This window comes from Saccostrea echinata, unplaced genomic scaffold (assembly GCF_033153115.1).
Source record: "Saccostrea echinata isolate AGI-Se365-2 ecotype Australia unplaced genomic scaffold, CSIRO_AGI_Sech_v1 ptg000043l, whole genome shotgun sequence".
In the NCBI taxonomy this organism is placed as follows: domain Eukaryota; kingdom Metazoa; phylum Mollusca; class Bivalvia; order Ostreida; family Ostreidae; genus Saccostrea; species Saccostrea echinata.
In genome coordinates this window covers 725,353-793,691 of record NW_026889792.1, presented here as the reverse complement: position 1 = coordinate 793,691, position 68,339 = coordinate 725,353, and the positions used below count along the sequence as shown (strand labels likewise).

The 68,339-nt window shown below is 32.8% G+C and overlaps 3 protein-coding genes and 1 pseudogene across 3 annotated transcripts; 2 read left to right on the top strand and 2 right to left on the bottom strand.

The window, feature by feature from the left end:
* Positions 1-9,382: 9,382 nt before the first annotated feature.
* LOC133201221 (uncharacterized) lies at positions 9,383-15,234 on the top strand (annotated as a pseudogene).
* A 5,797-nt stretch (positions 15,235-21,031) lies between these two features.
* On the bottom strand, positions 21,032-22,425 carry LOC133201245 (putative ankyrin repeat protein RF_0580). The gene is made up of 4 exons (XM_061337038.1): positions 22,196-22,425; positions 21,995-22,096; positions 21,691-21,897; positions 21,032-21,587 (listed from the first exon to the last, which is right to left on the bottom strand). Exons 1-4 carry the CDS (start codon positions 22,383-22,385, stop codon positions 21,424-21,426), a joined length of 663 nt encoding a protein of 220 aa, XP_061193022.1. The 5' UTR covers positions 22,386-22,425; the 3' UTR covers positions 21,032-21,423.
* A 20,112-nt stretch (positions 22,426-42,537) lies between these two features.
* Positions 42,538-50,581, bottom strand: LOC133201246 (uncharacterized). Its single transcript, XM_061337039.1, has 5 exons — positions 50,491-50,581; positions 47,946-47,986; positions 47,561-47,722; positions 47,323-47,439; positions 42,538-43,206 (listed from the first exon to the last, which is right to left on the bottom strand). The coding sequence occupies exons 1-5, from the start codon at positions 50,579-50,581 to the stop codon at positions 42,538-42,540; spliced, it is 1,080 nt and encodes a 359-aa protein (XP_061193023.1).
* An 814-nt stretch (positions 50,582-51,395) lies between these two features.
* Positions 51,396-52,541, top strand: LOC133201220 (uncharacterized). Its single transcript, XM_061337015.1, has 2 exons — positions 51,396-51,408; positions 51,781-52,541. The coding sequence occupies exons 1-2, from the start codon at positions 51,396-51,398 to the stop codon at positions 52,539-52,541; spliced, it is 774 nt and encodes a 257-aa protein (XP_061192999.1).
* Positions 52,542-68,339: the final 15,798 nt, after the last annotated feature.

Genomic DNA, 68,339 nt, shown 5'->3' with positions numbered 1-68,339 from the left:
TCTAATTATAAGCTACGCTACGAAAATTAAGGCAAAACCATATATCAAGAATACATTGTCAAGTGAAAGTACTTTTTCATTTATATGAATGCTTTTGGTTTTGAGGTATTATAAGAAACGACACTTGTATAATTCAAGTAAACGATAATTAAGTTGGGTTGTTTTTATAAATCTATTCTTGCCAATAATTGATTTATATATTTATGACCGACTTCTTCTTATTTAAAGTATATTGCGAACATATTTGTGTGAATCAAATTGTTTTTATCATAAAAGATCATGGCCGAATTGATAGAAATAAAATGTTCTGGTACCTGAAATAATAAAATGAAAAATTAAATCTATTAGAAAAACTAGTTGACAAATTAATTAATATAATTGTATGCTTTCTTTTAATTCTCTAGGGCGCTCGCTCGAGCGATCGGAAGGTCGTGTGTTCGAATCACGGCCGCGACTGACCTAAGTTGATACAAAAATAGGTAACAACTGTTCCTTCACGAAGCGCTTGGCACTTTGAAGTGAAAGTTGCGGGTCCTTCGGATGAGACCTTAAAAAACGATGCTCCGTGTCACGGTAGGCGTTTGCACGATAAAGAACCCTGAATGCTCCATGATCCCTGAGTGCCGAGTAAAAGTCTAAATTTGAAGCCCTTCACCGGTATATGGTGACGTCTCTATATGAGTGAAAAATTCTCGAACGGGACGTAAAACAATCAATCAATCAATCAATCAAATCAATCAATCTTTTAATCTTCATAAATGCTACAATCTCACGTCATGAAATGTTAATAATAATTGATGTATAGAATAGCGTATATAAATCAAAGACGGCATAATGACCATTATGTCATACTTTATCACAGTTTTCCCCAATGTACAAGAACAGGAATGATTAATTATTGCCAGATCAATCACTGGTTCACACCCCAGCCGTGATAAACCTAGGTCAATATAATAGGAAGCAAGTCTTCTTTTGCCTCACACTCGGCACTAATGTAGTAAAAGCTACAAGTTTTTCGAATGATGGTTTTAAAGTCGAACCCCTTGTCAGACAGGCGTTGGGACACAACTGGTCAATGGCTCTGAGTGCTGATTAAAGGTCTAAACTTGAATTCCTTTACCAAAATCTGGTGACGTCTTGTATGAGTGAAAAAGGGAAGTAAAACAATCAGTCAATCAATCACTCAAACAAATGAGAACTTCTTTGATTCATTTTTGATTCATATTTATGAATACCTTTAAAGTATGCAAAACCTTGTAAGAACGTGTCCACTTTATCTAAAACATACACATAAGTATGTGATACATCATTCTTATATTTCCTAGGAACATTTAAAGTTTATTTATTCCTGTGTCTTACAGACAAAAAGATATAAATATCAAAAGTTGTTTTCACATGTGGTATTTTATATAAATATGTTTCAATATGAAAACCGTTACCCGGGATATTTATCACTTGGGCTCAATCCCAAGAGAAAGCATTTTACCAAAAATTATTTTCTTCAAAAGAAAAGTCTGCAGATATTCCTTGTCTTAATTTCATTTCTATTAATGATAACAATATTTGTTAAATATTCAATTCAGAAATCAGTTGAACTAAACTAACTAAAACTAAAAGAGGAACGAAAAAAGAAAAATGTGATTTTTTTCAATGAACCGCAAAAATCTCGAATTTCCATTTCACCAACAAGCTTTACTAGTGATCGTCGTATATTTTATTTTCACCTCTAAAAGTTATTCTTTAAGATTAATAAAAAGCTTTCAATTTACTTTCAAACTATGTGCGTGAACAAATATGCCTCAACCAAGATAAGCGATGTACGAATTTAGATACTTCGTGGGTAACTTCATGGGTTTTAATATAAAGAAAAGTAAAAAATAATTTCATCTCTTCAAGTTGACTTTAAAGATAATGAGCAGTTATCAAACTCAAGTATACAATTAAACATTTCAAAAAAAAATAAGAGCAGACATATACCCATGGAATATATTTTTACCTCAAAGAAAAAGTAAGAATTGTTCTTTTACTTTAAAATAGAAAGGAAATATTTATTGTTTGGATTTTAGTGCTATGGCATTATGAGTTGTGTTCAAGAATCAAAGCAATCCATTGGTCGTAATCCAATAAAGGTATAACACGTACAAATGTATCTTATTTTATCTAACACACAGTAATTCTTTTTATCAATGATCAGATTCGTAAACAAAGGTCAAGGATATCATATTAAATAAAGATGACAGAAGAAAAGGATTTAATTAACCTTTAACACTTCAATCTGTACAAACATTTGTATAACTCAATTTGACATTCATATGTCTTATTTTGTGGCAAATAATTACGATTGTTTTCCTCTTTGACACTGGTGCTTTATTGTCGAGATGAGAGCCTTTATATCATTACTGTCATATTTTGTTGTTTATGGTATCAAAAATAAAGTCTTACTTTGACCATTATCTGTAGCATACAAATTATACAGATAATAAGAAGTGAACATAATGAACAGTAATCATTGTCAAAGGTCCATAGAAACAATACAAATTGTAAGCAGAACAAACACGGTCCTGAAAACAGAAGAAGAGGGATCAGCACGTGCCATGGAGAAGTAAGCTTACCCCGTTGACCGGTCACTTCTGCCTTGTGCCCTTTGCCCTTTGTCACGATTGGGAAGATACGTTCATATATTCCCCAGAGAAAATTTACATTACAATCACATACAATAATACATTATGAGAATTCAATTTAGTATTCAGTTGACGGTTCTTTAACGATCACTCGACCTTCAAATGACCGAAAGTTGAATTTTTTGTCATGCAAATGAGGGAGGGTACAACCTATTTGCACGCAGTTGACCACGGTTGAATACTCGTATATTTTCTGTGCAGTTCACCACTGTTGAATCATCTTATATTTTCTGTGCAGTTAACCACTATTGAATACTATATTTTCTTTGTAGTTGAGCACTGTTGAATGCCTCTATATTTTCTGTGCAGTTGACAACTGCTGAATGTTCCTATATTTTCTTTGCAGTTGACCACTGGGAATGCTCTATATTTTCTGTGCAGTTGACCGCTGTTGAGTACTCACATAGTCAGTTGCTTTTCAAACAAAAATGTAGAGAGCTTTGAAAATCTTAGGCAAGGTGTGCTTTATCCAAGGAGTGGGAAAAGTCAAACAAATCGAGTTGCTAAAACGCTATATACATGTATGTCTTTTCAATATCTTTTAGTAAAATATAAACAAAGGAAAATCATTGAATTTTATACTTACTTGGATTGCAGGAGCTGAACCATTTATAAAACAAAAATATCCACATGTCTCCATTCATGATTCTCCACTTTTTTTACAAAACACTCATCGACACACGTTACTTGAATTCAAAATTTAGATTGTTGCAAGAATCAAGGAATTGCAAACCTGGTCTATAAAAATGACACTTAAAACCAAACATAAATAGAACCTAAGAGCTTAATTTTCTAACAATGAGTGGTCATCTATAGTAAACTCTGCAAGATTTCACAAAGTCGAAGTGTTCAACAATCGTCAATTTTTTTTGTCGCATGAACTTTTCGAAGTGAAAGGGTCGTTCAATAAGTAATGCAACATACAATTTATCATAATAAATGTAGAAATACTTAATTTTGTTTTTTCACAGTGTAGAATTACTATTTAAGAATTCATAATCACCCAAAATCGCATGTTATTTCTTACAGTCTTTGCAAAGAAATTCAATTTTAAAGTAAGCATGGTCACTACACTGAGCTGAAAACTGTTTAAAAATGGCATCTGCTAAAATGATAAAAATTAGAGCGTGTGTAAAAAGTGTTCTTCACTAAAAAAAACTGCTGAAGAACTAATATGAAAGATGTGATTTTGATGTCTGGATAGCTTAAGACAAGCCTTTGAAGATGATCATGAACAGTGTTCAGATGGATTAAGAAATCCAAAAAATAAAAAAAAGGGGTGTTACAATATCGCCAGTGAACTGGTCGAGTAAAATCTGTATGGACACCAAAAAAATGTTGATGCTGTGAGCAATTTGATGCCTGGAATTGTCAGATTTACCGCGAAAGACGTTGGTTGGACCAAAAACATTTCATTATCAAAGTTTATAGAGTTCCGACGAAGGAAAAAAATCTAAAAATAATTTTACATCAGATGGGTGCCTTTTTTCCATAAAAAAAAATGCCCAAGAGAAAACATTCGTTAATGTGCCAGTGGTCTATCAAAAATTAATTTATACAAAAGAAGATATGATAACACTGGGTGATGGGTGTCAAAACATTGGTGCAATTTTTAATAGTCAAAAAGGAATAACAATAAAAAAGAGGAATCGGAGAGAAAGCTGTTGTCTTATTATTGCAAAAAGAAGCCAAAGATCCCTATACATGGGAGTCTTATACAGGTTTTCTCTTTAGGCAAGAGGTCCGACAAATCAGGAACCTACACCCGAAAAAAGGACCATCAATTGTAGTTTCATGTTAAAATTACATTAAGGAAAGTTCAGTAGCTTTTCTGTGAGGGAAGTCCGAATACCTGTTCCCTAGCTGATGTTTTGGTGCCTGACAACTCTGCTGACAATAAGCATGAAGGTGTAAAGAAAATTTTGAAACAAAGAACGTTTACAGAGCTTAACCATCCTCCGTTTTTGCAAGATCTCAGTCATTGTGAGAATCTTTAAATTCCAAAAACTCAAGAAAACAATCAAAGGAAGAATTTATAATGTACGTTAGGTCATGGAGAGTGCAATTCCTTAGTGTCCTTTGACCATCCTTAAAAAAGGAGTATGCTGAGGTGTGTAGAGTTTAACAGGGGATTTTTTTTATGGATTAATAATATAAAGAAACTGCTTCTTGTGCTCTTCTTATTTTTAGACCACACTTTGCATTACTTATTGAACGACCCTCGTATCAACATTCAACTAATGGTCAAGTCGATAAAATGCAGCCAAATGACGGTTAACTGATCATTACATGCAAAAAAGAAGACTTTTCAGAAAAGTATTCAATCTATTGGTCAATTGTTTTCTAGTATTCACTTGACTTCTAGTTGACTTTCAACTGGACATTTTTGTCTGGGGAATAATAACAATAATATATCAACATTTTCTTTTCTTTTCTCCGTTTTTTTTTTCAAATTTATTGAATCAAGGTTATCATCATAAAAAAAGAATAAATAAAAAAGATTTTAGGTTGTAATTTGCTTCCATCTTTAAGATCCAATGACGCAGTTATATACATTTCCATTTCCTTTAGCAGATAAGTTGTGTTTATTTGTGTAATGTTCCACAAAAATATTTGATGGATAAAGGTGCTTAGAATACGTCTAGAGCAACGTTTTGGTATCAGAATGCAATCGAACTTCGAATGTGTTCTGACCTAACGGAATTACATCACTCCATTCTTTTGTATAGAATTAATTTTCATCTACTAAAATCAATTGTTACTTTGTTCAAGAAGAGTTAAAGAATAAATACTTACAATGTAATCATTAAAACGACTGAATGGAAACTAAAATACTTCATTAACCAAAACACATAATCATTTTCAATCAAAATCTTAAAAATTTGGAATATTAATCAAAAACCTTTTAGTTAATATTTATATATATATGTATATATCACTAATGAAGTCACAGATAAAACCTCTCAAACTTCTGTCTGCTGTGGGCCCTCACCGGATGGTATATGTCTAATAACAAAAAACTCATGTTAACACTTTTGGAAATCTTCTAAATTTTACGTAAAAATATTGAATGTAGATGGCATTTGAATACCCTTAGAATTAAATCATAAAAAAAGGCATTGGATCAAACTCAAGACATTTCATTTTTATTTCTTACTTTTTTTTTTTTACCCATTTTTGATTCAGGTATAGTTTATGCATCATTTTGATTTCCTGGTGGTTGTAACTCAAAATAAGTTAATTAATTTTATGATAACTTTTTGATTTTCATATGAATTGATCCATGAGTCAATTTCAATTAAAATATTATAAAGCTGATAGCTATAAAAAGTGACATAACTTACGATAAGTACTAATGATAGCAACAAATTAAAACGCATATGAGTCAAATTAGATATAGAAATATGTCTCATTTACATTAATTGAAATTATTTTTTATTATTAACTAATAATGATAGGTGATAAAATCACATGTTAAAATGGTTTGACAGATTAACACGATATGTGTAGCAAATTCTTAACCCGTCTTTTGAAAGTAAGATCTGCTCATACCTTGAGAACCCTATTGCATCTGTATGTGTATAAATATTGTTTCGTACAAAAGAAAACAAAATATCGAGTTTGAAAACTGTTCTATAGAAATACCAATATTCATACACAATACTTTTCAAAATATTGTTTTTTTTTCAGGATTTAAGGATAAAGGTTACTCCATTAACTATTATTCAAATAAAACTATCACTTAACACACATTTCGAAAGAAAAATGCTATGTAACAAAGCAAAACAAGTGATATATATCAGAAAGGGGCAAAGAGAAGAAATAAAAGCTATTTTATAACATTAAGATTAGAAAATCATATAGAAAGTTATTTGTGGTGTCATAAAAAAGCAAGAAAGGGTCGATGGATTTACTTTAGCATGGTTTCTATGGGATCTGTACTAGAGACAATTTATTATCGTACTTATAATTAATTAATAATTCAAATTTCAAAATAAACAAAAAAATGAAATTGTATATGAATCATGCAAAAAAATGACATGTATACGGAGAGAACTCCTCAGTTTGTGATGTGTTCACGTCAACTTTGATGAAAGTGCACGTACTCTACAATTCTTCTTTGGTAATACGAGACAATGTAAAAATATATATGTATCATTATAGCATTTTAACGCATTTAATTTGCACAAACCAATTAACAATCACAGTATATATTAACTTCGTTGTATTAATGAAAAAAAATCAAATGCATCTTAAGTTCATAAGAATGCTGTAGGCCATTTGTTTTCTTATGTTTAAGCAAGATGAAAGGAATAATGAACACTTGTTTGAATTAAAATTAAAATAAGTTTCTTTAAATTAGAATGCAGTACTATAAAATGCTGACATTTATGTATATGAATTCTTTCAGAGATTACGAACTCTTTATGTCTGTATTAAAGACGTTTTTTTATCAGAATTAATGCACATTTAAAATTCAAAATTATGTAATTTACCACCAAAGGAAATTTGATAACTTCTATGGATCTAGTAGAGGCTTTAGAAAGACACCTTCTAACTTCAGGTCGCATTTTCTAAAAAAAAAAAAAAAATATATGTATTGTCCACAAATACATGTTCCACGTAATTAGTTTCATAAGTAATTATATATGACAAGAATACACAGTGACTCCATTTCAAAACCTAGTTGTATTAAGGAGGCTGGGGGGTCAACAAATTAACCATCAGATATGACTTAATTTTTTTAATATGATATCTTAAGCTGTTAACTATCATTTGGCAAACAAAAATTTCATACATTTTAGTTTTTAAATTTTATCATTTTTGTATATCTTTATATGGAGCTCTTCTTCTAAAGGAGATCAATATAGTTCGAAAATGGCCACAACCACCCAGCCGTCTTAAGTTGAGCAGTAACTTTGTTGGACTGTTGCTAAGATATAGTGGAACATCTTTGGAGAAAAAATATTTATACAAATCATGCAATGAGTTTCACAATCTGTTAAATTAAAGGAATACATTTTGAAAAGGTTGTTGAATTTAACATTGCTAAACTTAAAGAGAAATTACCTCACACGAATGCATGCGTAAAAAAGTTTAACTTGTCGTGGAATGGCTTTGTCTATCGTACCAACTGGCACTAAATGAATACTCTTGCAAAGCCCTCTGTATTTTGTATTCTGGCTTTATTTATAGATTTTTTAAAAAAGAGGTTTTATTCAATTTGACGTCCCATATAGAAAACTTTATGTCACTAGGAAGGATATAATACTATGCTTATACTCTGATAGATATGGGAAATCTAATTTAACCACCTGGTTTAAGGCATTTCACTAGCTATAGAATCTTGAGGTTCTTTTCTGACCTGAGAATATTTTTAAACCTATTTCCATTCGTACTTAATTTTTTCCCAACATTTGGAGCATTTTTGTTCCTTCCTTTTGATAGAATATATTTCCCCATCTGGTATCTTTTTCTCTGTAAATTGATAATTAATATACTTTATCTTTAAAAAATAGTTAAATGTTCCATACTTTATTATTGACATATTGTGTTTACAAAATAAGAATGCTAATTTGAAGGGTTTTTTTCAATAGGAACCTATCCAATGTATTACGTACGAATAATTCTAGTACGGACTCTTCTTTCACTACTTGTGATGTAAAGTAGGGCAGATTGATCTTGGTCGTCGACACTATTTTAATCATTGTCTTCTTGGACTCTGCTACTTAAATCCCCCTCCAAATTCAATAGCAAAGTTTTTCTGATTGTCTGTTGCATTATACAAGCTACTGTCGCAGTTTGTCAATGTTATCAAAAATACATATTATCTACTTTATATTTTCGTAATACATAATATATATTTAATGATTGTATTTATAATTATTGCTTATGTACCTACTCTGACTAAATGCCTTTTAATTTGTATGCCATCTATTTCATGAGCTAGCATCAGTGTTGTTCGGTACTCGTAATTATAAGTTATTTAGAGATTACAGTAACTAAATTGTGTTTGCAATTCCTGAAAAAAGACTAGGATGAATAAATGTTTAGTGATCTGTTGTCATATAGTAGAACGGTTTTCGAAAACAAATTTGAAAATTATATTGAAGTTTGTTCTTATACCAAACACAATGATAAACATTTCTACATGTCCATGCACCGGAGTTTTTCGGAGATATGTATTTTATGACATTCTTAGTGTCATTCTTCTCATCAATTCTCAAAATCGAAACCCAAAGAGATTTATTTTTTCACAGTTGTTATCCTTATAAAAGTATACAAACATAGATCCTCGGAAACGTGTTTTGTTTACCATTTGATAAAAATATCTTTGGACAACTATTTAGATATGTATTTTGTAGGGGGATGAAAAAAAAATCATTAAAGTCACACATAATCATCTGCCCTCAACGAAAAAAAGTTAAGGAATCTAAAGTTTAATGAGTTATATTCTGATCCATGCAAAAGAAAAAAAATGAGACTAATTTAATGATTATTTATAGAAAATTTAATCTACAAAGATAAAGATTAATATTTTTACATGAAATGTCCTACATTAATATCCTGCTTCCTTGTTGATCGAATGAAACCATCGAACATAGCATAAATAAAGTCACACAGCTGTGCACAATCAAAGGATGCGAAAGCCCTGAATACTTTGTTACACCCAGACATAGTTAACTACATAACCATAGACAATGACAGATGATGACAACTCTTTGTGGAATTATGTACCAAGACAGATAGACAGAGACAGATTGAGGTAGACACTTGTGGTCCAATGACCCTGCTGGTACAATGTTGTCACGAGGGTTAGAAAGATCATAAAAATGTAACTAGGGTACATTATGAAGTATGAAAGCTAATTTGCATCTCTTGAGTAATATGTTTTAGTTAAACAAACCAAATTACAAAATTATTCAGTACAGAGGCACATTGTTCTCATGTGTGTGTCAAAAAATACTACGTGATGACTATTTGGTCAAAATTAACCTCGTACATTCTAGGTGCAGTCAGAAAAAAAGACAACTCGTATTTGCCTGCACTGAAAATTGTCAAATGTTATCTGAGTAAAATTCATGAATTTAAGTAAAATCATTGTGAAATAAATAAGTTTTTAAGCTGACATTGCAAGTGAAGATTTTAATAAACATGACAAAGTGTTTATTCATTTTCTTTTCCATTTGAAGAAATTATAAGGAAGAGCAAAGAGAATTTTTGATTGTGTGTGTACGCATTGACACCAGTTTGTATTACATAAACCCTTCATTTTAATGTACATGTATATACATGTAGAATGGCACTTGTCTAATTTAAAATACATTGTAAAAATAAACGTCAATTATTAAGACGCAATAATATATATTTCTTCAAATTCTACTCGGAGGTTTCATTTTGTATGTATGACGACATTTTGTTCAATTTATGCTTAATTTGCTAAAATAGCCTACATTTTATTCTAACAAAAGTTTATTTCCATAAATTTTGAATCAGTTTTAAAGAACACGACACATGAGTAATATCAATGTACTTGAACACCATTAAAAGCACAACCAAAGGTTTTAAGAACGTGACATTAAACTCTGTCCTTTATAAAGGATTGGGTCAGGGTTATAATTCAAAACAACAATGTAAAATGTACGTCTTTAATGTACACTAAAATTAAATTCTCAAAGTTGAGCAGCATCAACTCCTGATATAATAAACGTAGAAATTTTATTGAAATTTTACTGATTAAGCAATTAATATTCATATGTGTACTGACACATACCTAATAATATTAGGAATGTAAACAGTTCGTAGTGCTTTTAAGAATAAATTCGGTGCAGAAATAAATGTGCTTGTAGGGCAGGTGTGAAAAATGCGGAGTCTTTTTATCGCAATTTTTCTTAGAATACTGTTTTTACTTAAATTTTGAATCAAAATACGTATTTGAATTTTATTTGAAAGTAGAGACCCTTGTATTATACTATCATCAACTTGTTTGTCAGTATCGTAGCTTTTCTCGATTCAGAAATGGTTCGTACTTAGAACATTGTTCTTGTGCCTCAATTAAATAAAATGGAAGGCATAAACCCAATATACAGGTGATAATAGTATATTGTTACATACATAAAGAAATTGAGGATTAAAAAAAATACAAGAAGAAATCACGTTAATGATGAAGTTTAGTTGTTAGTTAGCTATCAATGGCTTTAATAAAAAACAAAAACAAACACTTTTTTATGTTTTGAGATGCTAACCAAGTAACACAACCAGCGATTTGTAAACGCAATTTTCAAAACGTAAAATATCATATAACAAACATTTCAAAGACCTAAGAAAACAAACAATATTTCAAGGAATATGTTTGTTGTTTCTGCACTGTAACGCCATGTAAATTTAAATGTTTGCTACGTTATATAGATACTTTTCATACCTGTTAACTATGAAAAATTGTTTATTTTTTTAATTCAAATTTGAATTAAGAACGCACAATTAATTTCGCTTTCATTTATGTGCGCAATAATATTTGTGCATTTGCACTCAAATCCTTGTCATTCATCTCCCCTGTTTTTTTTTTTTTTTTTTTTTTATTCTTTTTTGAATGGATAACTGTATAATTTTCATTCATGAAAAATTGAAAAGGCGATCGCCAAACGCACTGGAAAAATTATGACTAAAATTAAAGAATGCTTTTCATAGAAAATTATTTAAAGTAAACGATAGATCGAAAAATGAAGTTTTAATCAATGCCTACACCTTTAACAAACACATACATTCTTACTGTTCAAACATATATATATATATATATATATATATATATATATATATATATATATATATATATATATATATATATATATATATATATATATATATATATATATATATATATATATATATAAAACAGCCCAAAATATGACGTCTGCAAATTGAATTTAGAAATGAAAAGACGAATAGAAATCAAACTCAAATGAGCCATTAAACATTTACAAGAGAGATTAGAGCAAAAATGGAAACATCAGAGGAGTGTCATGTGATAAGGAGGTGTAAGGATCCCCAATAGACTGGTCATGCGCAATATGAGCGCTTCATCTTGATTTAGTAAACGTTATCTTGATGGCGTAAAATTTCTTGTAGCAATTACCATATTCATTATAAGTTGGTAAATCTAGGTAATGTGATAAACATGCTGTAATATAATCTGTAGTGCAATACATTAGAATTAATTTATGTATTTTAAGGAACGTTGCTAAAGCTGCGATTGTTGTATTTCAAGATACTAGCATATAATCCTTTCACAGGTGCACAAAAGGGCACTAGCATTTGGTATTTTTGCAATGTAAATGACTGAAAACAATCAAAACTAATAAGCATAAATTATGGTCTTTGATTTATGCAACTCTTACAAATAAAATCAAACTGATTCACTCAACTAATGCTCAAAAGGTCTATATTTAGTTACGACCGAAAGTACTTGCTAAATTTTGTTAGGATATACCATGTACCTTCGTATGATGCATTAATGAAAATTCATTATGTCCAAAACAGGTTCTATTCCAATAAATTATAATGAATGAATATTTTTTGGAAAAAAAATGTCGATTCTTAGTATATTATGTAAAATACAATCACGCATACAAATAAAGGTAAAATCAGTGAAATTGGGTTTGCTATATTTGTCTTACCGTCTGATATTCTTTTATGAAACAAAACTTAGTAGCCTAACGATAGAAAAAAATTAGAAAAACCTAAGAAAATATTTTATTCTTTACAACTAATAAACTGTCTTTAAAAATTTTTTAAGACTCAATTGCACTGTTTAATGTAGAGGAAGTGTCAACTGTGGCTACAGACTCAATCATCAGGTTCTGCCTCATGAGAGCATAGACTTAAAATTCAAAGCAGTTGAGACAAGTTAAATTCAAAAAAAATAAAATAAAATAACATGTCGTTCCTTGTGGGAAATGTAGATGTAGATAATCAGTTAATAATAATTAATGAAATACATTCAAATTCAGTACTTTTCCATTGCACGTCCATACATTAAAGATGCAGATCTTAATTCCATGAAGAAGTAATATAATCCTTTTCATAAAATGTTTAGAGGTTTCTTAACAAGGTTAAATGAATATATATAAGTACCAAACAAATACTTTCGTCTTTAATATGATTGATGGTAAAAATTTCTTTAATGTGATGACATTCTGTGATGATTTAACATAAGAAAACATGCATGTACTATAACCTGATTTTGATTATCTGGAACAACTAAACCTTAAACAATGTTCTCCTTTGTATATTGTGGTAAATATTCTAATGTACCTGTATTGAAAGAGAAATTTAAGACAGACATGCATTGATAAAGGTCATTACTGTTTTAGATCATTGTCATAAGGAAATGTAAATAATTGCTTTTGATTAGATCAACATTAAGAATTACTTTTGAATGTTTTCAAAGGAAACGTTTTAAAGGCTTTAAATCTTGCAGCATGAAAACATTTATGATTTGTTTTTTTCTTTGAGCAATATCAATTCAGAATTGACCGTCACTGTAGCTCAGTTGGTAGAGCTCGTTCCGTGATAGGAAGGGTTCAAACCCCGGTCGCGACCGCCCTTAGTCAATGGAAAATAGGTAGCAAGCGTCCGTTCGCCAAGTGCTTGGCACTTTGAAGTGAAAGTTGCGACTCTTTCGGATGAGACTTTTAAAACCGAGACCCCGTATCACGGAAAACGTTGGCAAGATAGAGATTCCTCACCGCTTAATGGAGCTGAGTGCCGAGTAAAGTCTAAATTTGTAGCCCTTTATCGGTATATGGTAACATCTATATATATATATATATATATATATATATATATATATATATATATATATATATATATATATATATATATATGACGTAAAACAAAATACAATTGACAATCCATTCAGTATCATACATATTGCAATAACAAAAATAATAAATATTATTATATAATGATAAAATATACAAGACAACTATTTTAGAAAAATGAAAAGAAGCTTCCAACCTGCACTTGACGTGGATAATCCAAGACAAGTGTATCCCCTTGCCAAAACATTGAAATAAGGTAAAGATATCCAACCATGAAGATCTCTATTTTGTTGAACAAATTTCCACCAAAATTGTGATCAGATTTTATAAAAAAAAAAATCAATTAAAAAAATAATAACAGTATCATACTTTGTCTAAAACTGGCCACGAAACCTAGCTTTAATAGTTCAATTTATTTTACATTTATCTATCAAAGGTTTGGCCTATTCCACTACATGTTCATACATCGCGGCATTATCATTTCAATGCTAATTGCAGGGTCTTCATGACCCCACCTCTGAATTTTTGATTGTCAAACTCTTGGAAGGCATGAGACGTGTAAAGCATACTGCAGATAGCAGGCTACCAATAACAAAACATATTTAACAAAAATATTCCAGGTTTTGCTTTGTATTTGTAGAAATGTTTATGAGTCAGCTTTGTTTTCAGCAGCATTTTCATTAGCTTTTCACGGGCTGTTTAGAGTAGGCGAGTTAGTGATCCATCCAAGTTTACCAGCAAGGGTTATTCAAAGGGATGATGTTAAATTAGACAGAGCAGAGGGCTCAAGAAACATAACCATTACATATTCCAAGACTGACCAGATGGGCAAGGGGACAGTACTCAACATTCCTAGGGTGAGAGACATGACATGCCCATTTCGTCACATAGATGTTTTCATTAGTCTCCGTCCAAATGGTTCAGGTCCACTTTTTTGCCACTTTGATTCATCTGCATTAACTAGATACCAATTTACTGCTATTTTGTCAAAAACAATTAAACACCTTAACTTACCAAGCAAGTACAAAACGCATTCCTTTCGAATTGGAGTGAGTACAGAGCTCGCTCTTAAGGAGTTTTCATCTGATGTCATTCAAAAGTCTGGTAGATGGAGATCTAGCTCTTACAAATCATATATTCGTATACAAAGTTTTAATTTTTCATAGATTATTTATATTGTAGATACCCAAATCATTTGGTTGGTGGGCTCCTCAATCATAAAAGGGCACAAACAGAAGCTATACTTAGACCTGGTGGTTGCAGTTTGAATCTTGATAGGGTATATATATCATTATGGTGGCAGGGCTACTGTGGTCTAACACTCATGCAAGTTATTTACAAATTAAAATACTTGAATAGATTTGGTTCACAACCGAGAGCCATCCTTCTACATTGTGGTGGAAACGATTTAGGCCGTACTTCTATATGCAAGTTAAGGATACAAATCATGGAGTTAGGCTTTGGTCTTGTATTTTACCACGAATAAAATGGCCGTATTCCCATAATAGTGAAAAAATGGAGAATGCTCGTCGACGCCTTTATTCCTTTGCAAGCACTTTAGTTAAGTCTGAAGGGGGGCTGTCATTTCATACCCTGATATTACAGCACAACCCAAAATGTTAAACAGTGATGGGGTCCATCTATCCAAATTAGGTAATTCAATTTTATTAAACACATTACAAGGGGGTCTGGAAGCTATAAGGGGTCGCAACATTGCATACTTCCCTGAGTAGTCATTACGGGCACGGCTTAATAATACCCTAGCGTCGCTCTACCCCCACTTTTGGTGGCGGAGTTTTCTACCATCATTGCAAATGCTTACACTTATAGTAGGAAACTTGTGGCGATTATGAGCGGCACTGTCAAACTTTATGATGAAATGTGAAAATGTACAAGTCCTTGATCTCTGCACCTCCCAGGGTCAAGGTCATGAGTTACTTGACCTCTGCAACTCCCAGGGTCAACTCTTTAATATCATTTTGAACTTTGAACTGTGAATGTGGAAATATGTTTTTGTAACTTGGTCGATGTTTTGTAAATAAGTTGTGTACTGAAAATGTGAACATTTGATATTGAATATGCTTTTGATGTTGCTTTTGTTGTTTGTTGGGGCCAGCCCTTTGACATGTTGGCGGCCCATCCGTTTTGTTTGCATATACAGCCGTGCCCATAAACACCAAATTAAAGAATTGTGTATTCCTAATTTCTCTGTTTCTTCATTGCACTGTTCTGAGATAATACATATATAATGCATTGCGATATTAGAAATGATGGTTTTGAAGGGGAGTAAATTAGAGATTTAACTCTAAATTAACATCATTTTAAGAGAGAACTTTTTTGTTGTCAAGTATAATTCTCTATCCATGGACTTCCTTCAGACAGAAGGAAAATAAGTTTTGGAAAAAGTTTTGAAAATATGTGTGATGTAGGAAAATAATAAATAAAAAAGGTAAGACAATAAATAGTGATCAAGTTCTGTCAAAATTCGACTCAACTTTAGGCTGTACTAGTGTTTCAGAAAGGTCATTAAAGCAATCATAGAATGTGTACATGTAAAATGATGACTTTAAACCAAACTGTTCTTTAATATAATTTTTTTAGCCTATAGCCTATATAGGTTTTATAAATGATTGTGCTCAATATCCGTTACTGCATACTGACACAGGAAAGAGACATAGACACCATAAAGGCTGGCGATAACAGAATATAGCTACATAAGTAAGGAAAATTGATGATGGAAAAGCTGAAGTATTTTTTCTTCTTAAACTGAGTTTAACTGTTTGTTTGCTATTTACTTCAATATTCAGTAAAAGATCAATTAATCAAGGAGTATTGAATGTGTATATTTATGTGAATGTGTATATTTGTTTTTATCAAAGCCTACAGAAGAAATGTCAATTATATTTTTAGAATAAAGAACTGATATTAATATATAGAATTACAGCGATAATCATTTCTTCTTGAAAAAATGGATTTTGAAGGAAAGGGCGTAAAAGACACAATCTCACAAGCAAATTGCCACACACGATGTAAATATGATTACTATTTTTCTCGTACTTGCAGAAAACTCAACTTTTAAAATTAAAGAGTTATCTATTGAAGGACAGAGCGATGCACTTTAAAAGTACGGTAGCCATACAAATTATGAATTTTAAAAGCACGTGTTAAGCTGTCAATTTGATAAGATGCGTGGGTTTTCTTTTTGTAAAATGGAATTTCCAGAGAAAGTTTTGATAATGTCTTCACTCAAACATCCTGGTTTAAAACACTCCTTAAAGCTATTTAACAAAAAAGGAAAGCAGATTTTAAATTATATTTTTTATAGGAGAAGAAACTTATTACATAATTGTAAGATGGGGATTAATGATAATGTTTAAACAAAATGCATGTAGTTTTTAATTGACTTCGAACTTAGTTGATTTCATACACCAATTTTAAATTTTGACATTAAGAAGTCTTTTAAGCAATGTGAAATTTTCAATGGCATGCTGCAGACTATACTCCTTCGGCTTCTGTCTTTTTGATTATGGTTCTTACCTGTATGAACCTGTCAAAATGTTTCATTGTGTGTCCTCTTTCATAAAAAGCAAAGAAATACAGCACAATAACCGTTATCGTTTTCTATTTGTTTTAATTTTTTATTGAATATGATTTATTAAGAGTACAATTTAGTATTTTTGTCGAGAACAAAATAGTTTGGATCTTTACTTAGCTTTCTTTCTTAATTGTAAGTAGACTATGTACATGTATATAGACTATGTGTATTCTACACATAGACTCAAGTAGAGTGCTGTACTATTCCAAACATTTTTGACATACTACATAAGAAACTAAGATATGAAAAAGGTTTAATAAATAATGCAAAATTATGTAAAATTATTTCGTGGGAGCAAGTTTTCGTCGTTTGTGGAAAATATACTGAGTCAAGGAAAATTATTTTCGTGTTTGATATCATTGACAGCTGCTTTTTCAATAAAAATGGAACTCGTAAATATACTTACCTTGTCATTGGTCATTTGCAAAATTATTTTGTTAAAAAATATTCTGATTGTTCACACAAGTACTCTGAAGTTGACATTAAAAAGATGCTTGAGTTTCTGATTGACAATATCTATGTAGTTTTTGGAGACCAGGTCTTCCAACAATGTGGTTTTTGGAGACCAGGTCTTCCAACAATCCATTGGAATTCCCATGGGTACCAATTGCGCCCCGCTATTAGCAGACCTTTTTTTGTATTCATATGAAGCAGAATTTGTCCAAAATCTTGTACGTGACAAGAAGAAAACACTTGCTGTGGCCTTCAACTCGACATTTAGATATATCGATGACGTATTGTCAATTAACAATGGCTATTTTCATTCTTATGTCGATACGATATATCCTTGTGAACTTGAGATAAAAGATACCACAGAGTCTGACACATCTGTTTCATATTTGGATATTTTACTTGAAAAAGACGTTAATGGTAATCTAACAACCAAGCTTTATGATAAACGTGATGACTTTAACTTTTCAATCGTCAACTTCCCTTACTTATGCAGCAATATACCTTCATCACCTGCATACGGGGTATATATCTCTCAGTTGATTCGATATGCAAGAGCATGCTCTACGCATGTACAATTTCTAAAACGAGGTAAATTATTGACAAATAAGTTGATGAAACAAGAATATCAGCTGTCTCGTTTAAAGTCATCATTTCGTAAGTTCTATGGTCGATACAATGACCTTGTCAGCAAATACAATTTATCATTGAGTCAAATGCTGATTGACGTTTTTCACACTAATTGTTAGGCCATTATTTACACACTGAATTGTCGACGGATTTTTCCGTTGTTTCCCGATCATGACAAGGAGCACACGGCGGGTGTGACCGGTCGGCAGGGGATGCTCACTCCTCCATGGCACCTGATCCCACCTCTGATGTTTGGAGGTCCGTGTTTGCTCTGCTCCTATTTTGTATTGATTAATGGACTTTTGAGCTTGAATGCTGTTCGTTATCTCCATATATTTCATAGACATGATGTACAAGATACTATGTTTTGTGATTTTAATGTTTCATAGAAGACATGACTCAATGGGTCTCTTAATATCATGAAAACAGGGAAAAGTAATAGAAAAGTAAACGAAAATTTGTGATTTCTCAGTGAGCAACGTTGTTTTATATGTATGCCAAAAGAAAATTCTTGACACAGAATGGTTATTAAATTTTCTGTTAACCTGATGATAACAAGGAACATAGAGGTTGTGGGAACGGGTCTGACCGGCCGATAAGTGATGCTTACTTTTCCTTGGTACCTAATCACGCCTCTGTTTTCAGAAGTCCAGTCTTGCTGTGTTCACAGTTCGTATTGAAAAATGTGTCTTTGATCAGTGTTCTTTACCTTCGAATTTCATTCATTCATCTCTAAGTATGAGACGAAAGAGTTCTTCGTAAATCATAGGTATCGTTCAATGTTAAATTTTAGTCTGTACAAAACTATTCAAAACCTGCAAATGTCTTATAGATTTGATCATTACTGGTAACTCGCTATGATTTGTGAACATTTACAATGGAGCTGTTCCAGAAGAGGTTAGTCTAACTGTATGATGTTGGGTCCAAGGACAACACAGTGGTAATGAAAGAAGTTACAATGTAGAGTGCATATAGAGAAGCATTTGCTGAAACATAGACTTGCTCAAGTCTCTAATTTTTTTTTATTTATAGTTTTTTTTTTTCAATTCTTTGTTTAATTTTGTATTGTGTTTCCTCTGTTCTCTATCGTAGATAAATGCTACCAAACATAGATGTTTGAAATTATCAAAAAGTATTAAAGAGAGCACTAAATCACAGAAACTGGAGCAAGTCTAGCTGAAATCCTCGATGATCAGTAACATCCTGTGATAAAGGTCGGACGTTTAAACTATTCATTATTTTATTTGAAAACGATTAAAATGATATGTTTTTTCAACAATTATTTTAAAAAAGATATTTCAAAAAATATTGTTTATACAGATATATTTTTTATCTTTATATTCGTATGAAAAATCTTTTCTTCAGGATCATTAAATGCGATCTATGAAAACACTGATTTTATTCAATACGATAGGAAATTTAAAATTAATACATCTCAAAGGAAATTTTAAGGGCATAAATAAAGGTGCTTTTATGTTCCAAACACATTGTGACATAACTAGAGTATGTTTTCTTTTAAAACCTGCACTAATTTTACATGCATTAATACCAAAAAAATACGTGTTTTTTTGTAGCTTTAGGAATAAATTATGAAAACAGTCAGGACGTGTATTAATGAAGCACAGTCAGGGGCTATGGGTCATGTGCATATAAATGTTTGTGTCAGAAGAAAGGAATACTGAGCATTATATCTGCCTTTTCCATTACATAAGAAGACTGTACTTGTCATATTAGATTACTGCTAAAAACTGTTACTTAATCTGGGCTTTCATATTTTTTAGACATCGAAAATTGTGCTTTTGAATTACGAGTAAGAAAAAAGTGCTATATTATTATTATAAAAAAAATGTACCATTTGATATAATATGTTATAAATTCAGTGATTCATTCATCAGTGAATTGAAATACCAAGAACTTGAAAAGCTAGATTACTTGAATACTCTGAGGACAATTACTTACAAATCGTAGACAGCATGCGCAGTGATCTGTTTGGATCGTTTTACTGTCCATTCATTGTTATTGCCACGTGATTCATTTTCACATAAACTTTGATATTATTTCATATAATTAGATGTTTTAATACTTTTCACTAAATCGAGAAATCAAGAATGCTAAATGTATAAGATTTATATTGTATATAAACATATAGATATATATTCACAATTAAAACTTTGTCGATGAATACTTTTGTACTGAATAGTTTGTACATATTAAAGATCAAAAGTTGAGGTCGATAATTCAATTGATTGAGGCCAAAGTCTCTTTTTTTTTAAATTAGTTATGGAAAACAATTTTTTTTTCGCTTATAAGTTTTTTTTCAACATTTTAAAGAACTAGATGGAAAACATCAATGCCATTAACTTTGTACTCTGTAGTATCATGCCCTATATTCCACTTGTAGGTGATGCCATGTACAGTGTACATCTAAACCATTATTAATCATTATGAATGTCAAAATGCAGAGTTATTGTTTCTGAAAAGTGTACTGTTAGAACACGTCAGTGCACTTTAACTTTCCATAAGACTTATTAATGTTTTCAGATTAATGTTAACGCTTTTATTAATGATTTCATTGAAAATAGAAATTTTTAAATAGATAGCGTTATTGTCGAGCATTCTGCTATCATGTTATGGCCGTTTATTGACTTAGTTGATCATTATTTGAGAATATTTAAGCTTTCATTTTCTTACACACATATTAATCCTTCAAACTTCGCTCGTTGGTGCAAAGTTAGTGCACCAAGATCTGAAGATGTTTTTTTTTTTTATTTTTCATCCCTAACAAAGGGAATAACATTTTTAAAAAAAAAAAAGAAAAAAAAAAAAAAGAAGAATAACAGAAATGTACGTGTTCCGTAATTGCTTTTATTTTTCAGCTGTTAATGTGGAATATGATTAATGTTTTGACATTGTTCATAACTTTTTTAAAGTCTGTCATATTGCCTGGATCTGAATATTTTTGTTTATCCTGACTCTGTTTCAGTAAAAGTTCATCTAGGAACGTTTGTATGTTCATTGTCTACAATGACACTCGAGTTTGTTCTATTTGTCAATTGATTGTTTTCTAGAACACCGAAACACATCAGTGGTATTTCAACATTACTTGTTTCCCCTTTCTCATAGATTCTTATTCTCGAAATCGAAACAACAAGGTCTACAAAGTAATGTTGTCTTCCCAGCTGTGAGGGGGAAGGCTGTGGAATAACTCCCATTGGAACAGAAAATCCAAACACTAGTTTTTATTCTTTCAAGAGAATTTGGTAATCCGGGAACTCTGTCTAAAACTGGGTAATCTTTTCATTTTTAGGCTTATTTTTCTTACTAGGGTAGGTATTCTCTTTTCTTGTTGTTTTTGATACGTAGCAATTTCTTCTCTTGATATCTGATCAATATTTTCTTTGATCTTGTAATCTGAAAAAAAAATAGAAAATGTACTCTAAACATTCAGAATGTCTGTAAAAAACCTAATTATTTAATGCGTGATTTGTGTTAGTATGACAATAAAAATTCCTACCACATTGTAGAAGGATCCTGATGATTCTGGTGCAGTCCCGTCGTTCGCCACTAGTGATGTGAAATAAGGCTGACTGGCCCAGGTCATCAACACTATTAACGTCACTACCGTGTTTGATTAAATATTCTGCAATTTCAAATTTCCCCTCCTCCAAAGCAAGTAGTAATGCAGTTTTCCCCAAATTGTCAGTAGTGTTCACATTAGCTCCTGTTAATGAAAGAAACAAATATTGCATATCATAGAATTCGGAGTCTTACTGTGACATTTTTCTATCTCTATGGAGATTTCTATAGATTTTTTTTACCTGCTTTGATAAGATGCCTTATCATTCTAATGTCATCCATCTCTACAGCTAGCATCAAAGGTGTTCTGTATTCCTGACTTGATTTGTTTAAGTCACAATTACCTGTAATATAGATATACAAATGAATTTATATGATTAGAATAATGAAATGAACTTGCAAAGGGAGAAAATCATTTTTAAATTTTCTTTTCTTTTACATACCACACGTCAACAGGACATCTAACATTTCAACGTTTCCATTAACTATGGGAATAAACAGCAGAGGATCACCATTGTTGTCACAAATATTTGTACTGATTCCAAAACGCAACAACTTCATTATATTCTTTATATCCCCGTCATCAACAACTTTCAGCAGTAGTTGCTCAAAAGAGTGGGCATTATTTTCCATTTTGACTGAGAACGTATAGCTGTTAATTGTTTTAAGCTATTCAGCGATGATGTATTGTTCTTTTTTCTGAGTCCCATTTATACCTCTAACACTAATTTGCATATTTTGTCCTACAGTACTGTGCTTGTTCTTGATTGGATAAAAAAAATCTGTTGAAAGGAGACTTAGTCTGCTGTGGTTAGCATGTGATCATTAGAATTAATTATCTTTATGTTTTGTAATTATTAAATAACTCATAATCTTTGATAGGTATAATCATTTGAAATGCATATTTGTCTCGACAATGAAGGTCACAAAACAGGTTCACTTTGATGGTGTTTAATTAATGTCATTCACCTCACGTTTGGTTAATAGAAAAAAGAAGAAGAATACGTAGATTGTCATTGTCTTTTATTTCAGAATTCACGTTCACAAAACTATATATATAATATTTAGAAAAATATCCTGAAGTTAGAATTTTAACAAAAAAAAAAAAAAAAAAATGAGACAAAAACAACACATAAGAGACTTTTAGAACATTTTCCATAAAGCAGACCTTCTCCATTGATATATATTTTGGTATCTAAAACATCAACGATTTCATTTTCTATTTGTTCTCAAATCGAGTGTGACCAGTTGACAGGGGATGCTGATTCCTTCCACACACCTAATTCCATCTCTGAATTTTACAAGGGTTCTTGTTTTATGCCCTCGTCTCAGATTTGCATTGTTTGTAGATTTTTTGAGATAGTTCACTTATCGCAATATTTTATTTCATTGACTTAGCATTGATTTATTTTCTTTCAGTTTTTTTTTTAATAATTCGTATCATCTAGTAAAAGAAATATTAAAAATGGCAAAAGAAATTTGTTTCTCTATATTGTATAAAACATGTCAAAATTCCTTCTTTACTATTTACTATCAATTCATAATTTTCAATCTATGATATTTAGTTTTTGTTACTTTATTGTTCGTAGATTCTTTTTTATTTGTGTTTTTTTTTAAATCTCATTGATCATGATAATTTAAAGGAGATCATTAGTGGATTTACATATCCATTTTCATTTAATAAAATGTAAGCCAAGCCGAGAAATTCAAATATCTTACAAACATAACTCAGATCATTTGTCGTTGGTTTCCTTCATTCTTAAGATGATTACCACACAACTATTTTGGTTTTGTTGTGAATGGAATACAAATTGTCATATAAACAATGAACTTTTATGGTTCATCTAATCTATATATAAATATCAATGAAATGTCATTCCTAGCATTTCTGGTCAGTGTAAAAATCTGATTAGCTAGTTTGATGTTGCATAAAAATAAAGAAGGAGGGAGTTATATGCGCCGTAATAATGCTAAACAAATTCTCACCTAAAAGAAAAATTACATTTAATTCATAAAATAATCCATTTCAGAGTATAAATCCCTAGCTTCCAAGATACGCACAGTTTGTTTTGTATTACTAAGCAAGTTTGCAGAAAAGAATAAATAAGTAATTTAAATACGATACCCACTCCCACCTTTTGAACTATGATCTAATTTACTATGATAAGCAATGCAATTTTCATATAAAACAGTCATATAATTTATATCAAGAAATGTTTTTATAAACTTTAAATAAGGAAAGAGGGTATTTAATCATTTAGTAGCTTCTATGTACATCATCGAATGTGTATAAACTGCAATGTAGATGCATTTGAAATATCAATAAACTATATTTATTTGTTTGCTGTATTAAGATAGGCTGTTGAATCTAAAAATATGCGGGCCCGGGGACATAGCTATTCAAAGCTCACAATACGCAGTACAGTTAGAAGTAAAAATTCGTATTCCATTTTCTTATCAAAATATTTTGGAAAATTTGGACCGGGAAAAGGGGGGGGGTACGACACATGCGATTTTAAATAAAGATGAATTACGACTGTCTCCTCCCGTAGAGCACACGTCCCAGTAAGCATCAATATGTTTGCCCAACGTTAGGCCAACAAAGCTCATTTTGTTTGCCCAACGATGAATGCCAATGTTGGATCAACACTTCTGTGCAAAGCCGGCCTTTGTCGGACCAATATATTGGCATTGCATCGACTCAACATTGTTTTGTGATTTCATCGACGTTGGTCCAATATCGGACTTACTTAGGACTTAAGGTAGTTATGTTGGCATTGCATTGACCCAATATGCATAGACCCAACATTGTACATACATTGGATTTAAGGTAGTTATTTTGTTGGCCCACTAGTGAAATCCTGTTGGGTCAAAGATACTACATGTATAAATACCTCAAAGATACATTGTACCAACGTAATTTCAAATGGTTTAAATAATGTTCAAAATCTTTAACTGCAAATTCATTAAACGTATCCTTTTCAATTGATAAATATTCTGTAAGAAAATACAAACTACAAATTCCTAGTATCAAAAAAGTTCACTTTTAGGATTTTTCATAGGTTTCACTGTAAATATCCTAAATCATACACGGGTATAATACTTGGTATAATTGTTAGTTCTTGCATCCTAATCTTTCTCTGTCCCTGCTATGGCTCCTGTAGATTTTTCCCCTCTTCTCATTCCTTCGATCCTTAAGTCTTTGATGTCTATTTACGTGCACTTTGAAGTTTCCGCTCCATTTCTCCTTTTCAGCGAAGCCACCGCATTAGCTCTATCATGGGTCTGTTTTTTATTGACTCTCCACATTTCTAGCAAAAGCGGAACGAAGTACAGTGTATTACATTTGAATATACAAAACTATCGAAATCATTTCAATAAAATAATAATCAGACAATAAATAAAGTTAATTTCTAGAATGTTTACGTAATATCAATAGGGCAATAATTAATAACTTGTTGCGAATCAACGAGTCACACACAGATATAAGAGCGCCAAATGCGCTTTGACTCAAGGTAACAGCTAAAATACATGTGACGAGATATCAAACACTAAATACTGCATTGACATCCTAGTCTGATTGAATGGTAAGGTATTGATGTCATACTGAGGTGTGCACATTCCGTTCGTTTATGCAAAAATAGTGTGTGAGACCAGAAATATAAATATTTCAATCAGATTAGATACTGTAAATTCAATAACCAAACGTACAAAGCAAATCGAATTTAACTTAAGAAATAAACAAAAATGTTAAACATTTCAATGCGAAATGAATTTGGTTGGTCACGTGATCAAATCCTGTGAAGCCTAAAGGGCTAAGTACCTGTTGAGGTATTGTTATATTGCAGAAAAGGATTGCTACTAAGTATCCAAGATTAATACTACTAGTGTCCTATCAAATATCAATATCTTAGAGAACTCATTCCAAATGAAGACTGCTAAATATTTTTCTGAAGTGTAGTACTTTGTCTTGAATGTCTGCGTGTAGAAAAACAATAGTGTGACAAAAAATAATACAGCAGTACCTTGTCCTAACATGTCCTAAATCAAATATTCTAATAAGTAATTCGTCCTTATTGAATCTGATTAAAAATAAGGCCCTGATACTCTCTTAAAACTGCCATTCACAAGGAAATGATTTGATTTAATGATGAACACTTAATATCTCTAGATAAGAGCATTTCATAATGAATCAATATGCTGCGCAGTAATTCTCATCCATTGACATGTATTAATTTTTTATGACAAAATTATTTAACATGGCATCTGATCCCACCTCTGATTGTTTGCTCTGCTCCAAAATTTGTATTGTTTAATGGACTTTTGAGCTTGAATACTGTTCGTTATCTCCATACACATGGTATAACATTAATGTTTAACTTTGAGATAAGTGTGAAAGTAATACAGTTTCTTTGATAAGAAATCAATGTAACTCATTAATGATATTCTCTTCTCAATATTTTAAGCTAAACTTGGTCATAAGGGAAAAAAAGGGAAAAAAATTGAAATTAACAGAAAATACTTTTTTCTACAGTTGGATATGTAATTTATTTTACTTGTGATACAGGATTTTTTTTATTGATTATTCTTCTGCTTTGTACCCGGGAAATTATTTTTTAAAAATACTTTTCCATCCGAAAAAAAAAAATCCATATCAAAAAATAAAACAAAAATGAATATCCTCTATTTATTTTGTGAATTTAAAAATGTAGCGTTTCAATTTGTATGCAGAACTGTTAGGGACTACAAGGTAGAAAAAGAATATAGATATGCACAAATAGATAAATCTTTAAATTCAATTTATATTTGTTAAGATATTAACATTATCGTACTAGTTTTACACGAATTGAAATAAATATACCTCACTTTGAAATAAATTCCGTTGGTTTTATTTGTGTTTTTATATTCCTTTTTGCATGCAATTTACTTATCTGGCCAAATGCGTGAGCTATAACACACCTAATGATTGCAAAATGATGTGGAAATATACGTAGAATCTTAACTTGCAGAATAATATTGTCATAAAATTGAAAAAAAAAACATAGTCCGAGTTTCCTCTGTATCACTTTAAATAAACCTATGATGTTGTATATTTTCTTAAAATAGTAAGAAATTAAACATTGTTAACATTGCTGTTTTAATGATGTTTATTTATTATCTTGTTATCTAAGAATACATGTAAGGCACAGTTTCAATACAAATCTTGCGCTGTGTTTTTCTTAAAAATTAAAGTGATGTAAAAATTAGAACTCATGGTTTCTGAATCATTGAAATTCCATGCAGAGAGATCATATAAATCATTTTTCTCACATGACCTAAATGCTAATTGTGACGTCATAAAGGTGTGCATTTTCCCGTATTTTCTTAAAAAGTTGCAGAAGACACCAATTCTCAATGGAATTTTCTTTCAGATAATATTGTCCACAGGTATCGCCCACAAAAATTTTACGATATATGATTTTTCAAAGAATTTTACACACCATATCCGAAAATTAAAGTGGGCGACGGCTGTGGACGCTATTTTCTTAAAGAAAATAACCCTTGAAATGGTTCATTTTGATGCCTTTTCTGTTTAAAATAGAGAAATGCATCAAATTAATGACATCATATTTCCAGAATGGTACTCCTTCATGCCATACATTTTCCTCATTTATCACAGTCATATACCCAACTAATATTTAAGCCAATTTCAAAACTTTTTGAAAACATCAAATTTTTGGGGCACAATAAAGCTAAAACCGTACCTTCTTCTTTGTCCATTTAGAACATTTTTTTTTTGTTTTCAGATATTGTCCTTTTTAACAAGAATTATTACTTTTTGTGTCAACGTTTTAGCACAATTTTTGGATCATTACATTTTACGTGTTACATTTTGGGTCAAGATTAAGCAAAATGCAGTAACGCAAAACTTAATAACACACTTTTTGCCCAGTAAGTTCGAGAATAATTTTCATTTTGAGTATAACAAAAGGAAAAATAAACAAATACTATTTCTTCCATTAGAACTGATTCTATCATATCTTGATTTCATTAGCAGTTGAAAACCTGTAAATATTCATATCATAGGTGTTACAAATTACGTGTAGAGGGGGTGTATTTTGTTGATCAGTGCATCAATTTGCTTTTGCTTTATGATAGGTATATTCATGAAATTTAGAAAAATAAATCTTTTTATTTGTACGGACAGGTGTAAGCATCTGTTCCAAATCCTACGTAAGGTTGCCAATAGTGTTAAAACCTTAGTGTGTATACCCTGTCCCCTCCTTTCGTGCAGGTTTGTTAGTAAATAAACCCATTCATTGAACATTTAAAAAAAATAAAATATTAAAGCATTAACAAAGTCTTTTTTCTGAGCTCTTTTAATAAGCCTTGTAATTTTCATTTAATTTTATTAATTTATATTTATAATTAAATTTATGAATTAAATAATACGTATATTCTAATTCTTTATAGTGTTTTACAAATCACGTGTCTCTCTTCAATAATGGCCTTTAAAATGGATATTTTTTGCAAGCGCATAAAAATACAATGATCAAAGTACGAAGTAAGCATCCTTAAGCCAGGCACACACACACACACATACACTTCTTATTTGCTATCCGATGTACACATGCACGTCGTACATGCATATCAAGACCCTTTAATGGATCCACGATTATTTTTGGTAATTTAGGTTGTTTGTAATCAGACAGATAATACAGACTTATTTATAATTAGACATGTAAATCAAAGTTAAGTTAATGTTTGTAAGTATTCAAGAAAAATGTTAGAAACAAAGTTAGAGAAAAGATAAATTTAAATTTAGTAACGTCCGTGAAAGCCGTAACGTTTACACCATTGCCATAGGTTTGTCTGTCTGTAAAGCAAGTTTCCACCTATACATTGTATGGAGTGAAGAGTAACTGATTCCCAAGATTGCTATGATATATCTTATTAATTTTAATTAATGTGGAAAATGGGAAATATTGCGAGTGTTGAGCTCATTTCGTAGTAATCGCCAACGTGGAAAGATAGTACGAAATCACTACTTTACGGGCGATTGTAATTGGTTAAAATTCTCCAAATGCTCCTCAAAGCATCAATAAACGATTGCAAGTGAAAATTAAAAAAAAAAATAGTGTTTAACTTTATTTCAAAACGTGAATACACATTGATCTATGCGTTCTAAATACTTGTGTAAAAACATCTCTAGTATTTTAAAATTAATGAATTATACCAATTAATGGGAAGGAATATAGGAGAAAAGTCCGACCCGTCATGGGCGCCCAAGTTATCTATACTTATAAATTAATAAATTTTGCAAATAAACTCTGAAACGGCTGCACCAGAGTTCCTACTTACTCCTCTAAGAATAAACTAGATACAAGATGATGTCCGTAAACTATATTTAGATTTCACTCGCATAGTAAGTATCGTACATTAAATTAAAAGTCTACTTTCATTTTCTATATACAGCCATGAAATAGCAAAAAACGTGAGTAAGGTGGCGTTTCCGGTTGGCGGATCTAAGTTACTGGCAATTTTTAATGAAACTGACAACAAGCAATCGTTTATTTATTTCATAAAAAGTCATCACTGAATTATTCAATCAAAACTTGATTTCAATGATATAAAAGAAATAAGTTGTGGTAACCGATTAAAAAGGGAAATGTGCAAATTATTTTCGTCATCACCGATCTCAATATTGACGGAAGCTTCTAGAACATCATAAAGCATCGAGCTCGATGTTAAAATGAAAAACGTTGCGTGAACATTAAAAAAGCCTTTGTATGAATAGTCATTGAAATAATGGTAAATCATTGATAACACTATAAGTTGTGAATATATTTATATATCGAAAGACTATTACATATATGTAGTAGGTTTTCCTAATAAATTTATCGGTAAAATTTGTGTATAATCTCACTGAGAGCATTGTGGCAACGAACCCGAAGTACAATTTGTACTTCGTAATACACTTGCTTACATGAAAAGAGAAAATTATGCATAAGGTATTGTTCAAATACAATTAAAGCTGTAAAATGTTGTGCTTTAATCAATACATTTCAGTTTTTTCTTCTGAATACACTCTTTTGTATAAAATACTCGGCCTATTCATAGGGCGTTAAAAGCTAATTTTTACACAGGTACTTGGGTCTTGGTTTATAAAAATGTATGTACCTTATTCATATGTAAAAAAGTAAAGTACTGTAACATTATTTACATATCAATAAAGTACATACATGTTTATAAACCAAGACCCAAGTACCGGTTAATCCCCCCCTCCCAAATAAATTTATCAGTAAAATGTACTGACTACATATTCGCTGCTTTATCCTTGACGAAAATGAAATAAGAGCATCAGAAGTACATTATCAATAACATAGTATAACAGGTTTCACAATAAACGTCAATTAATGAAATTGTTATATTTCGAGTTTTTACAGAAAAGGGGGGATGTACATCTACTGCATGCGGGATTTTTTTCCTGATATAAGCCTAGCTGAAGGCTGTCAGTAGAAACTACAATATATTTTCTGTCGGTAGTGGTATAAATTCAATTTCCCGCGCTTGCGCGGGATTTCATCTAGTTTTTATAATGAACCAATATGCACATTTTATTTGAAAGGGACATAACACATCAATTAAAGTTCCAGGCCTTCGATACGCTTCAACAGCAAAGAAAGATTACGCTGACAAAATATACAGATTAAAGAAATATTTATAAATTTAATTTGTTTAAAATTTAATAAACTATATATTTTAGCAGATTAATATGGTTTTATCGAATTATAACGAGGTAAATGTGGACAATATTGAATGTACGTGACAAGTTGCAACATCCAACAAGCTTTATAATCACGCAGCTGGCTCCAACCGACGAAGATATTATTAGCTACCGCTCTCGGCCGTTGGAAATTTTTTATGGTGAAAATCGCAAGTTAAATTTCACGATTCGATTAAATTATGTGTTTCGTATTATTGTCTGAAGACACATATTATCTCATTTTCGAGTTTTTGGAATACCTGTGAAGAACCTTAAATTGTTTCATACCTTCAACAGACCGAACCACTTCAGCACAAATTCCAATTCATATTTTTAAAATATTTTAAAATTATTTTAAAATATATATTTAAGATATGTTTAAATCAATTTTGTGATGTTTTGCGTTAAATGCATGAAAAATAATTGAATTTTGTTTTATTACATTTTGTTTATTACATATTGGATTGTCCTCAACGCAAAAGTTAAATAAAGCAAAATATAACAATCAAGAAGTGCGTCATTACATTTTGAGTCGAAATCAACATGTAATAAAACAAAAATAATAATCCTAAAAAGTCTGTTTTTACATTTTGCGGATTACATTCTGCTTTTATCTCGACGCAAAATGTAATAACACAAATTATGAAAATTCCAGTACATATTACATATGCGTTGTTATTATATTTGGCGTTGTAACATTGTAAACAGGGTGATCTTTTCAAGTGTCTTTAAATACTACAAATAATTCTTTTTTACAGTGGCTTCAATACCTATTTCTTCATAGAATTCTTCCCGTTGGTCAATACCTAAAAATTTGAAGACATCTGACTTATGCAACTTTTGTAAGAAGGATATTCTATCTATTTTCCTAAACCCTGAGATATTTTGAACAGATTTGAGTTAACACGACAAAATGATACAAAACACTTCTTTTCATTTTATCAGTACATCAAAATTTACCAAAATCTAGAATCAATATCAAGATTATACAACTTGAATAAGAAACCATGATGCCGTTTTCTGTCAAATCCTTTTTCTTTATTTAAAAATGCACAGAAAACTGGAGAACCCCTGTTTATATTGTAGCTAATAACTTCTTTTAAAATTTAACATGCTGAAATAACATCGTAATCATTTCTAAACCTAAATTGTAAATTGTGTGGAAATGATTTACCACTGTTAAATAAACCATCTTCAGTTTTTGACAGAATTCTTTACTCAAATAATTTACTGACCACAGATGTCGATGTGATACCCATTTAATTAGAAGGGTTACACTTATCTTTGTCTCTACCTTTATAGATAGATATAATTTTTCCTACTTTAAACATCTCAGGAACGTGTTTTTCTCTAATTATAACAAATAAGCCCATTTATTCGACTACACTATGACTATTGTATAAAAGTGTGTTCGTTTGTGAAAAAATCTGTTCTAGGAGCTTTTTCTTTGGTGAGTTGTTCTGTTTGTTGTTTGATCTCCAACACAGAGATAACGTCTCCATCTGTGAATATCCGATCGCATCTCTTTAAATCAATATCGTTGGTCTGTAAAGTTTTATCTAAATGATAACCATCATCCAATGAGTAACTCTTTAATTAACTAAGGATGACTGATACCTGAAACATATAGAAATAATATTACATTACATAAATGATTAGTTATCTCCTCCCCCGGGGACAAGTTTTTTAGGCATTAATAAAACTTAAAAGGTCTATAAATCAAATATCAAATTACGGAATGTTTCATATCACAACTGTACTTTAGTCATTAGTAATTAAAGATCAATTGAACTGTCCAATAATCAGTTATTCTCTGCAGAATCCATGGAATCCTGTCTAGTATTGCGGCGTGGTCTTCCAGGCGTCAACAACTCTTTCTTTCCAGGTGCATTGTGCGGCTGAAGACGAGCCAGAGCGCGGGGTAAACGTGTGACCTTCGGTTTGTCTTCATGTTCTGTCGGAGGAGCGACTGCGTCCTTGTCCGTCAAAAGTCGTCTTGGCGATAAACGCGACTTAGCGGTTGATTTTGGGGTCACGACTGCAGGTGAGACCTCTCCAGATGTAGCAGGTGAACCATGGTTAACAGGTGGTGGAACAGAAGGGCCATCCTCCCTGGGAGTCACATGCGAAGGTTGTGGTGTGCTACATTTCAATGGATTTAGAGTCAATGTTTTCTGAGTCGAGGATGAACCATCTGTAACAGTCTTTTCTGAAGGCTGTGGCATTTTCGGCATCGTTTCAATTGCTGTTAAACGGGGTGAATTTCCTCAGATGCTGGCGATTTCTTAGCGTAACCCTTCCTGTGCCATCTACACGTACCACATACTGGTGGTATTGGCGGACCTCAACAACAACTCCAGTGCGTTCCCATCTCCTTGGGTGGTTGCCCATTAAGTTTTGGATATACACATGGTCTCCAACCTGCAGTGGTGGTAGCTGATGGGTATGCTCATTCCATCTTTCATGCTCTCTTGAGTGGCGTTTGGCAAGAGCTAACTCTCTACTCGACATCAGTTCCTTCCATGTATCATGAGGCGAATATCTACCCATTACGATTGGTACGGCATCTCTGATCGGACGACCAAACAGGATCAAGGCTGGGGATGCCTTCGTCTCTGGATCAATGGAGTTCCTGTATATAAGTAAAGCCCTCTGAAACTTATCCACGTCTAAGGAACCATTGGCTGTGATGTTGTCCGCAAGCATACGTTTTACCATCTTCACTGCAACTTCAGCTCTGCAGTTGGCATGTGGATTTGCAACTGATGAGATTCTATGTCTGACTCCCCAGGCTTTCAGGAATTCCTGTGTCTTTCCAGCTGTATACTGAGGACCTCCATCTGATGTTAATTCCTCTGGGATACCAAATGTGACAAACGTCTCACGAAAGCGCTTCACCAGTCCATCCGCTCCAGACTCCGATCTGTATACCATGGGCCAGTTGGAGTACCTGTCCACAACGACAACATAATCCTTACTGTTGTAGGTGAAGTAGTCGCTGCAGATCTTCTGGAAAGGATATTCAGGAGGAACTATATCAGTAGGTGGCTGCATGGGGTTTGACTTAGCCATTTGGTGACAATGTCCACACTGGTCCCTCGTCCTGGCAATATCCACCGTGATATCTGGCCAATACACCGAGTCCATGGCTCTGGCACGCATCGACGAGACTCCTTGGTGTGCTGCATGAAGTGCATTGAGTACTGGTTTACGTAAGGCAGGTGGAATGACTATACGCTGTCCCAAGAGAACCACACCATCAACAGAGCATAGACTGCCAGAAAAACGATGAAATGGGCGCAACTCCAGTGGCAAATCCCTATAATCCTCTGGGAACCCTTCTTCTATCTGCTGAAGCAGGCTAATATACGTAGGATCTGATGCTGTGGCTTCACGTACCATATCCCAAGTTACAACCATGATGTTGGCATTTAATGCAGTTGTAGCGGCAGCAACTGTGGAGGTATCATCAGCTTGATCTCGATCCTCAGTAGATAGGCCGAAACTGGTGGGTGTATCACGACAACTGGCAGAGCAACTGTCAAGGGACTTGTCTACTGTGGCATCACCAGGTAATACCAGTCGATCTGGGGGGCAAGCTGGATGTCTGGAAGCTGCATCCGGACCAAGGTTCTTCTTCCCAGGTACATGAACCACCGTAAACTTGTATCCAAGGGTCTTTTCTTTCAGGTTAAGGAGACGCCTGTTATCTATTTCAGTGAGTGATCGGTCGTTCAATATCTGGAGTAGTGGTTTATGGTCAGTGGCGACAATGAGATCTTCGCATCCGAGCACATAGTATCTTGTCTGGTGGAGTGCGTACACAACAGCCAAGGCTTCGCCTTCGATTGGAGCGTATCTACTTTCTGCTGGGTGGGTGAATCTACTGCCGACCAAACAAAGCTTCCATCCGTCATTACAGCATGCTGGGGTCTTACTGGCACAGCTGCAATACTTCTGCATCATGAAGAAGCCAATACCATCAATGGACCAGTCTGTGGCTAGACAGGTCATGCGTGCTGGGTCAAACAGACGAACACCTTCCTTCATCCCCTGGATAATGACCTCTTTGGACTTTGTAAATAGTCCATCTAGCTCATCCGTCCAATGGAACGGTGTAGATGGTTTCAATAGAGCTCGGAACGGTTTCATCTGTTTAGTCATGGCAAACGCGTAGGCACCTTGGTTGACCAATCCAAACCATGCTCTTGCACCGGTAATGTCGGATGGTGTGGGAAAGTTGCTGATTGCATCTAGGAACTTTGTGCTTGGTCGTATATTTGTAGGAGTAATTGTGAGTCCAGCAAAATCTACAATATCTTGAGCAAACTGGAACTTCTTCGGGTTGAGGGTAATACCATTCCGAGCACAGAGGTCTAACCATTCGCACGTCTGGAAGAATGCTGCTTTAACAGAATCTGCCCACATACAAGTGTCATCCACGCATTTGACCTTGTTCTTGAAGTCCGTAATGACAGCATCAAATCGTTGGTTGTAAGCATCTCCGCTGGCCATAAATCCCTGTGGAGCTACCTTGTATCTGTACCGTCCCCATGGTGTGATAAAAGTGGTAAAGTGACGGTCCTCCTCTCGAATAGGTACAGAGTGGTATCCATTCCAAGCGTCAGTAACGGTCTTCTTCATACCTTGAGGTACCCTCTCTGCTAGATGAAACGGACTCGGTACATGATGGGTCTGGCGTACGGAGTGACGGTTTTGTGGTTGAAGATCTACCGTCCTTCTGGGCGTACCATCAGCTTTACCTGTAACTACCATCCTGGAACACTATGTTGTAGGGGTATTCTGGCTAACTTTCTCCAAGACTCCAATCCTTACGTCTCTCTCCAGGTCAGCATAGACTTTATCCTGCCAATGGATGGGTACCAGTGCTGGCTTGTGAACAGCAACTGGTCTGGCATCAGGATCTATGTGAAGCTTTAGGGGCTCACAGTTCATCAGCGGTAAAGGTTGATGTTCACATACGTTAAAAGTTGTAGCACTGTAGTAATCAAGTAGCAATTCCTTTAATGCATCCACATTTTCTTCAGTAGCGTCCAAGCCTGGTGGTAGTGTTGTTGGTAGTGGAGGTGGATTAGGCTGACGTCTGGGACAGGAGCAGGTAGTCTCATCTTCTACAGAAGCAAAACTCTCTGATGTGTCTACGGGATGGTTTGGGAAGTCTGCATGAATTATTCCAAGAGAAACCAGTGCCTCCCTGCAGATGAAAGCTTTTTCCATGACATCAGATACATAACATAATGTGCGTGTAGATTTGGAACCATCTCTGACCCTCACATCAACTGCAACCGCTCCAATAACCCCAAGGTTTTCTTTGATGGCACCTCGCATAACGAGCTTTACTGGAATTAGGTCCTTTCTGGTAATTCCCAGGTTGTTGGCTGTCTGCAATGGGATTATCGTACTCTGGCATCCGGTGTCAGCTACCATGGTCAGTTGTATCGTTTTGAGCCTTGTAACATCTTTGATGGGATGTCCAAATGACGCATGGTCCTCGGCCAAAGGTGTCATATTAACCAGTAGCATCGGATGAGGTTTGGACGGCCTAGCTATCCATTTTCCTTCGAAGATGTGATGTTCAAGACGTGCTGTATTCTGATATTGTTCTGATGTGGTACATAGCTGGTCGTAGACATAACCAACCTTGTCGTCAGCATCTTTCGTCGGTTCCTGTGATGGTCCCTGATTGCGGAGTTTCTGTCCTCGTCCCTGTGTACAAGCCCTTGACGATGAATCACGATGTCCCCAGGCACCACACGTTGAACACTTGCTGCATGACTTGGTATAATGACCCTTAACTTTACACTTGGCACATGTAGATGTCCAGGCCTCGCAACTTCTTTGTCTGGCTCGACGATCGTTTCTTTGTCCGTGGGCAGGTCCACCACATGCCCATCACTTGCCTCCAGGTCCTTGTACTGATTTTTGGCTATTGGTCGTTGTCGACACCGCACCGGCTGAATCTCCAACTGCACTCCGTGTAACTTTGCCTTGTTCCTTCTGTGCTATGAAGGAAACAGTCTCTTCCAAGGTTCTGTCTGTCTTAGGATCACCAAGCAGGTCAGACAAAATTTCAGGGTCTGCAATTCCTCTAACCAGATTGTCCTTTATGATCTCATCACTGTAGTCGTAAATGTGGTTACACCCTTCCTCCTTGCATGTGGCCTTGTACTGACAGAGAGACGCCTGACCTCGGAGACTGGCTAAAAACGTTCTGATGCTGGTACCAGGTGCTTGTGTCATCTTACTGAGTTTAATGCGTTGTACCAATGTGCTCTCATCCTTCACAGCAAGCCGTTTAATGACATTCATCAGGTCTGCCTCTGGCATGTCTGTGATGTTACCTCGTTGGTCACGCATGACGTCGGTCCGAAGGTCTGAGTCACAGCAGTAGAACAGAGCAGTGGGTATGACGTTTTGGGCAATGGCCATACCCACCTTGTACATCTCTCATTGTCGAGTGAACGCTGACCACTGGTCTGGGTCACATCCAGCAGCTATGGTGGGTGGGTCCAACTTCAGTTTGGGAGCTGCGGCAGCTGCTGGCTGGGCCTGTGGCTGGTGAACAGTTCTATCGTGGATCTGGAGGGCTGCCGTCATCGCTGCGGCAAAAGCTGCATCCAGGTCCTGAGACTGCCACTCACATCCAAATACAGGGCACTCTAACGTTGGCATGTTGGGGAGTATAGATCGTCTTTTACACCAAAATTGTCAAATTGTGTAGAACTGGTATCAGTCATAAATGATAACCATCATCCAATGAGTAACTCTTTAATTAACTAAGGATGACTGATACCTGAAACATATAGAAATAATATTACATTACATAAATGATTAGTTATTATCTATATTTTGTTTGAAATCTTCATAGGATTTATTTGGAGGGTGCTTTTCGTTAGCAAGATCAGAATAGTATTCTCTTCATAATTTGTACATGTCAGTGAGCTTCTCAGCAGTGTTCTCTTTATATTTTAATTTGGGAGGACAAGCTGTACCCGATCGTTTTTTTTACTTTCTATACTGTTCTGTAGAAAGTTCCTATGTCGTTTCGGCGGCTTTGTCAATTTCCCCAAACACTGTATAATTCCAATCTTTTTCTGTAAGTTTGTTCAGTTTCCTGAATTAACGTTTTGAGTTTTTATATACGATTCATTTTGTTTATGCCTAGTAGATCCCTTTATATCCAAGTCCTTCTGAGCATCTCATTCTGATTGTACACACAAGTACTCTGAAGTGAATAGTAAAAAGATGCTTGAGTTTCTGATTGGCAATATCTATGTAGATTTTAGAGATGAGGTCTTCCAACAATCTGTTGGAAATTCCAAGGTTACCAATTGCGCCCGATTATTAGCAGACCTATTTTTGTATTCATATGAAGCAAAATTAATTCGAAATCTTCTACATGAAAAGAAGATAACACTTGGTGTAGCCTTCAACTCGACAATTAGATATATCGACGACGTACTATCAATTAACAATAGTTGCTTTATTCCATATGTTGACTCGATATATCCCAGTGAGCTTGAAATAAAAGATACAACAGAATCTGACACATCTGATTCATATTTAGATATTTTACTATAAAAAAGACGCTAATGTTAGCCTAATTGCAGACATTTATGATAAACGTGATGACTTCAATTTTTCAATTGTTAACTTCCCTTTCTTATGTAGCAATATACATGTGCCCTTATCACCTGCTTATGGGTTTTGTCTCCCAATTAATTTGATACGCAAGAGCATGGTCTACTTATGAACAATTTCTGAAACGAGGTAAGCTATTGACAAACAGGATCGTGAAACCAGGATATCACCAGTCTCATTTAAAGTCATCATTTGGCAAGATTTATGGTCAATACAATGTCCTTAGAAAGTCAGCAAATACAACGTATCATTAAGTAAAATGCTTACTGACGTTATCCTACTAATTGTTAGGCCATTATTTACACACTGAATTGTCGACCGATTTTTCCTTTTTTCCCGATTATGACAAGAAGCACACGGCGGGTGTGACCGATTTACATGGGATGCTTACTCCTCCGAAGCACCTATGATGTTTTTGGTGGTCTGTGTTTGTTCTGCTCTCGATTTGCATTGTTTCAATGGACTTTGAGCTTGAGAACTGTTCGTTGTATCCATGATTCATTTGGAACGTTTTCTGTTTTTCTATCGAAAATATACTATATAAGTTTCTGTCCTATCTATTTTGCATAAAGAGCTTTGATTTAGTCATAAATTTCATTTTCAAGTTCTTCTGTATTTTAAATATTTCAAAAAAAAAAAAAAAAACAAACAAACAAACAAAAACAAAAACCAAAAAAAAAAAAATAACAAAAACCAAAAAAAAAACCAAAAAAAAACCAAAAAAAAAAAAAAAAAAAAAAAAAAACCCAAAACAAAGCAAATGATTAAGATGCTATCTTTTGAACACCCTGTACTTGCCAAACAGCCAAACGTGAACTCGCTACTGGATACGATTGTGTTACACCTAAGTGATTTTTTTAAGAAATGAAATTAATTTTTGAGAATTCATGAACTACGACGCTTCACATCGGTATATTTCATTAAGCGCGTTAGCGTCATTTACTGATAATTTTTGGGAAAAAAATTTTGCACTATTTTTTGACTTCAGTTACGTCAAAATGGAAATATTCTTACTCATTCCATGGTAGTTCCTGAGAACGTGAACTTTCTCTAATTTGACTGATTGTATATTGTTTTATATCCCATTCGAGAATTTTTCACTCATATAGAGACGTAAACCATATACCGGGTGAAGGACTTCAAATTTTGACCTTTACTCGGCACTCAGGGCCATTGAGCAGTGAGGGATCTTTATCGTGCCAACGCCTGTCGTGACAAGGGGCCTCGGTTTTTAAGGTCTGATCCAAAGGACCCGCAACTTTCACTTTCAAAGTGCCGAGCTCATGGCTCAGATGGGACAGTTGTTACCCATTTTTATCGACTTAGGTCAGTCGCGGTCGAGATTCGAACTCACGACCTCCCGATTACGGAGCGAGCGCTCTACCGACTGCGCCACCGTGAACGGTTTTTTTTCTAATTTGCAAAGAATTTAAAGAAAAATATTTGGAAATGTAAATGTAAACAGATAATGTTCGACCGGAAGTGATGATGACACGACAAATAAACACATTTTAATCAAGCCCTAGAGGGGCTTGGGTAATCTAAAACTATGCTAGGTCATCGATTTCCTCAGTTTAAAAAACGAAAATATATTTTTTTTGTGAACAGAAACATTTCTAGAAACAAAAATGAAGCTTATCTAGAAAATGGCTGTATATTTAAAGAAATTAAGTGTTTAATATCGGGTTTTATTTGATGACAATGGAATAATACTAGGCAGCAGCAACAGTTTCTCTACAGAGATTTCGCGCTTTCCTTTGCGTAGGAATCTCTGGTAAGTTTTACAACGGCCGTCAATGCATCCATGGACGAGTTCATTGGTTACCCTGAAAGGTTACACAGGTTATCCTATCGTTAACATTTTCTTCATTGATTTGCCTACCCTGAGACAAAATACTAATAGCACACAAATTAATGTTAAATTCTATCCCTGATAGGTCTATAGTTTTGTTATTTAAAAATTCGGGATATCTCCAATAACCTATAATGGCTGAGACTTCTTTCGGGTTTGTACGGAAGATTCTATCAGATAAAAGATAGATGGTACACATGTAGCGCAGACCCTTGGTACGCAGGATTGTTTTGGAGGTTGCCCCCCCCCCCCTTCTTTCAACTTTGAAAAATAAAATCTAATCGGATTTAAGTATCACATGTTGCGATGTCGTTTAGCAAATATAAATAAATGCATGCAGTATGAAGTATAAACTATCACCACTATGCTTCATAAAATATTTCCTGAAAATGAGTGAAATATTGAATACAATTCTTTTTTAACAGGAGTACCATTAATTATATTAACTCTAAGTTCTAAATGAATTTTAATTTTTTAAAAAAAGTTTAAACTATTTCTTTCTCAGGCATTCGCAACTTCGTGATAAACCCACCACATGCATGTATATAACTGTTTCCATTAAGAAAGAGGATTTTCTATTCGTGTCCTCTTTTTTCAGTACAAAATGAAAAATGAATATAAGGCAATTTCAGAAATGAAGATATTTTTTTATTCCATTTCCTTATTTGACATAACAAGAAATTGGTGAGGCCACCACTTTTCTGCAGTGAAAACAGATTTGCAGTTAATAGAATTACAAATTCAGGCTAAAAATTTGTGAATACACCATTTTAAATCTGAGATGAAAAATATCAACAACGATCTTGGTGGTTCCACCAAAAATACAAAAACAACAAAATCTGTAAATGATGTACAAGAATTGGTGGTGTCACCAAGATTATACAGTGATTTTAAAAAACATCTTTCAATGACGACGAATACATTTCTTAAACTAATAAACAATGCTGGTGAATCCACCAATTTATAAGAAACTACAATGTTGAGTAAATATTAATAATAAAAAAACGTACTCCACCAAAAACATGTAAAGCCTAAATAAAAATATTGCACTGAACGAAGCTGGTGGAACCACCAAAAATATTTTAAACCAATTGCTTAATTAGAACTTGGTGAAGCCACCAATTTCCTGTCATATTAGGTTAAATCATATATCGAGGCTACAAATTGGTGAATACACCATTTTGAATGATTAAATATCGTCCCTGAAGTGAAAAATGTCACGAAAGATCTTGGTGGTTCCACCAAAAATACATATGCAAAATCATTTGAAAATGCTTCTATAAATAAATCAACTAGAATTGGTGAAGTCACCAAGATACAAATTCGTTTTAAAACATCTTACAATGACGATGAAAACATTTCTTAAACTAATAAACAGTGCTAGTTAATTCACCAATTAAACCAACTATAACCCATAATAAAGTTATAAAGTTAATTTTATAAACTAATTGAAGCAATGAGCTGACGAATCCGCCGTAAATAATGATAGGCAAAATGCAACAATTTTTGAACTGATGCTGGTGTAACCACAATCTTGTGAATGTGAATTCACAAAAGTGAAGCCTAATTGCAACATAACTTCTGTGAAAAAATTGCACTGAACAAAGCTGGTGGAACCACCAAAAATATTTCAAACCAATAGCTTAAATGCATTATAATAAGGAAGAAGTTGGTGAAGCCACCACTTTCCTGTCATGCAATCAGGTTAAATCACACATATAGGCAAAAAATTGGTGAATTTATCACGAATGATCTTGGTGGTTCCACCAAAAATACAAATCAAATTCACTTAAAAATGCTTTTACAAATAAATCTACTAGAATTGGTGAACTCACCAAGATAATACAGAGTGGTTTTCAACCGTCTTACAATGATGATGAAAACATTTCTTAAACAAATTAACAATGCTAGATAATCTATCATTTTTTTAGAAGCTGCAATGGAAAATGGAAATTTTAAAAATATATTGAAAAATACGAAAGGTATCAAAGACACAGTGACAAATAGTACCACTAGATAGAATATATATATATATATATATATATATATATATATATCTTTCATATATGCTTATATAAAAGCAATGGTTGAGTCGATAAAATGCATCAACGTGGACTTAAAAAACATAACATAACAAGCTATAAATATTCGCTAGATTTTTTTTTTTTACAGTTTTGAAACTCTGTGAGTTCCAAATAGCAGTCTGACATACCTACCATGCTCTGCTTACATTTCTCTTATTATCGAGGAAATATACAAGCAATGATAGTTCATTTCCTACAATTATCATTGTCATGTGACAACAAAACATGAATTCTTTCTTAAACAGTTATAAAAACTTAGATAAAGAAAATTATTCTAGAGTACAAGTAGAATAAGGGATATATAGAAGCTTTGGGGAGGTATTTGTTTACTTTGGGAAAAATCAACAACGTTTTTGTGAATCATTATCATTATAAAAATCATTAAAAATGATTTAGATGGTAAATTCTATACTTTTTTTCATTTACAACATATATCTTATTTTACTTGCTCAAAACAACAGGTTCAATAAGCTCATCATTCATCATGTTCTGTATTGTGTCTGGCAGTAGGTTCTCTTCTTCGTTTTCATCATGACTCAACTGTTTGGGTAGCATTGGAAGAATCCATTGTGCATTCGCAAAAAATAGCCTGCGACGTTCAGAAGAATTTTCTTCACATTTCTTCCATAGCTTGAGAAAACGTTCCCACCAATGATATTGGGTCTGATTAATCTGATCACTGAATAAACATTTCCAATGCTTTAACTGGCTTGATATTCTTTCTAAACCAATTCCATCGAAGTTAATTGGAGACAGTTTTGGACTGCCTCGAATGCTGATAATTTTTTGCTGGTTGTTTCGAGCCATTATACCTCCTTCAAGTTTCTTCCAAGGAGAGTCATACTTTCCTTTATAAAATGTTTCCACTAGAGACTCGTTGCTTCTAAACTTAAAATGAAGGGGACGAGTATGTTTTCTCAAATCGCATATACTGTTTTGAATCCACGTCCGAAAGTCATATATGAAGTTGATGACCTTGACATTTGGAAGTAGCTCAATAAGATCATCTAGTGTTTCGGCATCATTTCTCCGCAATTTATCGGCCACTTTACTGAAACAAGCATCAATATCCTCATGCGTGTGGCCAACCATCAAAAACGATAGATGAACCTGTAATTGATTTTTTGATACATATATATCAATCCTATTTTGACTTATCAATTTATTTATATTAGGGTCTTTCGTCTCTAACGGCAGACCTTTCCATTATTTCATTGTTTATTAATGTTCTTGTTTTTTTTTCTTTATAATATTTGTGCAGAAGATTTCTAGGAGTTTGCTCGATCGATTTATTTGAAAATTTCAGCGAAGGTATATCTTTGTTTGAATCTCTAACAATCAATATTTTGTTTAACATTACTGAAGCAGAATTGTGTGTCTTAATAATGTACAACTATATACGTATTATGATATTTATGTCATACGTTACATTATTGGGGGCCACAAGGAGCCAGTATGCTAAATCTTTGACGCTTTATATCTCGAAAGAGGAAAATATTTTGAAAGTAAAATTGAACAAAAAATAAAAAATGTTCTGAACAATGTGTAACCTTTCAGAATGTCCCCAATAAGAATTTCAAGGACCGGTCCCGAAGCATTTCTTTTGCAAATATCTTGGAAACGAGAAAAAAAATTCTGAATACTTGTTGAACAAAAAGTGTTTAAAACCCCAAGTATTTAAAATGATACCAAGAAAAAAGGGGCTGGCCCCTAAAATTAGGGGCCTAGAGGGGCCAAAGTCCTCAATCAATAACTCTTTAACAATCAATATTTTGTTATACATTACTGAAGCAAAAATGTTTATCTCAACAATTTAAAACTGTATATTAAATTTACATAATAAGTTACATCATTAGGAGTCATAAGAGGCCAGAATGTTAATTATATGGCATTCTGTTTCTCAAAAATGGGAGATATTTTAAAAAACAATAATGAAAAAAAAAAATCGAAGAAATATATTGAACAATATCTAACCTTTCATTTTTTTTTTTTTTTTTTTTTTGCTGAATGTCCCCATTAAGGATTTGAAGGATTGGTCCTTAAATATTTTTGTTGCAAATATCTCGGAAACAAAGAGTTTCTGAATAGTTATTGAAGAAAAGGTGTTCAAAATCAAGAGAGCTTGAAGATGTTACTAAGAAACAAGAGGCCCAAGGGCCTTAACGGTTACCTGAGTATAATACAACACTGTAAAGGATCCATTGAGGTATAATACAAAATTAACTGAAAGACGAAGAAATGTTGCCCAAGAATTTAAAAAATCTGGTTAAAATGCCCTTGCTTATTGTAAAGTGCTAGACCCGAGTGATCTCCTTGGGATCATACTTGGTTTTCCTAAGTCTTACAGGAATGATAATAAATGAAAAATATACAAATACAATCGACACTTGCCTATTGTGTAAGGTATTCAATATATACAGATATGTTTTTGTCAATTGTCTAGTGCTACAATTTAGTACACGCAGACTTGAGTATACAACGTGGCTATTTGCCATTTGTCACTAATTACATTAAGTCTCCCTGGCTCTCTGTGAATCTTTGTTCACTTTGATAAAGTATAAAACAACTATATCCACTCTCTTGTTGACCATGGATCTTCTACAGTGACAATAACTTAGATCACCACATTGTAAACATGCTGTGTACAATTACAAGTTTCGCTAAATATGCATGCATAAATAATTTTTATAATGCTTTTATCTTTTATAATGCTTTCTAGGCATGAATCTGACTTTGAGCACGCATTGCTCATTTAAACCAAACATTCATTTTTATTTGTTTCTATATATATAAAACATTCTTTCTTGAATTCTCATTCAATCAAAAAACCTGTTAATTAAATTATATACAAGGATTTCTTGATTAACAACATCTAGCAAAAGGGAGTAACTCTCGTTTGCTTCACTTATCATAATTGTCTATTCAGTGTGCCTCATAGATACCCAGAAGCAAAGAAAAGGCACATTTACTTATATTTTAATACATTCACATTAATATCATTGCATTTAATTTGTTTGCTAAGTACTCAGGGGCAGAGGAGGAGATTTTCAAAACATTTATGCATTTTTGCTAATTAATCAATAGAGCCCCACCCAAGCGCAAGAACCGCGACCCAGGGACAATGAAATTCACAATTTTGGAAGAGGCACCCTTTCTCATCATAACTATGTATTCAGTTTGTTTAATTAACATCAAGGGGCAGAGGAGAAGATTTTCAAAGCACTAATTTATTTTCAGTATATAATACATGCAAATAAGTCCCCCTCACCACAAGGAACCCCTGACCCAGGGGCCATGAAATTCACAATTTTGGAAGAGGCAATCTTTTTCATCAAAACTATGTACTTAGTTCAACGGCTTAATATGCAGAAGCAGAGGATTTTCACAGCATTAATTTTCAAAGTATCTATTTATTTTCAGTATATACGGTTCACGGTAGCTCAGTCGGTAGAGCGCTCGCTCCGTGACCGGGAGGTCGTGAGTTCGAATCTCGGGCGCGACAGACCTAAGTCGATAAAAACGGGTAGCAACTGTTCCTTCGCCATGCACTCGGCACTTTGAAGTGAAAGTTACGGGTCCTTTGGATGAGACCTTAAAAATCGAAGCCCTATGTCAGGGCAGGCGTTGGCACGATAAAGATCCCTTACTGCTCAATGGTCCTGAGCGCCGAGTAAAAATTTGAAGCCCTTCACCGGTATATGGTGACGTCTCTATATGAGTGAAAAATTCTCGAATGGGACGTAGAAAACATACATGTACAATCAATATTTTCAGTATATAATAAATAACCCCTCCCCCCCCCCCCAACATGGAACCCCTGACCCAAGGTCCATGAAATTCACAATTTTGGAAGAAGCACTGTTCCTCATCCTAACCATGTACTTACTTCATCGGCTTAATACCTAGGAGTAGAGAAAAGATTTTCAAAGAATTAATGTATTTTCTTTATATATTCATTTGAGCCCCGCCCTGACACCAGAACCCCTGACCCAGGGGTCATGAAATTCACAATTTTGGAATAAGCACTCTTGAACATCATAACTTTGTACTAAATTCATCAGCTTATACCCAGGAGCAGAGGAGATTTTCAAAGAATTAATGCATTTTACTATATAATCATTAGAGCCTCCAACACCCTACCACCAGATTCCCTGCCCAGGCGCCAAGAAATTCACAATTTTGGAAGAGGCACTCTTATTCGTCATGAATATGTACTTAATTCATTGGCTAAATACCTAGGAGCAGAGGATAAGACTTTTAAGGAATTAATGCATTTTCACTATATAATCATTAGAGCTCTGCCCTAGCACCAGAACCCCTGACCCTTGGGCCATGAATTTCACAATTTTGGTACAGGGCTCAATGTTTACTTCAATCATGCAAACAGTTTGACTGCTCGATGTCCTGGAGTAAAGAAGAAGATTTTTAAAGATTGCATTAATTAATTTTGATGGTTTTAGCCCCACCCCTCAGATCCCAGGGGGGCAGGGGCCATGCATTTCACAATTTTTACCCCCCTTCACCCATAGATGCCATATGCCATAATTGGTTGAAATTGGTTCAGTGGTTCCAGAGAAGAGTGTACAAATGCTCAAAAGTTTACGACCAATTGACGACGAACGACGACAGACTAAAACAGATAGCAATAAAAAGGGCTGACCCTAAATATAAGGGACCGAGGGGGCCCGAAAGCCTTTAATCAATAACTATTTAACGATCAATATTTTGTTATACTTAACTAAGACGAAACTGTTCGTCGTAACAATTTATTTATATCATTATATTTGAATGAAAGTCTCAGTCAAATTCTTATCAAAACTCGGTCTGAAGACCCACTCGTTGCTCGCAACGAGATCGCATCCAGTTATTATTATTATTGCTACTACTACATGTATTATTATTATTATTATTATTATTATTATTACAATAGTAATAATTATTATTCATATTATTCTAATATTTTCTTCTTGAAGTCGAAAGTTAAAAAATATTTCTTTCAAAAATTGTACAGACCCTATGAAATACACAATAATTTTTGTTTCATTGATCATGTTGATAAAGTATACCAGAATTGTTTGAAATTGGTCTCAAAATTCCAGAAAGAAAAATGAAAATGTTCAATAGTTATGGATTATAGACTAAAGTCTTATTTAATATGCAATATTTAGAAATTGAAGTACAAATTGTTTATAAACATAGAAAAAAAATCCTGTACATTGTACTTACTTCCCTGAAGACTTTTATATGCACTAAGTATTCACAAAATGCAAGCACAAATTTGTTCTTGTTTTCACGCCAACAGTTATCTGCCTGTAAATAAAATGTGGGTGGCAATTTTCCTCCCTGGAAAAAAAAAACAACAAATATTATCTAATTCATATTAAATTTTCATGAACTTTGGCAATATATTTATATAAAAGTGTTCTCTGACCAATATTATAAAACAAATTAAAAGAATAGTTACCATTATATCTTTTATTTTGAAGAGTATCTGGAGAATAATGTTGATCGTCAAGTTGGAGTCATGGGGATATTGCCCAATGTCAAGAAACGTAAAAAATTCATTTTGACCATGGGCAATTACTCCAGAAATGTGAGTTTTTAACTGGTCAGCAGAATTTACTGCCTGTAATAAAAAAAAAATATTTCTTGACTTATTAGAGGCGCTAGCTTGTCAAAATGAAATCTAGAGAAATCGCATATCGAATATATATATATATATATATATATATATATATATATATATATATATATATATATATATATATATATATATATATATAACTATATATATATATATATATATATATATATATATATATATATATATATATATATATATAAAGTACCTTTGCTGTCCTTCCTACAAAATGTGGCAGGTTACTCTTCGCTGAAATGAAATTCAGAAATCAGTTATTCGATAAAAATGAGTCTCAAATCAAACAGCAATGCAAATATTGTTTCATATACAGACAATTAGGATGAATGGATTTCACTTAATAAGACTGCATTTGACATCTTCTCTACACTATACACTCATATAATCTCAGACCTACAGCATGAATGAAGCTTAAGAAGCTATAATTATGAAACTTAGAATAGAAAATAGTTTGAAAATAAATTGAAACAGAATAAATTAATGAAAATTTTTAAAAAATATTTTCAGGAATTATATACCTTGTTTTAATCAAAGACATTATATGCCTTGTTTTAATCAAAGATATTTTTTATGTTTTTTTTAATTATTTATTAAAATGAAAGTTTGAAGCTTGGTCTCAACGTCCTTTCTTCTTTTTATCTAAGCTTTATTCCAGTAAACTCACTTGCCCTTACTCGGGATTGCAGTTTTTCCTATCTATATTCAACTGCATCAGTTTGTCCATAATTTTGGGGTGTTTTTGCAAGTATTTTTATAAATGTGATAATGCGGTGTACATTTGTGAGTCATTATTTCAGGAAGGTACGTTTTGAAAGTTCCCTAGTTTTCTCAGGCTGTAAATGTATTTTTAAAATTTATATACATATTTTAAGCAAAATCCCTGTTGATAACATTAAGATAGATATAATATATCTATCTTAATGTTATCAACAGGGATTTTATATATACCTATATTTTTCATTTCTAAAAAGTTTAATACTATCCCGAAAAGAAAATAAAAAAGGAAAGACAAGTTTAAACAGAATAAAGCGGAGAAATTCAAAAGAATCGAATTGATGACGATAAGTGTATTTTTAAATGACTGCATGTTTTCTTAAACATTGAACAGATACATGTACTTTGCTTATTAGCATTTTTAACATTATTTTCCAAATTGTTATGCTTTGAATAGGGCATATTCTTACAAAATACTTTTTTCATGTCTTTTATTTATAAATTAATATTCAACATATATAACTTATAAGTATTTCCAAGAGATGTCTAAAAATTATTTGTAAAAAGCAATTTCAAAGGGCTTCATGTTTGTAAATACAGTAAAACCTCATTATGTCATAGAAAATGGGAATGAGAAAAACTTCGAGAATCCAAGGATTCGATATATTTGGTGTAAAATATTTATAGAATTTGAAAAATGAGTGGCTGGGGCTTTCAAATAACTTCAATTTGTAATGGTATTCGAGGTATCGTGGTATTTTGTTCAAAGTTCAACTGTATTGGTCAAATTTGATCGAACTTTACTGTCATTTTATATGACTCATTATTATGAGGTCGAAATTCAATTGCCAATTTTAAACGTATTTTTTTTTTTTTTTTAAAAGGTGGACTGTGAGGTGAAAATATGTTGCAAAAAAGAGCTTTCTTTTGAAACGATACTCTGAGGAAAGAGGTTTGATTATATGTGAAAATGCTTTCATCTATATAATCCAAAAGTGTTCTTAGCTAGCATTTCTTAGTCGAGTTATGCTTTATAATTGTTATGAGAAAATATTGGACAAAAATATAAGACTTTATAATCATATATCTATATATCATACTCTTACATTTAGAAATTTTAAGAAACATTAAAATTCTAATAAAAATAGCACTAGAACAAAAGGCCCGTTTAAGACAATATTACATGTACTTGTAAGTACGTGACAAACTTGTGATTTTTCTGGACACAACTTAAAGGGAGTCTATGTCCTTTGAATATTACACTTTGCATGATTCTTTCACATTATAATACATGTAGATCAAACCTTATTAATTCTCAAGACTTATTCCTAGGTTATATACAGTCATGTACATGTAAAATGATAAACGCAGATATATATTAATAATTTAATTTTGTTTGTATTCTTGCCTCTGATTGGTTAATATCCAAAAAGGAACACAAATTATTTCTGTATAACCTGGTTTGGTATGGGGACACACCCCCCTGACAACCAGCTGAATCGTCTGTATCCATGCAATCCTCTCATTTCCAGTCCTCGGGATTCATGGAAAATTCCAGATTTAATAAATGTACCTTTAACTTCAAACAGTAACTTGGATCTTACCACATGTAAACAAACAACATGGCTGCTAGGACTATGTATCAGTTTTTACCTCCCCTTGCTACCCATCACTTCCGTTACTAGGGTTGTATTATTGAGCGGCAAATTTGAACTAATAAAAAGCAACGAAATTTTACACCCACAGTTGTTTAATGATTTTAGAATTAAATTATAAGGAATGACTCTAATTCTTGGCCAAATTATTCGAGTATAACCTGGTTTGGGTCAGTTTACGCTGTTTTATAATCCGCTTCGCGGATTATAAAGCGTAAACTGACCCAAACCAGGTTATACTCGAATAATTTGGCCAAGAATTAGAGTCATTCCTAAAATAATAAATAATTCTTTATATAACTGAAATTGATTCTCAAATATTATTGATGAAAAAAGAACAACTAAAGCCTAAAATAAATTGCTTACATTGATCCATGCCATCCACAATGACGCTTAAAAACTTTGTTGGTGCTCTTTTCGCTGCCTCTCTTTTCTTGTAGTAATACTGCCTTTCCATCCTACAAATTTGTATTCGTTTAATTTTTAAAATTTTTGAAAGTGAAAATGAATTTTCTTTCACATACTGTAAAGTAAGTCATTTAAAAGCTATCTATAAATGACTTATTGTAAGGTATTAATTTTAAGTATCACCCCCCTTCCTCAAAAGTAAAGGAGGTTAACTTAATATTTAATCACATAGTAAGATAATTTTTTTTAACATAGAAAATGAAAAAAAATGATTTATTTGCAAATAAGATGCTTTAAAAATAAAAATGTGCTGTTAATAAATGCATAATATGAATATCTAATAAAGTATGCAAAGAAAAGTCAGATAAACATTTTGATTTTTTTACCAAAAAATATCTCTGAAAACACATAGCTTGTGAATATCTATGGATAGTATATTCAAAAAACAAGTCACAACTACAAAGGACATGTTGGACAATTATATTTTAAAAAGAAATTGAAATGAAATTGCGAAAAATTTGCTGTTAATAAATGCATAAAATAGATATATAATAAAATCTGTAAAGAAAAGTCAGATAGACATTTTATTATTATTATTTTTTTTTTTTTTTTACTAAAAAATATAAATGAAAATAAAACACATAGTTTGTGAATATTTATAAAAAGCTATGGATAATAAATAAATAAATAAAAAAAAAAAAACAATTCACAGCTACAAAGGATATGTTGGACAATTACATTTTAAAAAGGAATTAAAATGAAATTGCGAAATTTCAGAGAAATTATTTTTTCTTAACCACAATATTATAGCAATTGGAAATGGATAACATTTTCACAATAATACTAGTTTGATTAGTTTCAATATGGGTAAAAAATGTGAGTAATTTTTTTTTTTCAAAGTGTGACGCCAAAGAAGTGGATATATTTGACAGCTTAACAATTATTTATAGTTTATATATCTCATGCTCATTAGTATATGTGATCAGTCTTTTCATTAATATCAACTTTAAAGAATACTGCTGGAACATCTTTCTTTGACCTAGATAAATGAATTAGTAGAGCATAATCAAATTCTCAACATTAAATTGACTTCATGAAACATTAATTTCCTTTTTGGTTAAATTTTTATATATTTGATCTGACTTTATCCTGTGCAGAATGTAGAGGTAGAAGTTTTTCATATTTAATAGAAATAAGTTTCTGTTTATTTATTTCTGAGCATTTATCAGCTTTGTACTTCTTTTACAGGTCGTTGCGTTGAGGTTCATGTTAAGAACCTTGTGGCTCCACATCCATCGAGATGCTTAAGGAACATAGATAGAAAGCATGTTGATGCTTTGAAAGAGTCGTTCAAAATGAGACCAGAACACAATATTATTTTCTTTGGGATTGTTTTCAAAGAAAATATTGACCTGAAGGAATTGTACAAGAGTGGTTCACCTGAAATCGAAACTATTGGTGGCAATCATTCAAGAATAGCTCTTCAGGAGCTATTTGATGAAGGGCTATTGAAGACACCGAGAATATACATAAATCTGTATAAAAACCTGACTGACACTGAGGCCCTTAAACTTGGCTTCGACCACAATGTTTGTCACGAATTGGGGAAACCTACCTCAGCATCAGAAATGCTATTTCTCTTCAGAAGAGAACTTCTGAAGAAATTGACAGAAGAAGAACTGCCCACACCCAAGGCGTCCAAAATAAAAATGTGGAAGGAGACATGTGCATCGATACTAGGGATAAAAAAAACAAAACTGCATAATGTATACCATTGTATGTTAGCATTATGTATGTCTTCTAAGGAGGGTTGGAAACTCATTGAAGATTTTGTGTCTTCGTGGAAGTCCAATGAACTTAAAAAAAAACCGAAAGGGGAGATCAAGAAGACCCACTTCACCAAAATGAGTGGGGCAGCAGAGAAAGATAGAAATTCCTTGCTTGTCCAGTTGGTGGAGGGGAAAATTGATTGGGAGGAATTCAACAGGAGCTGCACCTCCAAAAAGTAAGCATAATCTTTTGTATGAAGACTTAATGGATGTGCATGTATGTGTTGATAAGTAAATACATTATAAGTTTTGATGTATGTTTTAATACACATTTAGGAAACAATCTGATTAAAAAAATTATTCAGTAATAGTACAAACTGGGTAACTTAAAAGTAACCTGAACACAGTTGTAATGCCGTTTTGTAACAGTTTTGTATTTCTTTTTTTATCTAAAATTAAACAAAACTGTTTACAAAATTGAATAAACGTGAAAGTCTTTATTTATTAACAAGGACTTGTGTGTTCAATTCATGAGCAACGGGGTACATAGATCAAGGTAGGGTCACACATCCCCTTTTCCAGAACAGCAAAGCCATGAATAGTGATATTGATTTGGAATCATCCTAAAGTTATGTAAATTCAAATTTGTTCAAATCATGACCCCTGAGGGCTAGGGTGGGGCCACAATAGCCGATATATATATATATATATATATATATATATATATATATATATATATATATATATATATATATATATATTATATATATATATGATTTTGTTTATTGAAGCATTCTCAGGTATTTTAAATTCAAGATTTTCAAATCATGACCTTGAGGGGTAGGGAGGGGCAATCATTGGTGATCAAAGTTTTACACTAGAATGCATAGGACAAATCATTAAATCTTAGAATAGCATATCCTTTATTAATCATAATATTTCAGAAGTATCCTCAGATAAGGTATATTTGAATTTGATCAAATCATACTCCATGGGGATAGGGCTGGGCCATAATGGAAGATCAAATATGTATTAAAAAATTCTTCTAAAGCCATGATCAGTCAATGCAATATGAAAGCCTTCTCAGTTAGTGTAGATTCAAATGTGAATAAATTTGCCCACTCCCTTTTTTCCGCGGGGAGGGGGTATTTGTAATCACCTTTATATTTAACCTTTCTTTTTTTTAACTGATTTCTGCCTTTTCCTAGCCAATGTGCTCAGGTGAGCAAATGGCCAGTGGGGCTCGTGTTAAAAAAACCTATGACATATTTCTTTGAAAATTTAATTTTCCTTATATGAATTTCTAAGATTAGATTACGACCCACTAAGTCATTGTCTGAGCTGAGAGGGTAAAGATCCTTTTAAATCTTTATTTTAAAAATCAAGAGGGTTAAGATGACTTAGATGAGCGATATGGCGTTGGGCCTCTTGTGAAAAGTTAATATTTTTTTCATAACTAACATTCAAAATCATGAACTTAAAACCTACTTAAGGATGACAACAACTAAATGCACAGGGAATTCCAGATATTACTTGTTCGTTATCAAGATAAGAGATAATTTAATCACTTTACTTTCAAATTTCTACAGAAAGACATCAAAGGCAACCACAAAGACGGTGGAAGGTGAAAAAGGAGAAACGCCAACGCCAAATGAAGGAACCTCTGACGATGTGTCAAATGAGAGTGAAACAAAGGTCGTGTCAGATGAGAGTAAAACAGAAGTTGAACATCCCAACGAAGAAAAAGATCTTGAAAGAAGAATAAAAGATTTACAACAGACTGAAGAAAGCTTGAGAAAAGAAATTACAGATCTTGAAAATGTCATTCAGCTTCAAGCAGCTGACATAAAGAAACTTGAAGTAAGATATTTTCTTGAGTAAAAATTTTTAAGCCCTTTTTGAAAGGAAAATCACTAAATCACAAATAACAATTCTCTTAGTCTTAATTAGAGAAGTGCATTTTAAATTTATAACAAAGTGAAGAATAACCCAAGTTTGCTTTTCCGTTATATTTACTTTATAAATGCGGGTTTTTAAATAATTAAGGTCTGACAAGTTTTAATCATGAAACTTTCCTGCAATGTCATCAATCAAAACAATCGTCAAATATTTATAATAAATCAAATTTCATTTACCTGTACGTATTCAATTTATACAGATATGTGAAAGGAAAATCCATGATGCAGAAGATGAAAACAAAGAGCTTTTGAGAGAAAACAAAATGCAATCGGAAAAGATAAAAAGTCTCACTAACCAAATTTTGGATCTGAAGGTATACTTCTAAGATCTTTCTATTTTTTATGTAAGTGCAGATCAAAGTGCATATTTTATTGAACTTGTAAATGAAATGTGTCCAACATTTTTGCTAATTCACAAGAGACACTGTCGACTTCATTTTAGAATATCAGTAAAATTAAGCAGGAGCTGGAAGATCAAAACCGTCAACTCATTAAGGAAAATGAAGAGCTAAAAGAAAAAGTGGAACAATCAAATTCTGTTCAGGTAAATAATATTTTCTTTTCTTTAAGTAAATTTAGAGATTATGTATATATTTTTTAATTTTTATAATGTTTAATCATTTTTCTTCAAAAAGTCCAAACGGAAATGAGAAAAAAAAATGCCCAAGCTTTTTTTATGCAATGTGCCTTCATATTTGTTCAAATTGTTGCTCCTTGGAACAGTGTTTAAAAAAAATAGAAAAAGTTCAAAGACTTGTAGAAGGAAGCATTTGATTTTTTCGACACGAGTCGTAAAATAATTTTTGAGAGAAATGTCATAAGTAATAAACAACTCTTTTATTATCTCAACTAATTGAACTGAAAGCTCGAATGAGCTTTTCTGATCATCTGTTAAATTGCCCGATGCCCTCCTGTTGATCACTCTGTATAATCATCCCTCGACATACGTTGTCACGAGTTAACATTTTCAGATTCTCAACAATTTTTTTCACCAAATTGTGAAATTCTTGCTCTCAGGGTCCCCTTGTTTCTGAAGTAAGGATGATTGATCATATTGTGAGGATGTTAAACTTTCGTAATACTTTCTCCCTACTCCTGTTTAATTAGTGGTCACACAAAATGCATGTTTAGGATGAGCTAGGGTGTTTCCTCCACAATTGTGCAATTCATGACACCTGGGCTAGTGGCTATGGTGTTGTCGGAATTTTTTCACATTTTCATCTTCCTCTCTATGAACCACTGGGAGGTTATTCATGGATGAATAGAATCCAGGTAATTGAAATAATCCACTTTCAAGGGTCATTAAAGAATTAACACTGGGTCAGAAAAAGATAAAACTTGGAAAATTCCCTGATATAATTTTCAATCAAAATCAAGTCATAACACTTGCTTGAAGGATGGGCCAACAATGGGCAATTAAGGAGGCAGGGGGGTCAACTAATTAACAATCAGATATAACTTTAATTTTTTAGATATGATATCTTAAGCTGTCAACTATCATTTGGCAAACAAAAATTTCATACATTTTTAGCTCACCTGAGCTGAAAGCTCAAGTGAGCTTTTCTGATCACCCGTTGTCCGTCGTCCCACCATCTGTCCGTCCGTCCGTCTGTCCGTCCGTCTGTAAACTTTTCACATTTTCAACTTCTTCTCAAGAACCACTGGGCCAATTTTAACCAAACTTGGTACAAAGTATCCTTGGGTAAAGGGGAGTGTAAATTGTTAAAATAAAGGGCCAAGTCCCCTTACAAGGGGAGATAATCAAGAAAAGACAAAAATAGGGTGGGGTCATTAAAATATCTTCTCAAGAACCACTGGGCCAGAAAAGCTGAAACTTAAATGGAAACATCGTGGGGTAGTGTAGATTATAAATTGTTCAAATCATGACCCCGGGGATAGGGCGGGGCCACAATAGGGAATCCAAATTTTACATTGAAATATATTACAAAAATCTTTAAAAATCTTCTTCTCAAGAACCACTGGGTCAGAAAAGCTGAACTTAACATGGAAGCATCCTGGGGTAGTGTAGAATCTAAATTGTTCAAATCATAACCCCCGGGGGTAGGGCGAGGCCACAATAGGGAATCCAAGTTTTACATTGAAATATATAGGAAAAATCTTTTAAAAATCATCTTCTCAAGAACCACTGGGCCAGAAATACTGAAACTTATATGGAAGCATCCTGGGGTAAAATAGAATCTAGATTATTCAAATCATGACCCCCGGGGGTAGGGCGGGGCCACAATAGGGAATCCAATTTTTACATTGAAATATATTACAAAAATCTTTAAAAATCTTCTTCTCAAGAACCACTGGACCAGAAAAGCTGAAACTCATATGGAAGCATCCTGGGGTAGAATAGAATCTAGATTATTCAAATCATGACCCCCGGGGGTAGGGCGGGGCCACAATAGGGAATCCAAGTTTTTCATTGAAATACATAAGAAAAATCTTAAAAAATCTTCATCTCAAGAACCACTGGGCCAGAAAAGCTGAAACTCATATGGAAGCATCCTGGGGTAGTGTAGATTCTAAATTGTTCAAATCATGACCCCCGGGGGTAGGGCGGGGCCACAATAGGTATATTAAAAGGGGGGAAATCTGGTAAAGAACAGCATGGCCAAAGTTACTCAGGTGAGCGATGTGGCCCATGGGCCTCTTGTTGTTTTAAAATTTGAACACTTTTTTATATCTTTATATTGAGCTCTTCTTCTAAAGGAGATTAATATAGTCTGAAAATGTCCACAACCACCCAGCCCTCTTAAAGTCTTGAGAATACATCGAAAAGAAAAAATAAAAATCTCTTCTAGAACAGCAATGAAAGCCATGATAAGTCATATTCGTATACAAACATCCTCAAGTAGCATATTTACACCTTTATTCAAATCTAACTCCAGAGGATCGATTAGTTTTCACAGTAAACAGGTAAAGGAAATAATCTTTTACAAAAAAAAAAAAAAAACCCTCTGATTCTGCTGATGTAAAAAAGGAAGACAATAATAACTTAGATTAGTGTTGTGCCCTACAAAATTTAAAAATTAAATTTTCTCTGTCATAATTATAATTGCATATATCAAAAACATATTTTTATTCGAAACTGAATTCTTTTACAGAAAAGGAAAATCATTGCTCTTGATCAAGAAGAGACATTAAATGCCAATGGAAAAAAGGTACAATGTTTGATTTTGTTTAAAGGCGTATAAGTTCAAATTAGTGCAGTGGTTTATATATATATATATATATATATATATATATATATCTGTGTGTGAGGATGTGTGTGTGTATAGAGTCAAAAAGTAAGAGGTCAGCCACGATCGGGGATATGTATTACGATATGTATTAATAATAGTGGTTATTTAAAGGCTTAAGCAAGACAGGAATGCAATATTATCATATTAATGTTCACAATCCCTAAAAAGTTTGCATTCGAGTTTGATTTTGAGACTACAATATTGATTAAAATTATTGATAGAAATTAAGAAAAAGGAATATAATGGAGATGTTAGTCTTTTATGAGTGTTTTAAACATAAGGTAGTTATTTGTTACCTATCAAATAATTTGAAAAGTGTTAATTTATACAGATTATGCTGAATACGGAGCATTGTAGGTTAACTAATATTTAATTTTTTAGATATCAGTTTTAGTAGTTGGATGTAATTGTTTGTAGATAACACAAAATTTTCCTTTTATTGTATATGTATATAAACATACATGTATTTGTATTTCAATATGCTTTCTTATATTTCAGAAACAAAAGACACATTCAGCACAACCTGAACAGATTTCCCAGGCATGTGATGTAAGACTACTATTAAACACAATTGCAGCTAATTCAGTATAATAAGTGTTACTTTCAACTGACACTAAAAGAAATGTTAAATGCATAAAATTATCTATAAAGTCAATCATTGTGTCAGTTTTTACATACTAACAAATTAAATCGATATATGATGATTAAGAGTGTCGTAAGTAGGAAGTTCACAGGCCCTATCAGAACATTCTAATTTACACATAACCTGAACAAGACCCCTCGCACTTGTCCCTAAATGTAGTAGAAAAGAAGGAATGTAAAAAGAAATATATTGCTGGACAGGGAATCGAACCCAGGAACCCTGTAATACTAGTCACGAGTCAGATGATCTACCAATTAAGCTATCCAGACCAATATCAATGGTCCGTATAACCGAACGGCTACAAGAGCAGTAATATTCTTAAATTTCGATTATAAAAATCTTTTGCCTCATATTTTTAAATCATACATGTATTTCTCTTCGTTAAAAAATCATTTTGGTCATCCTTAGGACACCTAGAGCCTTCAGCTAGGTTATTGTGTTGTATTTGTTTCACACACACACACCCTCATCCCCCATATATATATATATATATATATATATATATATATATATATATATATATATATATATATATATATATATATATATATATATATATATATATAAACCAACACTCTATCCTTAAGGGACTTTTCATTTTTCATGTTCTTGTTTATCGCTTAATCTTGAATGAACGGTTTTCTAGTTGGAAAAACTGAGCACATAAATAAAGATTAACATAAGAACATCCAATGTATTTTGAATAATCTATGCAAATAGCAAAGTAAACCTCGAGGATTTGTCTGTTGCATTTATTTAACTTGTACATAATCCAGAAGGTTTAGTCTCAATATAAAAGGTGAAATTGTATTTATATACATAACTAGTATTTTATAATTATGTTTCAGAAGGTAACTATGGCTGTTGTTGAATACAACAAAAAGGCTTATCTGGGAGAAATTGTTGAAGACGATAGCTTTACCTTCGCCAAAATACCAGTGGGAAAATTGGACACCCCAATCAACTGGAGTCAAGTGAAAGAAGGGAGCCTCACTCTAAATCTAAAAGACAAGGTTAAACTGGACCCCCGATACGTACTTTGCAAGATGGACTGTCAAAAAACAAAGAATAAGCTTGTGCTCAGTGACAGCCAGAAGAACATCATTGACAGAAAGATATCAGATTTCATTAATCAATCATCATAACTTTTTTATGCATATTACTTCCTGGAATCTTTTACAAATCTCTTCTTAATTTGGAACGTTGTTTATTTTTTAAAAGAAATTCAATATTCCTGTAATAGTTTTTTTTATGGAAGGATTATATGTGAATTAAGAAAATTAATTCATAGTATGAAATTTACTTGCTTATTATCAAATAATTTCTCGATTCTGAAGGAAGAAAAAATAACCTGTAGTATGAAAGTATTTGTGATAATAGGTTGATAGGTGGAACGTAACATTTGTATTGATGAAGTTTCAACTGACGGTTGTAAAAGATCTCTGAATTATATTGAATTAAGTTAAAATATTATTGAAATTTTTCAGAATTTGTTTTTAGAAAAAGTTTTGAGCTATATTTAAATGTTGTGTGTATTTTTGCAAAGTTATTGTATTTTTGGATATTTTTTACTATTTAAAAGTAATTCATAACCAATGTTTTGACTCCAGATTAATGGACTTATTTTGGTAGCTCGTACATGTCTATTAAATTAAATCAAATTTTTGTTGATTCTTAAAACTTTAATTTTGTACAATATGTTTTGACAAGTAATTTTTTTTTTTATTTATACATGTATTTCCTAACCATTATTTCTTCTTAAAACATTGGTGGATTCACCAGCGTTGTTTATTAATTTTATAAATATATTTGTCATTGAAAGATGTTTTAGAAACTACTTAGTATTATTCTTGGTGACTTTACGAATATAATTCTTGTCAAATCATTTTCAGATGAATTTGTGTTTGTATTTTCGGTGGAACCATCAAGAACATTCTTGATATTTTCATCTCAGAGATATCCAATCCTCTAAATTTGTGTATTCCCAACTTTTAGTCTGTTTCTGTGATTTTAGAAACTACAAGAATAATTAAATCTCTTTTTTACGGTAGAAAATTGGTGAAATCACCAATTTTTTACTTTTTATGCAAGCAATTGATTTAAAGTATTTTGGTGGTTCCACCAGCTTTGTTCGGTGGAATATTTACACTGCATGTAAGCAATTTATTTTAAAGTATTTTGGTAGTTCCACCATTTTCCTTAGGTGGAATATTTACACTGCATTTAAGCAATTGATTTAAAGTATTTTGGTGGATCCACCATTTTCCTTCGGTAGAATATTTACACTGCATTTAAGCAATTTGTTTAAAGTATTTTGGTGGTTCCACCAGCTTCATTCGGTGGAATATTTACCCACAAGTTATGTTGCATTTAGGTTTTACATTTTTTGGTGGTTACACCAGCACCAGTTAACAAATTGTTGCATTTTGTTTTTGTTTTTATAATTCATGGTGGATTCGCCAGCTTTTTGCTCAAGTAGTTTTGACAATTTATTATGGGTTATAACTGTTTTTTATACCTTAAATTGTTGGAAACACCAACTCTTTGTTCTCGTTTAATAACAATTCTTAGATTTACATCTATTTTTTTGGTAGCTCCGCCAAGTTTATGATTAAAATATGGCCACTGCATTTTCTGACTTGGAGTGAAGAGAATATTTTATGAAGATTTAAACATTTTTGGCGGAAGCACCAATTCTGCTCTTTTTTAAATACACAATTCTTTGACTCAAGAAAAATGCATTTTTGGTAGCTCCATCAAATTTATGTTTGTTCTCTAAACTTCAAATCTTAACTTTATGCATTGACGTGTTGTTTTGTTTTTTTTTATTAATAATACTTCCTATCCAATGAATCTTCTTTAAAAAATGGTTTATTCACCAGTGTTTATTGTTAATTTCATAAATAAATTCGTTGTCATTGAAAGATGTTTTAAAAACCAATTTGTATTATTTTGGTGACTTCACCAATTCTTGTTTAAGCATTTTTAGATGAATTCACTTTTGTATTTTTGGTGGAACCACCAAGATCATTCCTGATATTTTTCACCCCCGAGAAAATGGTGTTTTCACCAACTCGTAGCCTGTTTTTGTGATGTGTAAGTGCAAATCTGTTTTCACTGCAGAAAAGTGGTGGATTCACCATTTATTTGTTATGGCAAATACGATAAAGGAATAAAAATAATCTTCATTTCTGAAATTGCCTCGTATTCATTTTTCATATAGAACTGAAAAAAGAGGACACGAAAAGAAAATCCTCTTTCTTAATGGAAACAGTTATATATGAACATGCATTTTGCTTTCTAGTACATGTATTTTATTCAACAGAGGATGCTTAAACTCAATAGACTAAATCTAATATAATTTTAGGATATTAATGACACTTCTTAGTTGACTTTCTTCAACTTGAGTATCTCTGACATTTTTTCAGTAAATATTTGTTGGTTAAATTGGCTGGATAAATATATAAACAATGCAACAATAGAGTAAAGTACCTATTTTGAAGGCTTTTTGATGTCTGGAAACACTTATTCGATGTATAAAACAGGTGCACTTTTCACTCACCAATTTCTTAACAAGGTTTACCAGACCATACGTTTGTCATGATCGGGTTGTCCCATTCATTTTCTGTTTTAGTGACAATCTATTATATTTACATTTCCAAATATTTTTCCTTAAGATTCTTTGAAAATTTGAAAAAGTTCATATTCTCATGAACTACTATGGGATGAGTAAGAATATTTCCATTGTGACGTAATTAAGTCAAAAAATAGTGCAGACTCTTATTTTCAAAAATGATCGTTGAATGACAAAAATATGTGGCTAGTCATAAAAAAAAATAATGTAAATATAAAATATGAATTTAAATTTTTGAGAATTCATGAGGTGCATAGAGTACAACGCTTCACGCTTGCATATTTATCATGAAGCGCTAACGTGCTTCATGAAATATGCCGGTCTGAAGCGTCGTAGTTCATGTCCTCATGAATTCTCAAAAATTAAATTCCTTTCTTAAATACATATATGATTATAATAATGGTACGAAATTAAACGTGTAAAACTTTGCGTTACAGACATAATGTATGCATCGAATTTTTATTCAGTAGTATTATAAAAGTATTATAGTGAAAATCAAGTTGATGGAACTAAGTGCATATTATATTTTTATACAATTTAAAAAAAAAAAAAAACTTCTCTTACAACATTTTAAGATACGATTTTTAATTTTTTTCAAGAGATCTGCTCATTATGGAACTAAGTGCATTTTTATTTATATTCATTTTTTTTGGGGGGGGGGGGGGGACCTCTCTTTTAACGTTTCATTTTTTCCCCAAGAGATCTACTCATTATAAACAAAACACGATAAATTGTAAGTCCGACAGAATTTTTTTCTTACGTCAATGTATTGTTTATAGATTAACATTTTCTTATCTTTTCTCTCTATTTCTTTCAAAACTTTTGAATTAAGGTTATCATAATCAAGAGGTAGAAAAAGATTGTAAATTGCACTACGCCAAGCTTTTGTTCAGAATGCTTAGTAATAGAGCAATTCCTCATCCTTTTCGCAGCACAGTTAAGGCTACAAAAAGGAGGCGGGGCCTAATTTGTACGGAAAATATTAACTATGACATCATACAAAACTAACAATTCTTAAAAATACCATAAAATGAAATGATTTGCTATTTTAAACTCAAGGAAACATCAAACTACATCAAAACTCACTAAAACATGCAGTTTTGTCATTAGTTAAATCCTATATAGTACGGTATGAACAAGTCATCGCAATGCACTTGTCGATGTGATGTCATTTCGTAAAACATCACGCAGTTTGTATGCAGTGAAAGGCTGATCATGAAATATTTTATAACGAAAAATGTATTTTATAATTATATAAGATATTATTTGTAGATATTTAACAGGCCATTACCTTGGATTCAATGGCTCCTTTATGATTTTGTTCATATATATTTCGTGCATTTCGTATTTAATTGGTACCGCTGTATATTTGTATGCGAGTACAGAGGAGGGTGATGTAAGGGTCTCATAAATCGATCTAGTGCAAGGGTATACACTCAATGGAGTATTGTAAGCTTTTACAAATAAACTCTTGTAATAAGGTATTTAAGAAGTACTGCGATCCCGGTGAAATCTTGAAAATTAATTATTTATATCTATATTTAATGCCATTGACCACCAAAAAACTGAGCATGTGATCATACAAACATCATTTTAACAATGAAATATTACAATCTATATAGGATCGCAGCACTTTTCAGAAACTACAAATGTTGAAAATAATTATTAACTAAACTTAGAATTCAAATTGGTTATGTCCTTGCACTGTTGAAATTTATAGGTGACTACAATTCTGCAAGTACTGGTATATATGTTAATACCATGTGCCTGCCTAAGGTCTAAATATAAAAATTGCCGATATTTGCATTGCGCACCTTAACTGTACTCTGTTGCTGATGAGTTGTGTGCTTTTTTGTGTAAACTTAACGTGACGTATAAATTTTAAAGGTGATTGGAATACATCAGAGAGCAGTATTTTAGATTAGATTTACATGGAGCTTCGGATGTGGATCTAGCCTAGAAGAATTGATTTCATCTGTTCTTGTTTTAAAATTCATTTTAACAACTAATATAACTTTTTGCTTTATTCAAGGACAGTTTAAGGATACTTAACTTTTTGCTTTATTCAACCACAGTTTAAGGATACTTATAATGTAATCATTAAAACGATGAGACGAAAAATGAAATATTTCATTAATAAAAACTTTGCCCACAATTTTTTAAAACACAATTAGTTTAATACAAAATCATAGAAATTAGAAATATATATGAAATTCATTGTGTATATTCATTTTGTGTTTAGTTTACTAATGAAGAACTAGAACTAAATGAAACCTTTCAGACTTCTGTCTACTGTTGGCTGTCACCGCATGGTATATTTCTAATAAGATAATATTACCTTTAACTCTCCTGGAAATCTGATAAACTGTAACTTTCAAACCTGAATATAGTTGACGTATAATTACCCTTACCGATGAGTTATTTATTTATTTAAAGTGAATAGGATCAAACACATGCCATTTCGTTTCTATTTTCTAAGATTTTTGCCATTTTTTTTTAATTTTCGTCATGTTTATGCATAATTTTAATGTCCCTATGATTGTACCTCAAAGTTAGTTTAATTATTTTTATGAAAACTTATTTTGATAGGAATTGATCTATGGATCAATTTCTAATTAAAGTACTGGAAGCTTATTTTTATGAAAAGTTTCCTTTATTAGATTGGTACTGGTAATAGCCAAAAAAAAAAAAAAAAAAAAAAAAGAAAGAAAAATAGAAGGAAACCATAAAAGTCAAATTAGACAAAACTCATGTCTTATTTTACATTCATTAGCCATTAGTGTTTATAATATAGTAATAATTATCAGTGATAAAACCACATTACTTGTTAAATGGTTTGTTGCATTGTTTTTCACCTGTCCCTTGCTAGTAGTCTCTGCTCATAGCTGTAGTACTTTACCGCAAATGTATGTGTACAAATATTGTTCTTTACTAAAGAAAAAAACAAACTAGAAACGAATAAGGAAAATATCTCAATGTGATTCAAAGGTATCAAGTTCTTTAAAAATACATTTATTGGTACGCAATAGTTGTATAAAAAATGTTTATTTTTATACCCGCACTTTCTAAAGAATGTTCGGGTATATTGTTGTTACTCATGTCTGTCCGTCCGTCCGTCCGTCCGTCCGTCTGTCTGTCCGTCCGTCCGTCCGTCTGTCACACTCTTATTTCTCAAACTCCTCTTACATTTTACACAGTAGCCTAATCATCTTTTGGGAGGTGTTTGGTGGTGTCATGTAGATGTGCAGTAAAGTTTCGGAATTTTCATGTTCACCCTGGGGGTCAAATGGGGGTCGAAAAATGACGTTTTTTTATGCAAAAAGCCCCTGGTTCCCTGAACTCCTCTTACATTTTACACAGTAGCCTAATCGTCTTTTGGGAGATGGTTGGTGGTGTCCTGTAGATGTGCAGTAAGGTTTCGGAATTTTCATTTTCACCCTGGGGGTCAAATGGGGGTCAAAAAATGACGTTTTTTATGCAAAAAGCCCCTGGTTCCCTGAACTCCTCTTACATTTTACACAGTAGCCTAATCATCTTTTGGGAGATGGTTGGTGGTGTCCTGTAGATGTGCAGTAAGGTTTCGGAATTTTCATGTTCACCCTGGGGGTCAAATGGGGGTCAAAAAATGACGTTTTTTATGCAAAAAGCCCCTGGTTCCCTGAACTCCTCTTACATTTTACACAGTAGCCTAATCGTCTTTTGGGAGATGGTTGGTGGTGTCCTGTAGATGTGCAGTAAGGTTTCGGAATTTTCATTTTCACCCTGGGGGTCAAATGGGGGTTGAAAAATGACGTTTTTTATGCAAAAAGCCCCTGGTTCCCTGAACTCCTCTTACATTTTACACAGTAGCCTAATCGTCTTCTGGGAGGTGGTTGGTGGTGTCCTATAGATGTGCAGTAAGGTTTTGGAATTTTCATTTTCACCCTGGGGGTCAAATGGGGGTCGAAATATGACGTTTTTTATGCAAAAACCCCTGGTTCCCAGAACTCCTCTTACATTTTACACAGTAGCCTAATCATCTTTTGGGAGATGGTTGGTGGTGTCATGTAGATGTGCAGTAAGGTTTCGGAATTTTCATGTTCACCCTGGGGGTCAAATGGGGGTCAAAAAATGACGTTTTTTATGCAAAAAGCCCCTGGTTCCCTGAACTCCTCTTACATTTTACACAGTAGCCTAATCGTCTTTTGGGAGATGGTTGGTGGTGTCCTGTAGATGTGCAGTAAGGTTTCGGAATTTTCATTTTCACCCTGGGGGTCAAATGGGGGTTGAAAAATGACGTTTTTTATGCAAAAAGCCCCTGGTTCCCTGAACTCCTCTTACATTTTACACAGTAGCCTAATCATCTTTTGGGGGATGGTTAGTGGTGTCCTTCAGATGTGCAGTAAGGTTTCGGAATTTTCATTTTCACCCTGGGGGTCAAATGGGGGTCAAAAAATGACGTTTTTTAAGCAAAAAGCCCCTGGTTCCCAGAACTCCTCTTACATTTTACACAGTAGCCTAATCGTCTTCTGGGAGGTGGTTGGTGGTGTCCTATAGATGTGCAGTAAGGTTTTGGAATTTTCATTTTCACCCTGGGGGTCAAATGGGGGTCGAAATATGACGTTTTTTATGCAAAAAACCCCTGGTTCCCAGAACTCCTCTTACATTTTACACAGTAGCCTAATTGTCTTTTGGGAGATGGTTGGTGGTGTCATGTTGATGTGCAGTAAGGTTTCGGAATTTTCATTTTCAAGTTTTTGATGCAGTGGAAGAGCTCTCACTAATACATATCAGCATATTACTATTAGGTTTGATAAAAATATCTTGAATGATTTATTTAAAACTGAGCTTAACACTTATTTGAGAAAAGAGAGGTCAAGGTCAACGGAAAGGTTGAGGTCAAAATGTTGATGCAGTTGAAAAACTTATATCAGTATGTATTTACTATTAGCATAGAAGTTCAACAAAAATATCAGAAAATGGTTTATTTAAAATGTAGATAAGGCCAAATAAAAAAATATGTGTGGTTCGGGTTACCCGACCTTCCCTATTTTATACCCCCGACCCTAAACTTTTTTTTGGCAATTTTCATATTTTTCCGGAATTTCCCCCAATTTCCATCAATGGCTCCAGTTTAAGTTTTAGTTTCAGCAATGACGGCCTCCTTGCAAAACATAGTGCAAGTGTTTAATAGTGTTAAATCCAAAGCAAGCTAGCATGTAGGTGTCCCCTACCAATATTGACTAGTATATTATCACACCACATCTAAATGCCATTTGCAAAGCAGTGATAGGTACTATTTAGAAAAAAAAATTAAGAAAATCATTTTGTTAAAAAAAAAAAAATAAAAAAAAATTAAAAAAAAAAAATAAAAATCCCTACCTACCTACCCTAATTTTTTTGGAAGTGTAACCGGAACCACACATATTTTTTTGTTTGGCCTAAACACTAATTTAAAAAAGTGAGGTCAAGGTCAAAGGAAAAGTCAAGGTCAAAAAAGTTGATGCAATTGATATCTCTCAGCAGTATAATTATATCAGCATATGAAGTTTGATAAATATATCTTGAATTGTTTATTCAAAACTGATCTAGACACTAATTTAAGAAAAGTAAGGTCAAGGTCAAAGGAAAATTCAAGGTCAAAAATTTTGATGCAGTTGAAAAGCTTACATCAGTATGTATCAGCATATGACGTTTTATTGAAGTCGGACATGACAAACACTATATGCCTCGGCCATATTCATGGCAGGGCATAAAAAACTTGAATCTACACTATATGAGGATGTTTCCATATCAAAATGACTAACAAGCAAATTCAAAGAATTGTGGTCCCCTGCTTTCCGTGTCCTAGTGGATGGGATGCCATTATTTATGACATATTGTTTCAAATATGCACGCCCTATCATATGTCATTCAAAAGTAATCACCAAAGTTAAAATTTTTGAAAATTAGGTAAAACATCAAGGTCAAGGGGTAAAAAATCATAGCATGCTTGGAAACATACTGTTACAGGTAATGTACATGTCAAATATAAAAGTCCTATCTCTTCTCAATCAAAAGTTATAAGGAAATATAACATTTTTGAAAAGTAGGTTAAACTTCAAGGTCAATGTCACAGAGTCAAAAGTCATGATATATTTAGAAAGGTCTTGTCACAGGTAATATACATGTATAATATGAACGCCCTATCTTTTCTCTTTCAAAATGATCATTTGAAATAATGTTAAATTTTTTGAAAAGTAGGTCAAACTTCAAGGTCAAGGTCATGGGTTCAAAAATCATGGTATGTTTAGAAAGTTCTTGTAGGTAATGTACATGTGAAATATGAAATCCCTATCTCTTATTATTCAGAAGTTATGACCAAGGTTAAATTTATTGTGACAGACGGACAGACTGACAAACGGACAGACTGACAGACAAATGAGATTTAATGTCCCCTAGGTCCCTTTTGTGAAAACGGACGACAATAATGCCCTTGCTATTCATGAGAAGAAGATTTATGATGGAAAAAATCCCCTGCATTTTTCTATGTAAATCATTGGATCCCCATATGTGGCCCCATCCTACCCCAGT

What these genes read in the sequence shown, in the direction of transcription:
- LOC133201245 (XM_061337038.1), bottom strand. Translation starts at nt 22,385, where the DNA reads ATGGAAAATAATGCCCACTCTTTTGAGCAACTACTGCTGAAAGTTGTT. An exon ending in AGATGTCCTGTTGACGTGTG is followed by an intron (nt 22,097 to 22,195) that starts GTATGTAAAAGA and finishes TCTATATTACAG; the next exon opens with GTAATTGTGACTTAAACAAA. An exon ending in CAGGATCCTTCTACAATGTG is followed by an intron (nt 21,588 to 21,690) that starts GTAGGAATTTTT and finishes TTTTTTTTTCAG; the next exon opens with ATTACAAGATCAAAGAAAAT.
- LOC133201246 (XM_061337039.1), bottom strand. Translation starts at nt 50,581, where the DNA reads ATGGAAAGGCAGTATTACTACAAGAAAAGAGAGGCAGCGAAAAGAGCA. An exon ending in TGTGGATGGCATGGATCAAT is followed by an intron (nt 47,987 to 50,490) that starts GTAAGCAATTTA and finishes ATTTCATTTCAG; the next exon opens with CGAAGAGTAACCTGCCACAT. An exon ending in TCAAAATAAAAGATATAATG is followed by an intron (nt 47,440 to 47,560) that starts GTAACTATTCTT and finishes TTTTTTTTCCAG; the next exon opens with GGAGGAAAATTGCCACCCAC.